Here is a 60,948-nt window from a genome sequence, read left to right on the forward strand (position 1 = left end):
TATATATATATATATATATATATATATATATATATATATATATATATATATATATATATATATATATATATATATATATATATATATATATATAAAGCAGTTTCTTGGCCGAAAAAAGAGGAGACACTTTGAATTTTTAAACTTCGCTTTTATTCCATCCCGAGAGGCATAATGTATGTATAAGAAGCGCGGACAAACCTGACGTCAGTTCATCAGCGATACAAGAGCAGAAGAGCGGGGGAAAAAAAAGAAATTTTTATCCCGGCGGTTTTATACTATGAGATTCTGATAGGGATTTCTTTACTAGTGTCAATTTAGGTAAGGGAATTATAGGTATCTTTTAAAAGAATTTGCTTAGAATGGAAGATTTTTATCCCTTCACTCGGAGCGCGAGAACCGCCGATTTAAGCAGAGCTCCTGCAGCATCAATTAAATAAAAAAAGGGGGAATTGGATCAGGAAATAAGAGAACATTTTAGAATGAAGTTAATTTGGGCTAAATTAAGATAAAAATTAAGTAATTAATTAGGGTTTAATTTATATTTAGAGATATCGTTACATATTATATATAAATATAACCATTTCAAGATAAAGTTCAATTATTTTTAATAAAGCAGAATTATATTTCCAAATATCTCCATCATAACCAAAATATGGTCATTTTATTTCCATGAGGAATTTTTATCTTTCTAAAGTTTAAAAAAAGCAATGCTTTTGCTTCCATCTCATTTCGTAATGATCTCTTCCTTTTTCAGAAATCCTCTGGTTGCGCACACTCGTTTGATTGATGCCATGGCTGGTAGCGTTAACAATACCATTAAATCACATTCCTTCTAAATTATCAAATGTTTCACAAATGGATCATAATGCATTTGGACAATTGAAAACAATTATTAAAATTCGTAGTCTTAAAATTGATAATATTACCAACAACTGCTAATATTTACAAATAATGCTATTGACATGGAGTTAAAATATGGGCTGATACATTGGTCTCCTTAAAGTAAGAGACAACTACATTTTGTAAAAAAATGTCATTTGGAACAGTTATATCAGATTGAAAACACAAACATAAAACAACCCTAAAGCAAAAGTTTTATGCAACAAATAACAAATTTTTAGGAATATACCGAAAATATATGATGCAACCAGAGGATGTGGTCTTCGCAAAAATTCTCGCATACTCTAATAAATTTGTCATGCTAGAGAATGCCTTACACAGCATTGATATATATAGTTACGGAATATTAACTTTCGGCATGAATGCAGCATTTTTTCCTGAATCTGTCATGTCATCCTTGGCGAGTTATGTGGCGATTAATCCCTAGCATGCTTTAATAGTATCCAAGAATTTGTTTTTCATATAAGTTTTTCTTAACCGACGGAAACAAAAATTTGACACACAACTGCACCTGTAGTCATAAAATCCCATAATTAGTTTAGTTTGATTTAGTTATATTAATGTCCCATTTTAAAGCAACACTAGGGATATTTAGAGACGGACCTCGTAATTTTGAACCACGGTCAAATGCCGAGGATGACACCTGAACTGACACCCTCCTCTCCAAACATCCACACCACACCAAAAATCCATGCCAAATTTGATTATTCACGCCATTGCGTTTATGAATTATCGCGTTTACATGTTTCTGAAAGTACAGACTGACAGATAGTCAACCCTTTGTTGTATTTGGCTCAAAATTTTCTAGGCGTCCACACTATAGATATTAAATCTGTGTATCTAATTTTATTTATTAAGCTTCCTTCTTTTTTTAATTATCGTGTTAATTTATCTCTAACAACGGACCTACGGACTTCCTCTGAACAAATTTTACTCAAAATTTGATAGAAATCTGCAAATTTGGTGTAAAGACGAATTTCAACCATCTAACTCAAAGCGTTTTTGAACTATCTTTGTCGCAGACAGGCAGACATTTTCAAAAAATGTGTTTTTTGAACTCAAGGAGGTCCAAAACGTGAAGATTCTTCAAAATCTCGAGTTCAATTTTTTTTTGACGATTACTATACTTTCTCTATGAGAAAGTAAAAAGCTCGCGCCAATTTTAGGTTTTCAAAGAGGTAAATAAAGTGATCATAAAAATTTGAATATATTTTCTTTTATGAAACCTTAGTAAGTGGAATATCGGTCTCTAATAATACTAGAGAAGCGGCATAATTTGCATGTATTTTTAGTCATATTATATAGGAAAATTTGAGGTAATTTCTACTTTACTGAAGGCCATAGCAAATTCTTTTCTGCTAGTCGATGATGGATTGCTATCTATCATGTCCATTCTTTGATGCGGTCAGGAAGTTTGAAGAGTGGCACAAATGTAGTCTTCATTTCTGACTATAGTCCAAACATATATGATCTTTCTCAAAATACCCATTGTGTAACGCCAAATGGGAAACACTGACCAATTAGATCGGCATTTAATGAATGATCAAAAATCTTTTTCATGTGAGTTGGAAATAGTTCAGTAACGGGGGGGGGGGGGAGTATTCAATAAATAACTGAATAACACACTAGCAGATAACTTTTTAGATTAATATTTACTATCGGTACTACTGGTATGCCATCCATCGACTAAGATCAATAACTGCAATGGGAAATCAAATATGATTATGATTGTATATTGATTAATTCACCACGAATAACTGAGAAAATACAACAATAATGAAGATATTCTCAGATAATATTTTATTACAGTTAAAGTTATAGATAGAAATAAGCAAATAATATTGAGAGAGTTAAATAGGTAAAACCAGCGAGAAAAAGATGCCTTTTTATATTGCCATTTCCAATGTAATTTTTACGGGCAATCTGAAACTGAATGTCTCTAATGCCACTTATTAAGACAAAAAAAGTAAAATTTTTAAAAATCCTAGGAATTTAAAAAACTGCCCAGTTCAATACAATGAGAAATTGCAATTTTTTTAAATTGAAAATTTGTTTCCAAAGCAGTCTGATATCCATAATGTAAATATCTCTGATGATACTAAGAGATTCGACAGTTAAGGAATCTTCCGAAATGTTCGATAGCTTACTGCAATTACTTTGTGAATCTCCCTAATCTTCGCAACGCAGTTTATATTTCAAAAAACTCTTAAAAAACATAATATTCATTTGTTTGATATGCGATATCATAAAGTAGCGATATCTGTTTACAGCCATATTTCTGACTGAAGATAGATGGCGCCATATGTTCATATTTGGTAAGATCTAAACAATAATTATTGTAATGAAAGCTAAGCTTGTTGATTTATTAAAAAAAAATGAAAAGTTCCATCGCTAATCTGTTAAAAACCATTTCGGAAAAATAGATACATTTATTAAAATTGGTAATTTTGGCCTGCGTTTCTGGTAATCTGGCAAACTTATTTTACATCATTTGATTAGAGTAATACGTTCATTTTATAACATGAACGGCATATAATCTACCCCCTCCCTGCCTCTTAATAAATGCACTGGTCTGTCTGAGATCGAGTAGTACTTCTTTATAATTCTGTACACAGCGAGGAAGAGCAAAAATCAGCCACAGAGAAATTAGAATTTATAACTAGATTTGTCTTGATAACGTACTTAAAATTTTCGAAGTTAACTCCATCCATGTTACTTTCTGCAAACTTATACATCTATTATTGATAATAATTACAAGTTAGACTGAAATAAAGAGCAATGATTTCATTAAATATAATTAATGATTAAATAAAATAAATGAGTCTACGAACCTCCCCATATTCGCTATAATGCCCAATATTATTAAAGTATCCGAACAAAACTGAAGAAAAAAAAATTATGCTACTTGGGAAACTTCTTTGATTTTGTCCTTACCTTCATTTTCTGAAATGGAATGATTTAAAAAGGAGTCTAATTTTAAGAAAAAATTCGAATATGTTACGAAAGAAAGTAAACCATTTAAACGACAGAATAGCGCCTTTTCGAAAAAATATAAATATTTATTGTCTTTGCCTTGCCCTGAAAGTTGCTAAATTTGTTCATCATTTCGCCATTTACAAATTTAGCCAGAAACGAGAAAATGCAATGTCTAAAAAGTTTGTGACATTGAAAAGCAAGTAATAATGAAGTTTAAAAAAGTAACATTATATTAAAGATATTCCTTAATTTAATCTCACCGATCCCCTTTTTCTTTAAATCCTTTTGAAACCCTCGTGTATAGATTAAGAAAAACAGCATGCAGATCCACTAAACTATATTCAAAAGACAATATCAAGATTTAAAGAATATTTTACATGCATAAATAGGTTTGTACTGATCGTTTCGTTTTTTGTTAAAAGTTCTACATTTCGGCTGTGTGACGTAGCGAGTTTAAATGGACCACAGGATATAAAATTCATTTCCCGTCTCTTCATTGGCCACATTCAGTAGCATCTGGTTTAAAAAACGAAATTCCCATGAAAAATATTGCCTCCACTGCACCTCTCCCAGGACATCTAATACCTCCTTGCCCACCCCCTTGCTAAGGCACTATTTCAGTTTTAACTTAAAAGTCATTTTTCAGCAGCCATCCAAAGATGGCGCTGTGTGTTCATTAGAATTGACGACAAGCAAAAAATTGTTTCACAAATTTCTATTTTGTTTGATGATACACCTAAGATAATAGAGTTTCGCGGCATTTAAAGAAAGGCGTCACATGATCAACATTTAAAAAAGAAATTTACTTCAATATGATAAAACAAATAATTAAAGCAAGAACAACATTTAAATGCAAGAAAAAAAGGCTTATTGTGCTTACATATCGTCGATACAAAGGCTAATTACCGAACACGAAAACTCATATTTTTTAATTTCGCCTTCCAGAGATGTCTTGAGCCTGAATTCCCTTTTCAAACTAAAGAAAAATGCATTTTCGATTAAAAAAAACAAGTACGAGAAGTAGTTCGTAGCTCTAAAATTTCAGAAGGGTGGGGATAAATTGAGGAAGTAATACATGTGTGGGAGATCCGGATCGGTCTCTGCAGCTGCAATTGCGATGTATAGAAAATTTCTAGTTTCATATTAACATTTTGGTATAAGTAAGGAGTGAATTTCCTGCATTCTTTAGTTTGGATTTAAATTGAAAGTATATGCGAATCACTTAATCAGAAGCATCTTTTAAATATCTAATTAATTCAATTAAAATTATTATATATAAAATACATAAGTAAATGTTTTAAGTGTAATAAAACACAGGCAGAGAGCGAATTTCTCTTGAATGTTTAGAAAATAATCAAAATTTAATAATGTTTAATCTTTTGATAAAAATTTCGGTTTGTAACAAGAAAATTTTACAGAAAGCTTTCTGGAAGATGAGAATTTGTGTTGAATAAATAATTCTGTAAAATGAACATGTCTTTTTTGGATTGAAAGTGTGTTTTGCGAGAGAGAGTCACTTAACCCAACATTGTACAAAATTCTCCAAAAAGTTGCAACGAATCATATTGTATTTTATTTTAACATGTAATATTACTACCAAAACAAATGCCCTCTTGCAAAATGACTAAAAAATTCTAATAACAATATTAAGAAATTAAAGTACATATTTTTATCGCTATATTTAACTTATTCGTTCGTAATGGCCCAGATAAATGACATAGCTCGAAAATGGCTCAATATGTTCCCCTGGAATCTTTCCTAACAGAATTCTTAGTAAAAATAATAAATGTTACACTCTCTATCCGAAAATATGATACACAATTTTACTTTCTCGCATATTAAGCACACAATCATCAAGAAATCTGAACTCGAGATTTTGACGAATCTCCATGTTTCGCACATCTCTAAGTCCAAACAACACATTTTCAGAATAATTTCTGTCTGTATAAGAACACGAAAACTCAAAAATGTTTGAGATATATGGATGAAATTTGGTATATGAACTTAACATCAAATTTGCAGATTTCAATCAAATTTTGGACTAATTCCTTCAGAGGAACACGATAACTACAAAATGCAAAGAAGTAGACATGTAAAATTTGGTATAGAGGTATATTTAACATCTTATTATCAAATTTTGAGCCAAATTTACTAAAGGGTTGATCGTCTGTGTTTTCGAATGAATGTAAATAATAACTCAAAAATGCTATGATTTATTTAAATATATGAAATTCGATATGTGATTTTGATGCTAAACATGTAACTCTGTGTCGAATTTTGGTTCCAACTGACCCTGGGAAAAAGACATGAAAAAAATATTCTCTATTTTTTTGGTAATTGTGTATTAACCGCACGCCAATTATTCACCACCAAAAAAATTTGCCAATGACCTCAAGCTAGATTCACACTATGAATCGATATTTCATAACTACTGTTCACCAATATAATTCTGTACAACTGACACAAACGAGAGTTTTCTTTACTACATTATGAAATGTGGTATAAAGTTTCTATGAAATAATACTCCTGTGTGGTGCTCTAAAAATAAAAATCAGAGTCTTCGTGACCTTTATGGCCTTGTTCAAGATACGCAATTTCATTCGGGATGAAGGAGATAACACTTCTATTAGAGAGTGTACGAAAATGTTTTGAGGAAACAGGGCCCACTGAATAAAAGTATGAAATACTATTCAATTCAATTAAAAGTTATCACAAGAAAAAAATTTTACTTGTAAAAAATAATATCCCCCATTTTTTACGAAATAGGCGATTTCTGACGATGACAGTAAAGCAAAGAAAGAGTAAAAAATGGATGCGATCTACAAAAAATTTCTATATAATCTTTTATTTCTATTTGACAGAATTTGGGAGAGATAGCTGCCATATAATTTCAAATTGAATGATGAAACCTATGACAGGGCTAAATCACTTCTAATGAAATTGCAACAAATTTTAAACTAGCCGCATTTACCAACCAGTAAGTTCAAAGGAATTAATGGGCGCTTAAAATTTTAATTAAATATTTTGAGTAATTTGGTCATAATGATTTTCTCAGCAAAATATTTATCAACTTCAAATTTTGATAGATATATAACTTGTTTTTGAAGCATTACACTTTTCATTTCATTGCGCTACGCATTTTCTGATTTGTTTTTATCTTTACACATCTCATCCCCAGAAAGAGTAGCAGTCTTTAAAAATGCTCTGCTTAAAAAATTGATTTGATTCTGAAGTTGAGGTTTAATAGTAAGTAAAAGAAAACTTCCAGAATATTATTAAAAACCCTCCGTATACTGAATCTTACTCCACATGGAAAAAAGGAATAAAATCTTCATATCTTGATCAAAAGCAACGGAAAAAAAAGCCTGGATTTTAGTTCTATTTCAATAACGAAATATATTGCTGTAAAAATCGCTTAAAATATTTTAACAAATTAATTAAAAATAAAAATAATTGGTATGATGGAAAAGAATTTCCTAAATGGACAGATGATGTAAAAATCTTTTTGTGCTGTAATATTTTAGGAAGTTATGGTTTAAAAAAATTTATTTAATTTTTAATTAAATTTTTTTTAAAAAAATGGCTTCCAGATGTGCATTTCCACCCACCATAGTATACATGTACCATGTTTGGTAACTCTAGGTCAAACGATCTGACCTGTAGTGCTCCGTCCTACTTACACATTCATCTTTATTATTAGTAAAGATTATATAGAAGATAAGTAAACTTATTCTGCATAATTTATAGTATTATTACTAGTAAATGTGCACCTTAAATTTTAATTAATAAAAAATATAAAACAATTGTTTTGAACTGCATTTTATATTTTGGAGCAGGCGCTGAGCGGATTTAAGCATTAGGTAATCCTAGACGATTACCTAGGCAGGGTGTACAACAATGCAGTCGCTTGTCCATCAAACAGAACTGTCATTTGTTCGTCCCAGTTTCATCCCCTCATAAAAACTATTGGATTGCATTTAGCTCTAAATGCAAATGTATTATTAAATAATTAATGCTCAAAATGCAATTTATTGTTAGTTTTCGAACACGGAAGCTCATAGCGAATTTATTCATGCTCCAGTCGGTTTTGATTTCAACAAAACAGGGGTGAGACAGCGGATGGTGGAGGAAACATTTTTTATCAAACAATATATAGGAAATTACTCAGTTTCGAAATGAAACAAAATATTACAACTCAAAAATAAAATAAGCATCAACATCGGTAAGGAGTTGCAAAAAGAAAAACGCACCGAACAAAGAACTTAGGAAAAGTATTGTTCTTATTCACGGTGAATCGCTGCTCTGTGAAGTAAAATCTTCCAAAAGTAATAAGCATGGGATTTTGTGAATAACAGTACCGAATATTGCTGAAATTGTTTTCCTTTCTGCTCAATTGAAATATTTCATTAACTAAAAAATATTATATCAAATCTATTTTTTATTTGCCTATATGGGTGAGTAAATAAATATGTATTGGTAAGGATAGTAAATTGTCCCTACTTTATTATTATTATTATTAAGTGCATATAGACAATTCCTTGAGTAGGAACGCCAGGTTTTCTAGCATCAGTCCTTTACAGGAGTTTGAATTGATCTTCATATTAAAAACAGAATCTATTTCACTTTATACTTCTCAAGGACTTAGCAAAGTCGAATACAGAAATAAAAACACAAGGAAAATATTACTCAATGCAAACTTCACTATCCATTTAGCTTAGTGATCATGACATTTGTTTATTAAGCACCGATAGCGACCACAATCAGTTTGTTAGTGATTCTGCGATAAACTAAAAACTTACTAAAATATACATATATTATAGTAAACCTAAAAAGCGATTATCAAGAATTTACTTTTACGCCAAAATTGTTTGAAAGCGTTTCTTGTTTTCGGAATGGTTTAGGATTCTGATAAAGTGTCTCTCTCCCTCTCTCTCTTTACGCTCCATAGGTTATCAGAAAACGGAAAATGCTTATCCGTGAGTCAGTAGGGAAATGGTTTACTTAGAACGCGAGGGAAAAATGATATTTCCAGAGATCGATAACATTGTGTCAAGACCAATAACTAAGGGAGGTAGGTCTGTTATCGCTGGTTTTGTTATCGACGAGTCAAACAATTTTAATTGTGGTCTTGTAGCGATAAAGTTCCACGATAGAGCAGGTTCGAAAAGAACTCTGTTTCGCATTCTTGTCTTGATATGTGGCATGAAGTCCCAGGCTTTCTAGAAACAAGATTTTAAGACCCATAGAATCAGGGGGAAAATTCCATGCTACTTGGGGAAAAGTGTTCGAATCTATAAATTGTTGCCATACTTATTTTCTTGCATACTTAAATTTCTGCTCCAGGAAATTGTGATCTAAATTCATTGTGCAAAAACCTGTTTGCATGATTTAAAAAAAAATCTATATTCCGTGACTTCTAATCTTATTAAATTATTTCTAAAAGGAGATTCTTGACTTCCACAACATTATTTTCATATTTATAAGATGTTTTCAAATACATTGATATTCTATCATGGATTATTTCAATTTTCAAAAATTATGAAATAACTATGTATATATCTTTCTTATTTAGTTTATTTGAAAAGCTGGATCTTTTTAAAAAAAATGCTTCTTCAGATTTCAAATAAATTTTCTTTTACGTGAAATCAATATTATTTTTGATTAACAGCCTGAAGATGCCTCTTCTCAATTTTAACCTCTTCATTGTCTTATCGAATACAGTAATAAAATTTAAAGAAAAATTGCATAGATTTATAATTTTTTTATGACGCAACATTAATTATTATACATTCGTAAAACAATGAAACATATAATAGATATTTGTCTATAACCATGTTTCATTATCCCATTATGTATATAAAAAATAAGCAAAATATTCACAACAAATATAATCTCTGAATTGATTTCGCAAACTTAAAATCATACGCAAGAAATTTCAATAAATATATACTATGTTAAAAATTCAAAATTATGCAAATAACATTATCCTTCAAGATATTTTGTGTAAATGTTGAAATAACTATATTTTCAGTTCCTTAATCCGGAATACTCTGTATATTTAACAAACAGCAGGATGAATCTGGATCGAATAAAAACTTAAAACATAGACATCTGGTTCCTTCATCATTGACAATAAAGACCTATGCTTAGCGGATATTAATAATATTAAAAGAAATAGCCGTATTGAGATGCTTATATTGAAATACAATCAAAAGGGGGGTGATCACATTTTATTTATAGTAAAATCTGAGAATTCTTTAAAAGTTACTTTTTCCAATTAAATTTAGTTTATCTGTAACTTTGAAACATGCACTTTTATCATCTTAACACGAGTTAGAAGTATTTAGAGCACCCAGGAAATTCCATTCTAAACGAGGGCATTATTTCAATCCATGATATTTGGTAGCTTTAACCTCTTAAATGGTTTATCCGTGCTCTTAGTTGCATTGATTTATTTACATTTTTACACTTTTGTATAAGTAATTCAAGTTGTTATTATATAAAAATTAGAATAAATAAATATCAAATATTTTATAGATTCTCACTTGTGCAAAAACTGTAATGTTTTCCAAAATAGAAGGTGTCATCTAATTAGATAGAGAAAACAAGTGATTATTCAAAATGCCTCGTTCTTTCAAAATTTTGCTTCCAGTTTCTGACAATTACATTCAAATTTCGAGCGACAATCATTTGTTTGATAATGTGCTTCGATTTCTTACACAGGCTTCTTTCCAATCTGTTCTGATGTTTTAACCCTTCTGAGACGGGGCATTTTTTGAGACCCCCAGAAGTTGAAATCATTAAATTGCAATGATACTGAATTGAAATCATTGCACAGACCCGTCTTTTTAGCCTAAAAATTCTTTGCACACACGGTCAGTTTCGAATGAGTTAAGAGCTCGCATCTAAACCAAAGGGTTAAAAAATATCTATCTATACCCCCAATTATTCCGTTTCTCCAAAAAAGAAAACCGTTGGAAGAATTTATTAGCACAGTAAACAACTTTAAGATTTTAATTTTAACTAAAAAGCGACTAATTAATGGTCCTTAATTACCTATTTAACTGCTTTCTACTTTCCATAAAAACTGAAGGTGCAACCAACATGGGAACAACAGCTTTAATCCTTATAAAGCATACTTTGAAATAACAAATTAGTCAAAACCTGCTCTGATCAGGGGAAAAGAAAGTTAAAAATTTGAAGCAAATTAAACTTTTGCAGTTTCAGTTCGGAAGTTTTTCAGCATATACAACTTTTAAAAAATCTGTCTCAGCAAATAACCTACAAAGTGTAAAGTATTTTCTGTGGATTAGAACAATAAAAAATTTAAAACCTATGATTGCATCTTAATACACATTTGGATGTCCATTAATTTATTTTAATGAAAAAATTTTGGATCAAATAAACTAATAAGAAATAATTTATCAAATTTCAGATTATGCTAAATAAAAAATTCCTTCTTAAATAACTTATGCAACAAAAAAACAAAGAGACAAAATATTGAAAACAATTTTCTATTATTCAAACACTGTAAAACAGAAAATAAAAACTTTCAAAAGCTGGATTTCTGAATTTTTGGCAACTGAAACCGATTGACATAAAATTTGTGTACGAGAAATTATTTCAATTACTTCTAAAAAAGTGAAAGCATATTGCTCTGAAACGAATTACAAATAAGTGAAAAACCACTTACTTTTATCACAGAGATCGTATTCAACATTGGTTCGAAGAATGCCAAATCCAAATATTGCAAACGCGTTATAACAAAACAAAAATTGCCAGAGTTTCTCAAGACAGTTCTTTTATAACATTCCAGAAAAAAGATATTGATTCCAGATTAATTTGTTGGCGAAGATTAATAATTTTCATATCATTTCTGAAATTTCGACTGCAAATTATTGTTCCTTTTCTTAAAATTTGCTCTAATTTCGATTGAAAACCACATTTGTGCGCCTTCATTAAGATTTTTTCACTTTAGTAGCTTAACAATATTAAGTTTCTCAACGGCTAAATCATAAGTGCAATTCCTCAAAGAGGTAGGTTTCCATGGCAGATATCACTAATAGACATAAACCATTTGTTTGGCGGAGTTTAGCCAAACTTGGTTCTTGCGCTGTTAAGCCACAATAAGACAATCATAAATAGGTATACTGTTTTCTACATTTACTCCTGCTCCAAAAAAGTAATAATAATATCTAGTATCAACAACAAAGCTATTCTTCATTCAGGTATACGTAGAGGTGTAAATGCATTGAACTTAGTTTGACCTGGATTGAAGACTACACTGCTCAACCTTAAGAACTGCTTAATACTTTATTCCATAACAAATAAACTAACGCATTCCTAGATTCATCTCACTAATGAAATTATGAGGATTCACATTATCTATACCAGGTGACTAATTGGAATATCTAACTTTCTAATTAGAGAAATTAACTTCAACTGGAGTGTAGAACCATTCGGATCAAACATATGGACCACCTGCCATAATAGAAAATTATTGGGATACATTCCAAGAAAAGAGTCTGGATTCATTTCTTTTTTATCTTCTGGGGATTTTCATTACCCAACTCGCAAGATTCATCCGAATATTAAACATACAAATCAGAGTATTCATCGTGTTCTGGAATTTAGAACCACTTAGATCATACATAAAGACTGTCCATCACTACATCCCATATAAAATGAACTTTTACTGTAATGTGTTCTTTGAAATGAATCCAGATTCACCTCACTTACGTTCATCGAGGAATTCTCATTGACTAAGTTGAACACTTAACATTCTGCTTAAAGATGCATTAGATTTTGAAGTGTTTAGTAGAATTTATCCATGCTCAAGCTACACATGATTCAAATTTGCTAGGTGTCAAATTTACCAATCCTGTTAAATTTCGCAATGCATTAAGCATCTTGAAAGATGTAAAAGAATTTGCGGTCTTAGTACAGAGTAAGACAACATCAGTTAGGCACTAGATTATATGTTCACGTTCGTTTTTATATGATTATGAAGTTACGTGAATTGACTCTATTTGGATTTACACATAAAACCAATAACAGTTAGGTCTCCTCTCAGATGATAAAAAAACGTTTAGTATTTACGTTTAGGTATATTAACTTCCCATTTTAATGTAAACTCAAGCACTAATCAGGAATGGTCCTCTTAATCTTCAACCTTGATCAGATGACGAAGACGAAACATGAACTACTGTTCTCTCTTTCGAAATTTCTGCACCATACAAGAAGAGAGTTTTTGACCCTCGACTTCAAATTTAACGTCCAAATACCTACATACTTAGCAGTTGTGGATTCAGAGTTAAGACCTGAAATTCAGCAGTCTCGAAGGCAAGATTTTACCATCAGGCCACCACGGTCTCCTTTTATTTATTTTTCAATAAAAATGTGATCCTTAATATGTACTATCTAAGTTTCTTCATAAATAACTTCATTTTGCAGAATTTGTACCTCTATAAAAGAAATCGTGTAGCCAAAATTTAAATATGAGGTTAAATTAGAATAATCCCTTTTTTTCCCGGCTTGGAATTGAATTTGACTTCCCACCTTTGTATTCAAGTGATCACTCCGCCAAATTTCCCTTTTGGTATCAATTGTTCACCTAATTCATTAAATAAGATTATATTAAGTTCTACTTGGAAGGAATTGGATTTAATTTCGAAATTTCCATTTGGATCGGTTTCAGCTTGGAGTAAAATTTCGGGACAGTTTTCCCTTTATTTAAATAAAAGTATACGTGGTAAAGCCTTCCGAACATAACTGAACATTAATTGAAACCTCTCTTATCAAAATTCGACGTGTTAATAGTAGTTGCTTTTTTTTCCGCTTTTAATTTCTGAATTGGAGTAATTTTAAACAAGATTTATTGCCAGAGCTACAAAAACAAAAGATTACAGCAATAGTTATCATATTACATCATCACTCAATTTTATACTAAGTTTTATACTTGTTTTCCAACTAAGAAAAAATGTTTTAGAAATTTTAAAAGGAAAAAAAATAATAAACTTATGATGAAGGAGGAGGAAATGGGGGAGGGGACAAACAGACACAAGGCAAGACAAGAAACAAAAAAATAATCTGAGATAACGTTTGTAAGGCAAGTAATTACAAGTGCTACGGATTCAAAACCGCATTTAATTCGTAAGCTGTTAGAAAACCAAATAAATACGTGGAGAAGAAAATGAAGTATTCATTCTCCGAACACAGACTGTGCACTAAATTTTTTCCCATGCATCTTCTTTATTCACTTATTTGCTTGGACTTTTTCCAAATATTCCTCTGGAATATTAGTTCCACTAAATTATACTCAACATAGGAATATGTTTAAAGAAGCAGAGAGACTGGTGAAAACCAGGGAACTTTAGTGGAAATTCCAAGCAAACACAGTACCTAGATTTGTTTGGATATGCCCCCTATACAACTACGTAAAGTAATGCTACCATCCTCTATTCAGCAGGAGACTGTGAAGTAGGAGTGCCAGGTGGAAGTAAATATCGTTAATGGAATGTCACCTTTACGGAGCCGATGGGTATCATCTCAGATCACTGATAACATGTCCGAGAACATGATATGAAAAAGATTCCTCGTTTATCTGAGCTTAAAAACGTTTGTCACTGTACAATTCCATTTCAGAACCCAAATATGTAGCAAAACAAAATGAGTGTATAGCAAGCTGTTTCTGTACTCACAATCCGTATTCTGATAGATTTTTTAATTAAAAATTAATTTATTTACCTTAAATAAAAAAACTGAAATTAAACTAATTACTAAGCCAGTTTTAATGACATATTTCACACCCAGTTGAATTAATTAATTATTTTTAGCAAATATTGATAAATACGAAAAATATAGACCGCATTGAATTTTTTTGCAAACTCAGTATTTTTTTATGCAAAACCATAGCTTAAGGAGATTAAATAAAAATCAAGTAAACAGTATTTATTTCAAAAACTAGCACAATTGAATAAAATGAAACTCAATATTTAAAAGGAAAGTAATTTGGGCTTATTTTGTATAGTTCTAAGATGTGTAGAAATATGACATCATTCACTGGTGATCTGTCATTCGAAGACTTTCTACATAATGTTAACTCTAGTTGTCACTGATGGCAATCTAGTGATTTTCATTCTCATTAAATTTTTCAGCACTTTATTTGAATATCATTTAAAAAAAAGTCATATCACCATTTATGCATTAAAATTTTTTTCGTGACCATAAATTTGAACTTTGAAATAAACTCTGAAGAACCTTTGATTAAACTCATTTAACAAAGAAATATTTCACTTCAAGATATTTTTCTGAATTATATCTGCTTGCAAATATTGGAAAGTCTAAGTAAAAACTGTAAATGTTTCCACAACCTTATTCAAAAACCGGAATTCATAGCTTAGTGGAATACTCATCTTCTTAATACAGAATGATGTTTTTAAATGAGCTCCCGTCTCCTTCCTCAAGAGGACAAAATGAAATATTCGACACTGCCACACACACTTTGCACTTTTTCCAGTTATATCTTCTTTATTCTCTTACTTCTACTGTTCGGGAGAGCGTTATTTCATCTGAAACTTAAAATATGTGAAAAACCGAGCTTCGCTTGGCAGAATTTTTTTTTTTTTTTTTTTTTGAAGAAAATAATTAGAAATGAATTGCATACTGATTACAATGAATATTTTTCAACTTTATCTACATATGAACGGAACATTCAAATAAAATAAATCCTGAATGCACTTAGTTTAACATGTTATTCGTAATAAACTGCTATATTACAGTATTCGTTTTACAGTTTATCTATCATTACTTATATATTTGAACTTACACTCAGTTTTACCACTGTGAAATCGAGTCCAAGATGGCGCTATATGACATTGTCAGCATGAGAGCAGATAGAAAAGGCTTTAATATTTAGTTATTACAAATATTTTGTATGTGTGTCTAAAATCGCGTTTTTACAGGAAAGACACTTATATCGATAAACTTAAAAAGCAAAAATATTAAATATAAATACATAAGTAAAAAAATAAAAGACAAAAATCTGCGACACGAGCCGAGGACCCGCAACATACGCGTCATTCACTTTGTTCTGACCACTGCCCACATTTCGAAGCGGAAGTTGAATATACTTATTCTAATAGTTAGTTATATAAAGAAAATATCGTTAATGCAATGATTAATTGAAACAATTAAATGAATCTTGTTTTTTCCATGAGAAGTTAGGAGATTGAAAACAACATCGTAAATTAACAAGGGTTAAATGGGAGGAAACGCATGGCAACGTGAAGTTGCTAAAAATAAAAATTAACTATCTAATGAAAATTAACTTCTTTTCGCTCATCAGACACCACAAAAAAACTCTAGTTAGTAATCTCTAGTCCCATAAAAATGTTAAAGATATTTTAAAGATGATGTATTAAGAGGAAGTTCAAATGCTTTTCTAAAGGTTACTAAAAGTTAAAATTTCCATATTTTTTATAACAGTGTGACACCAAGTAGGAAATGTAATATCATCCCAAAGAATTCATATCTCTATCTTTTAAATAAAGAAAATTATATCTATATATTTTAAATGCAAATAAATTCTCTAATTGAATATTATAAAAGGTATTCAACATCTCATCATTTACTAACCATTTTTTAAAAATATTTTATCATTTATCCTCTATAAGAGCAAACATGGAAAAAATACAATCTTCGAATATTTGAATTCCAGTTTTTGATTAACTTCGATGTTTTATACCGCCCCGAGAAAAACCCAGTTGGGAAGGGTTTTTCCCGAAACTTTTCTGATGAATATACTTGTGTATTATTAACCATATATCATTGGCATGCAATAACTACGAAGGACCCTGTAGGAATGCGATCTTTGGCGATATTTTTTAGCAATTAATTACTGGGATGTTATTAACCGCTTAACTGTTTTGCCCGAGTGCCATACGGGCATCCATTTATCGAATTTCGATAGTTGCAAGCAAAATATAAACCATTCATAACAATTATAACTCAATATTAAAATTACTTCGAATACATATATAAATTGAGTATTCAGTGGATTTCCATTTGAATGAAAATAAGAAAATATTCCCGAAATAGAAGGTGTCATCTTATTAGATAGTAAAGAAAATAAAAGAGTTAAGGGTAAATGCACAAGTACCAAAACACCAAATGCGGATTTAGACCTTTCTGACCGACTGAAACCAAAATTCACCCAGAAAAACAATTGTAGATACAAAATCACCTATCATATATTTAACCTTTAGAAGCCTGATTTTCCAAATTAAATTATTAAAAAATATCAATGTGTTCATTGCAGTAGTCAATTAAAGGGAAAAATATTAGACCTTTCTGACCGACTGAAACCAAAATTCACCCAGAAAAACAATTGTAGATACAAAATCACCTATCATATATTTAACCTTTAGAAGCCTGATTTTCCAAATTAAATTATTAAAAAATATCAATGTGTTCATTGCAGTAGTCAATTAAAGGGAAAAATATTAGACCTTTCTAACCGACTGAAACCAAAATTCACCCAGAAAAACAATTGTAGATACAAAATCACCTATCATATATTTAACCTTTAGAAGCCTGATTTTCCAAATTAAATTATTAAAAAATATCAATGTGTTCATTGCAGTAGTCAATTAAAGGGAAAAATATTAGACCTTTCTGACCGACTGAAACCAAAATTCACCCAGAAAAACAATTGTAGATACAAAATCACCTATCATATATTTAACCTTTAGAAGCCTGATTTTCCAAATTAAATTATTAAAAAATATCAATGTGTTCATTGCAGTAGTCAATTAAAGGGAAAAATATTAGACCTTTCTGACCGACTGAAACCAAAATTCACCCAGAAAAACAATTGTAGATACAAAATCACCTATCATATATTTAACCTTTAGAAGCCTGATTTTCCAAATTAAATTATTAAAAAATATCAATGTGTTCATTGCAGTAGTCAATTAAAGGGAAAAATATTAGACCTTTCTGACCGACTGAAACCAAAATTCACCCAGAAAAACAATTGTAGATACAAAATCACCTATCATATATTTAACCTTTAGAAGCCTGATTTTCCAAATTAAATTATTAAAAAATATCAATGTGTTCATTGCAGTAGTCAATTAAAGGGAAAAATATTAGACCTTTCTGACCGACTGAAACCAAAATTCACCCAGAAAAACAATTGTAGATACAAAATCACCTATCATATATTTAACCTTTAGAAGCCTGATTTTCCAAATTAAATTATTAAAAAATATCAATGTGTTCATTGCAGTAGTCAATTAAAGGGGAAAATATTAGACCTTTCTGACCGACTGAAACCAAAATTCACCCAGAAAAACAATTGTAGATACAAAATCACCTATCATATATTTAACCTTTAGAAGCCTGATTTTCCAAATTAAATTATTAAAAAATATCAATGTGTTCATTGCAGTAGTCAATTAAAGGGAAAAATATTAGACCTTTCTGACCGACTGAAACCAAAATTCACCCAGAAAAACAATTGTAGATACAAAATCACCTATCATATATTTAACCTTTAGAAGCCTGATTTTCCAAATTAAATTTAAAAAATATATCAATGTGTTCATTGTAGTAGTCAGATAAAAGGAAAAATAATTTTTAAAAATCAGGATACATATTTTAGTATATTTTAGACTGAAGTACCAAAATTGATACTCATAAAAATTACAAGATTTTCTTCAAGTAAAGCAGTGCCTTTTCTAAAAATAATTATATTATAGTAAAAATAAGATATTCACCTACCTCAAAAGTATTTTAATTTTTTAGAAAAATGTAATGCATCAACGATTTTTTCTGATAAACTTTTTCTAAAAATATGTCACAAGTTGAATGCGGCAGGAAAACAAAATGTCATATTATTTTAACAATTTTGACAACTGACGTTTATTTTTTTTATCTTTGTTCAAAAGTAATGGCAACATAATACATACATTTGTTATACAATGGTAATATAATACAGCCAAATATTTAAAACACACCAATTGCAACTGTACAATTCGATTTAAAAGTCCGGCATCAAATATGAAAGGGTATTTAAAGATTTAGTCATTAACATACCAGTGAAAATATGGATCGAAAGACAGTTAATCCCTTTACGGATTTAGTTCCAAATTTGATACGTATTTTCACTTTAAATTTTAAATCTGTATGACAAATGCTATCTATCTAGCTCTCTTCGTTTCGTTGCAATCGTATTAACTTATATTCGGCTTACAGACTTCCTCTGAATGGATTGGTTTCAAAATTTGATAGAAATATGCAAATTTTGAGAAGAAACCACAAACCAAATTTCATTAATCTATCTCAAAGTGGTTTTGAGTTATTGTATTCACAGACAAACATAATTCCTTTTTTCATTTATTTATTACTCAGGGTGGTCAAAAACGCAACAATTCGTCAAAATCTCGATGTTTTTTTTTTTTTTTTTTTTTTTTTGACGATTTTAGTACTTTCTCATACAAGAAGAAAATTTTTTAAAAAAAAAAATTATGCATTTCTTTGTTCATGTGCATGAAAAAAAAAGAACTTAGAAACCTGGCAAGTCATATTGATGAAATTCAGCATCAACTCCTTGAGCCAAGATATAGTATTTAGGCAAAATTTTTCAGCCGAAAGAGGTACTTTTCCTAAAAATTAAATCGATTTTTCTCACTCTAACAAGAAATTAAAAATAAGAGGCCAAATTTACTCACTGCTTTAGAATGCCTAATGCCATTCAAGTTGAGAGAAATCTGCTCATTTTTAATTAGCATATTTATTTAGTACATACGCATTGCAATACATTTCCAAGAAATAAACAAATTATTTATTATTGCATTTATCTAGAAAATTGTGGCTAAAATTAAAAATATTTTGCCATAATTAATATAATTTTAAGATGTGAAGAAAGACATTTTCCTCAATTGATGCTTCTCAAAATCCTTACCAAAGAAAATATCAGAATTGTGAAATCTATAAGTAACAGCGAAAAAGATAATTTTATATATTCTATTTTTAGAGCAATTTTTTATGTCATTTGAAGAGCTTCGAAGAAAAAAACTCAACCACTATCATTTTTAACTAATCGAAATAAATTAATTCTTGTGTGGAAAGTGCACTAAAAAGATCGGAATGAGACATTTCTGATTTTTTTACACTATTTAAAATTATTATAAGTCCGATAATCATATTCTAATATATTTTAACACACGTCATTGTTATATCTAAATGTCAAAGTAAAAAAAAAAAAAAAAGCAGCAAAACATATGTAACAGCTGGAAACACTAGCGGCATACACCATTTTGTGACAACATATCACACGAAACAATATGACAACAGATGTAGCTGATTTATTGCTTATACTTTACACTTAGTGCTTTGCATCAATAAAATCTCACGGCGAATTTAACTTACACGTATTTCTGAAAATCACTCAGAATCCCCTCATGTTTTTGAAGTCCTAACAATATGTACCTAACCCCCCGAAGCGCTGCGACCCACACATGCTGGGAATCTGCAGTAGACAGCAACAGACTGATTGATGATAACGCTAGTCACATTCTCTTTCCTGCGCGTGCACCCCGAACCAGACAAAACATTATCTAGAGCACACTCATATTTTCCTAGAAATGCGGATTCCTAAGATATGAATATATGCGAGAAATAATAGAATTTTTTAAAAGATGGTTGAGAAAATATGCATCATATAAATTAAGGAAGGATACAGAAAATATCAAATATTTATTTTAACAATTGATTTGAGATAAATGATATAAGAATTTTTAAACTGTACCTACTTTTAAAGAATTGGAAACGACACGATTTCGTAAGAAACCTGTTTGGAATTCTTGTGATACCTAAATTTCCGACTACATAGGATAGATAGCAAAACCAAAAATTTACCTTTGAATCTTCTATATAAACAGATGAATATGATTAATTTGAATATTTTTAATTCGAATTCGTCGATAATTCAGAATTTTCTTTCATTCATCCCTTGAACTTACAACAGAATTGCCATCCTTAATTAACATAATTGTTATTTATATCATATATCGGCAAGTATGTTTATTATGGCGGGCAATTATTATTATATAATGATCGTCTATAATGAACATAATTGTCATCTATAACTCGAATTTATTTTGTATAATTTGAAGCCAAGATTAAGAATTGTCAAAAAAATTATTTCCTAATTGTTTTGTTAATTAAATACAGTCGTACCTTATGTGCGCTTTATTTTATTTTACACTGTTATGTAATCAATCAAAAAGCAATAAAAAGTCCCACTTTTTAAGCTTTGGAAATGTTAGATTATAATTGTATTGTATATTTTAGTTTCCTTGTGCAATTGTTGTATTCAGTGAACTAAAAATAGTTTATTAATTACAATTACCAATTTATTAAATTAATTATTTTTAACTTTAAAAATATAATTAATATAATTTTATTTACTAAAATTCTTTTAATGCGCACCATTTATTAAAACTGTTGAATACAATATATATATATATATATATATATATATATATATATCTTCGCAATATCACTAATTTTTCTAATGGTATTCAAAAGAGCAGGAAGAGTGTAGCTCATACAGCAAGTAGAAGATGTTAGGTAAAGGCAGAAATTAAATATAATTATTAACTAAATTAATTAAGTTATTTTAATTAATTATAAAGTTTTTCCCTCTTTCCTGATCTTATTCTGCACCAAAACTTAACTAATGTCGCAAAAATAAAATTAAAAAACTGAAGGTAAAATAATTCGGTAAACAGAAGGTTAATGCCATCTTTTATTTAAAAGTTGTTTCCTCTCTCGTTACACTCATGTTTTGACAAACATTTCTGAATTCAAATTATTCGATAAATCGAATTAGAAAAACTAACCCTTCGAATTTACAATGTCTGTTTCAGCTCCTAATTACTTCCAATCAGTCGTTCTCTTCTAATTAGTCAGATACCATGGTATTTACATAATTATTTTCACTGAAAAGAAAACCATGCAGAATCCAGCCTGGTTACAGATTTAAAGAATGTTTTAAGTTATAATTTTTTTCTAGAACTAGAAACGACAATATTCCGTTAAAAATTAATTTGAGGAATGCTGTGATTCGAAAATGTCCTTGTAGGTAGGATGACATAATTTTTCTTTTCTTTTAACTCTTCAGTTCTACTTACATGACTATTCCCACAGATAAAGCAACTATTCAGATTCCAAATGAGATAAAGATTGAAATCGCGTTTTACAAAGGCACGAGAATCTTGTGAAGTAAAAAGGCATCTTAATATTTTGCAAGACTTGATTTTAATCATTTAATACAATAGCTGCTTTATCGTATGGTTTTTATTCCTTATTTTCATTAAACTTCATTTTATCTTTGATATGAAACTCATATTTTTTAATCCTAATTTAGTAATATTCATTTTTTTAAATTTAATATTTTAAAAAAGTGCTTTTATTTTTTTGGAAAGCAAATATTAAATAAATCTTTAAACCGTGGTTTGTTTTTTACTCCTTTATTATACAGTTATCTTAAGACCAAAATTTTTTGCATCAAATACAAATGGAAAGGAAAATAACAAATTTCATAAATAGAATTTGAAAGGTATGAAAAGACAAATTCCGCCGGAAAAAAAAAGTTAGTGATAGGTAGGATTTCAACGTTTTCGAATTGAAAACAGCTCAATAATTACAATGCATGCTTGCAAAATGGATTATGCAGAATTTTTTTGATGTTTGAGTGACAAAAAGTGAACATACAGTAATGAAAAATATACAATATGAAACCTGAAGAAAATAATCTTTCATTGATTAACGCCCAGCCCACCGTTTTTCAATAAGCTGACTCTCCCTGCATAAAGATGATTCATCGGCGATTTTTCACATTTTTGTTTTACTCTCTCGTATGCGAACTACACAAAGAGAAAGTACAGTAATTGTCAGGAAAAAAAAATTCCATCTCATTTCAGAGCTCTCTGAGTCCGAAAAACACATTTTTGGAATTATGTCTGTCTGCCTGAGAACACAATTACTCAAACACGCTTTCGACGCAATTGATATTTGGTCTCTACTATAAATTTGTAGATTTATATCAAATTGTAAACGAAATTCATTCTGAGGAAGTCTGTTTACCCGACTGTCCAAATATAATCTAACACGATAGCTAGAAAACGGAGAAAGCTAGATGAATAAAATTTGATACACAGATATAGCATCTAAAATGTAGATACGTATCAAATTTGGAACCAAATTTGTCAAGGATTTGATCTTCTGATGATCGTCTGTATTTTCATAAGTAGGTAAACGCGGCAAATCAAAACACAGTGACTTAAATATATGAAATTTGCTGTCTAATTTTGTGACAACAATTGCAGTTTTGTGTCAAATTTCGATTTTAATGGATGGGGGGGGGAAGGACCTCCAAAATACACATTCAGTCTTCTGGTAACTGTGCATTAATCGCATCCCAACAATTAATCTCAAAAAAGAAAAAGACAATGCCATGCAATTAATGATTCACAACTACATTTATTAGGAAGTATGCGAGAAAGTTTCAGGAAGACCATTTCCGCTGAGGTTTTTATTTTTAGAATTCATTGGCGGATTTCTAAATAGGCAAACTAAAAGCTGCCTAGGGACGTTAAATTGAAAGAAGGCAGCAAGCAGATCGAATAAAGAACTTTATTTCTTTATTTTCCTATTTGCCAATTATATAAGTTTATAAAAAATACAATTCTATGCATGAGAAAATATTAGGACTATATTAACACTTTATCAAGCATAATTGATCTGGTTCTTTTTAATCACTTAATTATTAGAATGTTTATAAAACCGAACATCTACTTTAATAATATTGTGTACAAACATCGATGCATAAATAATAAATAAACGTTATATTAGATTATAAAAACAGTCCTTACAGATAAATAAAATCAAATACTTATTCACAATGTTAATAAAATAAAAAATACTAACAATGTGTTTCAAAATAGGAATTATTTAATGGGATATTTAAATGTAATGATAGTTTTTAAAAAAAATTGTAAACTTATTTTAACCGTTTCATATAAAATGTAGGCAAAATGCAAGTAAATTTTCACAAAATTCGACCTTGAAATTTTCTTTAATCATAATTTTAATCTTCTGGTATTTTTTTTTAAATCTTTCACATGTAGAATAAAATACGAAATGAGGGATGTCACAATTTTTAGTTAGTTTCAATTGCCATAAATAAATCATGTCTCTAAAATAAATCATTATTATGTTAAAAATGTACCGAAATATGAAACTAAATTGACAATCTTATTAAAGGAGGCGCCTCACAATGAGCACTCCTTAGGGCACTTAGGGTACTTAAATTCACCACTTTTGAAATTCATCTCTCAATCCCTTTCATAGCCTCTATATGAAATTTGATTCATTCCGTTCATTAGTTTTAAATGTGGTTGCTTTTAAATGGAGAAAATTATTATATAGCCATCCTGTCTTTTTTACCTTGAGATTTCCAGTTAGTTTCTCATACATTGAATATCACAAAGAGAAAATACTGTGATCATAAAACAATCTAGTCTAGGGATTTTGATGAATCTTTACATTTTAGATCTCTTGAAATAAAGGAGAGAGAGAAAAAAGGTTTTGTTGTTGTTGTCCATCAATGGGTAGATTGTCTGTCGATCTATCTATTCGAGCATATAAAAATACAACAATATAAAAATATAATAAATTAATAATGAATTGTAGAGTAGGATCTTTACATCGAATTGTTCGATTTGCGTTTAATTTTTGTAATAAATCTATCAGAGGGTAAACTACCAGTCCGCCTGCCTATCTAACAGATCATCGAGAGTCACAAAGACTCGAAAATGGAGTATGCGACAGATGTCTGTCTGTTTGTTTGTGAATCCGATACCTTAGAAATTTAAAAACCAGATATATGAAATTTGTCATGTAATCACGACACTGAAATTCTTGGTGTGAAATAAATTTTGGATCCGATAAGTCAGTAGAAAGAGGTCCGAAATGTACTCTCGATTCTCTACTCTATACTACGAAGCTAAACACAAAATTCACCATGCTCTGTAAATTAATCAGAAAGTCGAGGTGGGAACCCTTCTGTTGATTTTGACAGCGTAAACCAATTGCATCATATTTGTTCTTTCAGATTTGCTTCACTTCCTTACTATGATTGCTTTATCAACCATTTCTTCCCTCCAAATGTGTAACCAAAACACATTAAATTAAATCAATAACAAACATTAAGAATAATAAAAAAAAAAGTTTTGCTTAAAAAAATGAATGTTTTGATGGCTTTATAATTTTTTATGACTCAAAAAAACAAATAACATTTTTTTTCTTCCCAGCTATTTTTCTGAAATCTACACAAGTTTCTTATTCATCTTATATGTTTTAAAATTTAAAATAAAATGAAAGCAATGACAAAATATATGATATTCATAATGTCAATAAAAATATATATGAAAAGCAAGATTCAGTTGTGTGAAAATATCATTAAAAAATGAATTGTAGGTGTTATAAAAATCCATAAGTCAGTTCGTTTTAGTTTTCAGAAGTACCTCTTTAAATAACGAACTATGGCTTCCACCCCACCCCACCACCAGTTGGTTTAAGATAGATCTGAACCATGAGTACGATAGTGAAATGCAGAGTGCGCACTATAGCCAACGAATAAAAATCACGAAAAAAGACAACTGACTTAAAGAGCAGGGATTATTTTTATTTTTATTATTATTATTGTTTTCTAAGAAAGAAGGAGTATTCCTTGGGTGGAAAGTAAAACTAAGGAATTATTTTATTAATAATTTAAAAGATACTCTCGATATAAGACCATTCTTAGCCATTTAAATTTGCAATTATTGGATTTTGAAAGACGTGAATAAAAGAGAATTTATTTTAAACGCGCTGATTAATGGAATTTATCACATTCATATATGAATTTGTTACAAACGATTAATTGTTTTAAAAATACTAATTCCAATACATTTTGGCTTCAGAATTCATAAGCACTATGAAATCGATATAGGGAGGAGCCATGCTTACAAAATGCGTTTACTGATTATCACGATGTCATTTATTTCGCAACACTGATAAAACAGAGTACTACAAGGTGATTAGAATAACGTAACTATTCTAATCACCTTCACGATACTGATATGGTAGTTGAACTACAGGATTTGTGTGTTTTAGCGTGTGCAGCTCGGATTTGGAGAGATAATTTAGCTTCTACGAGTGGAATGATTCGTTCCCTTCCTTAGATAAGATGCCCAGTTCTTTACTCGTGGATCTTGAGTCATGAGGTCAACTAGTTTTCCAGAATGTTCGCACTAATGTACAGACTGAATCATGTACTATCAGTCGACTGAAAATAATTCAGTAGAGGAATATAAGCCTACTTATATTACATTTTCGTGTGTATTTATACCGCTTAAAATTTGTTGATCAATGTTAGTCGTTTTTAGATAACCGAGAACAAGTAAAATATAGCCGTAATACAGCAAAGTAATACGTTTCAAAATGGGAATTAACTAGTATTATTTAAATCTAGTAAACGTTTTTAAAATCCATTTTGAAAATGGATTTTAAAACATTCATTAAAGAACTCTTTTTTTTTTTAAAAAAAAAAAAACATTCTCATGTGCGAAGTAGATTAAGAGTAAGTCAATCGTCAAAAAATTTCGACCTTGAAATTTTAATGTCTTTACTTTTCAAATCTTTTGATTAAAAAACAAATCGCATTATATCATTTTATTTGTAGGTCTTTCTGTAAGTACGATCATTCATAAACACAACAAGTTAGACGAATGAAATTTGGTGTACGGTTCCGCATAACAAGTTTCATTACACCACTGTTATAAATGAAATCAATTTATATGTTCGCCCATGTACATGTAAACATCAGAACTCAAAAACTCGAAGAGCTGGATAGATGAAATTTGTCATATGCTTTTATTAATGAAACTGTAAATTTGTGCTAAATTCTGTATCAGATTGTCCAAAAGGTTAAATGCGTGTTGGTGTGTGCATTCGTGCTATGTAAATGCAGAAACTCAAAAATAAAATTTAAAAAAAAAATTAGATAAATAACATTCATTTTGTGGACTTGACACAAAAATTGAAGCTCTGTATCAAATTTTGAACTAAATGGCTCAAAAGGAAAAACTCCAAAATGCACACACAATTTTTATCACTAGAGTTCGATGTTAAACAAAAAACACGCCATATGGTGTAAGTAGACGAAAAAGTCGGGGGCGGAACACTATCGATATATATACAGATATAAACATTAATTATTTAAATTGTTTAAGTCTCTTTCATGACTATATCAAACATATTCGCATTTGATGGCCAGATTTTGTACTTCAAATAGATTTTCATGTCTTTCATTTCACATTTGAATATTGAAAAAGGAATGGAATAGTCATGAAGTAGAAAACGATTTTGTTTCAATAAACGTACTTAATATTGATAAAGTATTTCTTATTAATTAGATTGCTGATTCGTGAAAAAACTAAACAAGATATCCATTTATTTACAGAAGCAATTTCTTACTCCTTTTTTGGTTTTTTTCTTTTCTTTCTGAAAACTCTCCCTTTCTCTTTGCGTTCAGAATTTCTATTTGATTAAATAAAAGAGAATCGTACGAAAAAATTTATAAATCAAAGTATTTTTTTCTTCTTCCGAATTCATTTTGGTGTGTACATAATTCGGTTTTTGACCCAAAGGAAGCAGGAATCAGAACAACCTCATTTGCAAAATTGATTTATTATTTTCCTGAATGATAATTTACAAACAGATTTCTCAGACTGAATAAATTTCTTGCTTTCATTTTACTCACGTGTGTTTTCATTATAAAAAAAGGGCTCTTTTATTAAATTGTATCATATGAAGGAAATCGTATGCATTTAACTATTTTCGAAATGGAATCTCATAAAGCTTGATTCTTTCATGTTAATTTTATAAACTTAACTAACACAACTGAAATTCAAATGATTTCGCAACATTGTACAGGCAGATACGCGAATATTTTGGTATTGAAAAAAAAAATAATCAATTTAAATACAATTAGTCAGTAATTTACTTTTAGTACTAACTGTTACTTTCAGTCAGTGCTTTCTTTTCAGTTGAAATCAATACTTTAAATTTGTTTCATAAGATGTATAAAAAAAAAAGCTTGTAAAAACTGCTGAACAAATACAAAATCAACTGAATAAAATTTCTATTTGGAACTTTTAAAGAAATTGCATCTCATTTTAGATGCACAACAGCTTTTGACTGATAATTCATAGTTCTTATGAATGATTTAAAATTATTTTTTTATAAATAATAATCATTTTTAAAAATTCCAAGCAAAATTAAATTAATACAGATTTGCACAGTATGTTCCTTTTGCATTACCGTTTCCTTTATTCATGAATATATTTAGCCCTGGTTAGTTATATTTAGTTATATTTGTTATATTTAGCCCTGGATCTCAATCATATTTAGCCATGAATTCTCAAGTGAAGAAAATACTTTCTGTTCTTAAAAATTAACAACTACTTCTTTACTGGGTTAATTATCAATTGCAAATTAATTAAATTTTAATTAAATAAATTGAAAAAATACAATGGAGAATCTGGAAATCTGTGAAGTAAACTAAGCAAAACTTTATATTATTCATATTTTAAACTATAAAAAGGGCTATGTAGTTAGCTAAACTTGTCTAGCTTAATTTTTTTCCTCTTTATGTTGCATGCTTTTTTTGCATGATTTCTAATTAGTTGTGGCCAACTTTCTTTTTTCTTTTCTTATAGCATATGTCAATCGCTGTTTTTAACATTGATTTTCATATCTTTATGAATGTTAGCAAGTATATTAAAGCCCAGTGAACCTTGTATATCCCACTGAACCTTGTACATCCCATTGAACTTTGTATATTCCACTGAGCCTTGTATATCACAATGAGCTGCGTATATAAATCTGGAGTTGACTAAATTAAAGAAGAGAAATCCCAATCATTCGTGCTTATTGCCGCAATAATCATGCATTAACACACAGAAGCATCATTCACAATCCTTTACCATGGCGGAAGGTATTTAAAAATCTGATTTAATACTTTGTCCACAAGAAATCTGAATCATTGTGACTCGTGTTAGGGGTTCTTTGCAACCCAATTCATAGTGAAGAAATATTTATATCATGTAGGATGTTATTCAGCTTAATTACATTGCTGGATAAAGGATTGTGAATGATGCTTCTGAGTGTTATGTATGATTATTGCGGCAATAAGCACAGGCGATTCAGTATTTAGCAATAAAATTGGCTTGTGGAAGGAAAGGGATTGATCAATTTTAAAACCAATTCAAAATTGCTGAAATATTTGTGCTGTAAAGCAGGAGATTCTGTTTCATCTTGATTGCATTACAAGGTAAAGCTCTAAGTAATTAAGAATTGCAACAAAGGAAAAGGGGGTGAATCTTATGTTTATTCTCTTTCGTGCATAAAACAAACTAAAAGTACTTTGTAAATATTTATGGAAAAACATGTATTATATATTTGTGTAAACGTTACAAATAGATTACTGAGTGACGGTATAAATACTGCCATTTGTTTTTCCAATTTTATTATGAACATTAGTAACAAGTATTATGATGTTAAAACATCATTCTAATGAAAGTATCATATAAATAATTTAGGATTGCATTTTTGTCAAAGAATTTAATTTATTTGTCTTACACGCAGAGATGTCTTATCCATTGGGAAAACGGTCTGTAATAGAGTGACGTCATTGATTTGAGGGGGCTTGAAAGTTTACAATACTTATTTTATTCTAATTTGAACCTAAAAACTTACAATTTAATAATAATTTTAAATATGCTAAAAGTGAAAATATGGTTAGAAAATGCAACTAGATAACCACCAATTTTATAATGTTACATAAATATGTATATCAATTCAAAAAAAGTATTCATACAGGGACAATTAGTGAGGATATTTAAACTGTACTTGTAACTAATCTTCCTTATCGGAGATAAAGTAAATATCTATACTTTAATACCCTACCCCACAAGTGTAATTAATTAGTTGCGAATTAAAATGTCTACTTTTTTGTGTTAAATAAATAATTTTAAAAACGCTAAATAAAATACAAAATGCTTATATGTATTTTATTATATTAATTTAAATGTTGAAGATATCATTATATTTTTGTTTGAAATACAGGTGTAGAATTAAACAGAAAAAAATACTTTATAATATAACTATTAAGACAAACCTTATATACGGTTAAAGATAACAGAAAAGGGCTTGCAAAATCTTATTTTGAAGAAATCGATTTGTAAAATTATAAGGTGTTAATCACAGAACGGACGTTTTTCCCTACCTCATTTATTTGATTCGCAAAGTATTTTCTTTCGGTTCTAGAGCTCAATTTCCTAACTAAAAGGTGCCAAATTATCAAACAGTTTTCTATCCTACGGTTCTCAAATTTGTTAAGACGTACTTTTTTACATTTGAGCGTGGAAATTGATACTGTTTGAGAAGTTCGAAGTTGCTTTTATAGCTATTATTCATTTTATAATATTAATTTGTAAAATTTCGTATTTTTTAAAAATTTAAAATTGCTTTTTCTGCTGCTAGAATTGTGACGAAGTAGTTATTCAACTGCATCAACTATTTTTCAAAACGATTTTACGGAAATTTTCTAAAAGAATAAAGAGATATAGTGGACAGTATTTTTTTTAACTAATCTTAGATCATCATCTACCTTTAACTTTGTTTAAATGAATGGAATCATACAGCAACCATTCAAAGAATTTAAACTTATTTTTCTTAACATGTTGAACAAAACCAATACGTGGCTTAGCTTCATTGGTCTAATTCTTCATATAACTTATTAAATTATAAAGACTTATTTTTCTACGTAGATTAACTTATTGCGACAATATTCATTTCTAAATTTTATATTCTAAATCCAGTATATTGCTATTATGTTATGTTGTAATGGCTTACACTTCCTTTTTACTCAAGAGGCGAGATATGATAAACTGAACCATGCACAAATACAACCAGTGGCATACTGGGTCTGAAAATATTTGTTACTAAGAGGCTATAGGAGCCCACTTACACCAGCAATGCAATAATTCGTATTTTATAAAGAATATATAAAGAATTTTGAAAATGCACGAATTAAAACGAAGAGATGTGAATATAATTTCTGCTATAATAAATTATTATTATTTTGTATATCAGTATTTTTCAAATAAAAATATTATAATTGTTTCTAAAAAATATGTCTTCCTTAGGTAAGTATTCTGTGAAGTGCTTCTATTACATATATTTTTACTTTCTTTCAAACAATATTTACACCACATACCCAATATCAACTGATCTAATGTAATGACTGTAGCTTTTGTCACGCTATAAGTTCTAAAAATTATAAATTAAACCTTACTAATATGGAAGGATGAAAAAGCATAAGTGAATGTTCCGCGACAATTACATAATTAATTTTTATTAATGCGAAGTATTAAAATATTTTCATCACGATCACCATCGGATGTATCAGCTAATCAGTAAATATAAAAAATAAGTATCCATAAGTTGAAATTCTTCTAATCTATTCTTTATCTAAAATCAGTTATACATACTAATAATTACAATATGCATGCACTACATGTATATTATCGGGCCTTTTTTAAAAAAGAATAATTTTAATTTTTAGGACTCAAGATGCAATAAGCTTTTGATGGTTGTAAAGCATACTGTTATTTTGAGAATTTTTAATTAACCCTTTGTAAGGCCGTGGGAAGTATGCTTCCCACCAAATTTATCAATCTTTGTATGAATTTATGTAGGTTGGCATAAGTTCTGGCAAATTTTTATAGAAAGACAGAAACTTAGATGCTTCAGTTCTTTATCTCACACAAAATGATGTGTCTTGATTTGTTACTTAATTATTAATTTACCAAAATAATTAATTAATCAAATTAAATTTATCTAATAAACTAAATAAATCCCTGTTCTTATTCTAATTTTAAGCCTAAAAATATTTTAACATAATTTGACTAGAAAAAAATGGCCCTTTAAAGGGTTAAACTTTCTACGAATTTCTTAAATATTTAAACAATGTTTCTTAACTAAATATTGACATTTTAAAAAATATAACAATGTATTGCATGTAGTTCGCTACATATAGGATTTTAAAAAATAACCTTACAACGTTATATCATATAATATGAAAAATAAATCATAAGCAAAAAAAAAATACTAAATTGCATAATAAATACACAATAACAGAGTCTGAAGAGAAAGAATCAGAAATTCAACAACTGACGCAGCGTCATCTATCTATCTATCTATCTCTGTATATATATATATATATATATATACACTCTCTCTTTATTACTCTTTACTCACTCTTTAAAGTAAAATAAATTAGTGTAATGAGAGAAAAGTAAATAAATTTGAAATTTTTTAATTTTGATTGAAAATTTTTTCATCTAACCTTGACAATAAACAGAATATGGCAATTTTTTTATATTTAAGCTAACTATCAAGAAATATAATTAGCAATACTTTTTTCGCAGAGAACTTTATATTACCTTCTTTTTAATGTTGGAGTTTTAATTTCCATAAACTAAATCAAAGCCAAAAAACGATAATAGTTACGGAAAATAATAATTTTTTACAGTCCCATTTATTTAAAAATTTATTACTTTTGAACCTAACTTCCCTGATTTATTTTAAAACAAATCGTAATTGAGAGTGAAATCTCGTACTCTTTGATTTCAAATTACATTCTCAACTCTAAATTATATATAAAAAAACTTATAAATTAAAAGGACAATCCAAATTAGATGAATTCCGATACATATAATCAACGCATTCAACGCTTTTTCAAAATTTTACAATATTATTCAATAAGGTGTGTTGCTGGGGTGGTAATTTTACACAATTTTCAAACGTAGCATTAAAATAGTGAAGTTTTAACTCCTCTAAAATATGAGGAGTGATGATTGAATAATTTGGTCATGGTTCTCATTAAATGCTTCAAAACCACAGAAAAATAGGAACACAAATTAAATTGATTCTGTGTCTGTAAAACTTAGAAAACTTATAAATGTTCAGCGGAAGAAACAGGAATGAACCCTTTAAAGTGTGGAGAACGCCAATGAATGTTTAACAATAATGACTGTTCTAAAAGCAGGTGTATCGCCTTTCTAAATATTCACTATAAACAGCTCCCCCTCCATTTTTTTTAATGAAACATTACATAAGACATTCAAACTCAGCAGCAATTAAATTTGAATGCCTTTCTTGATTGCTTAATGAGATAGAAAACTTGCTTTTCAAGTTTTTCGACCAGATTCAATAATATGTTTTACCCATATTACTTTTTGTGATATCCTCGTATCTTTTCAGTGGAAATTGATTTGACTAATCACAAACATGTACAATTTTAGAAAGGCATTAATCCTTTAAAATGACTTTATGTAATTGCACTAATGATATTCTGAAAATATCGAAAGAATTATGTAGTCTTAATAATTAACAACTACATCGCAGGAATAAAGAATGGCAAAAATTCGAAACAAATCGAGGCTGCAATGTACAATCTTGATCGTAGTGTAATATAATTCCCCTCAAAGAAAAACCTTTGCAACTCGAAAAAAATATTTCTCAAAGAATGAATTCAGACGCTTACAACGCGCCCTCCATGTGTTGAAAATATCATAGAGCTACTATGTCATTCAAGCAATCGGGTGAAGAGAGTGTTATTCCTCATTAGAAGGTAGTTTTATTAGAAAATATATTTAATTCATATGATTTTTTTAATAAACATGCGGTAATATTTTCTTTTATTCATCTGTAAAATATCTCTACTTTTTTGTTATCTTTCAGATAACTCGCAGAATATTTGCATAGGAAATTCCTCAATATACATAGAAACCTGGCAACACGAAGTATCTGGCGTTTCTGGTAAAAGGGCGTCGGGATAGATTGGTGACGTCACATTGTTCTCGCTTTCTCTCTCCGAAGCTGCGGATTCAACTCTTTAGTGAATAAACAAACTTGGGTGTTTGGAGTTACTGCAAGCATATAAAATTGTGCTACGCTTGTCACTTAGTTTTTGTGAAGTTTAGCTCCGGAATTCTTGACTTCTCTAATGGCTTCGGGTGGCGAAACAGCAAGTAAGATCAGATTCTTTATATATATTATGGATACAAGAATACCGATTCTCTAGTATTTAAATGCCGGCTGTCTGCCGGAGTAGGCGTAACTCCTAACATATGAAATATTCTATTTTCTCTGGAAATACTTTTAAGAATTTAATTTTAATACGTTGTTAATATCACGTTTAATAAGAGATACTAAAGCATTTGTTGTCTCTAGAGGGAACTTCTGCATATTTTCAGTGACAAATAGTTATTTTGACAGTATGGGTGGGGATGTGTTAATCAAGAGCTTCTCGCTTTGGGAGAATTCGGAATGTCATTTTCTGTAGTGCATTATCCTTTCGAAGATCAAGTTTTGTCTGTTTTGTAAATTATTTCCACGCGTGCTTTCTTTGAAGGCGGGGGATTCCTTTCATTAAGACTATAACTTAATGTAATGAAATATTAGTAATTTTCATGTTTGTTGTATTGATATGTATTAAGTTTTCAAATCTCAATGCATTGTATTTCATGTTTTAGAAGAATACCGGTATTAATTGTTTTTAAAAATCCTCATGTGAATTTTTTCCTAATTTCATGATCTAATAGTTCTTATTTAAGAAAAAAAATTGAATCATAAATTATTGATTGAAAAATCTTGATTTAGTTGTACTTTTATGATAGGAACTTGGTGTTTTTTAAAAATGATTTTTAATATCTTAAGATGTGGCTGATAATAAACTTCTAATTCTCAAGCAGTAACATTTGAAGTAATTAAAGAAATTAGTTTTGGTATTTTTGCTTGTATGTAAGGACAGGATATTATAGTTTCTATAAAATATTATGCAGAATTGTAAACAAAACATTGAATATTTTTATCATGTTTCAATAAATGGGTATATTTCAGGAATTAAGAAACTTTTTTTTTTTTTAAACAACTTATATTGCTAAAAGTTAAAAAGCTGTTTCAACTCGAATGATATTCATTGTCTGAAAAATAAATTATTAGATTTCAAAGTTATAGGTTTATAATGAGAAATCGATTTAATATTGTGAAGTATACGATAGGCTTTTCATTCTGACATGGAAGAAATTGTATGAAATGTATTTATAATAGTTATCATAACTGAATTTATTTTGATTTCTATAATTAAAATAAAAGTATAAGAATGTTATTTCTGAATTGTATGGCATTGTTTTTACTAAAATTGATTTAAGATTTCAATATTTCTTTGAGAACACTAAAACTGTAATTTTGGCTAATATTGATATTTTTTACTAAACTCGCTTATTCAGTTTCAATTTAACAGAAGAAAAATATTAATTTTATTAAATGAAATAATTCAGTAAAAATCATATTTTTCATGAAACTGCTTGTATTAAATAGAAAAAAATGGCTTTAGCTGAAATGGATAAAACGATTCTATGAAACTATTAAATGTTGGTAAGAAATTAAATCATTTCTTTTATTAGAAATAGTTATCTCTAGAATATTATGTTATTATTAACTTAAGTTTCTGATTTGTTTGATTGAATGATAAATATTGAGCCTTAAACTTGGTTTTGGATATTTATGGAAGCACAAGTTAAAAATCCTTAAGAAACTTGATTTAAAATTATTTAATATTTTATTTATATTTTAATTTATATGTAATTTATAAGATTAATAGACTCGCAATTAAATTTCTTTTGTAATAAAACTTTTATCCTCAAGAAATATCTCATTAAAGATATTTTTAATTGTATCTAGTTGTATCAATATATTGATATAAATTTAGACAACATTCAAACTGTTGACTATTCTAAACTTGTTATCAATGAGAGAAAATTAATTCTTTAAATCTGATTTAACCTCAAATGATAAATTAATATAAAGTTTAGGCTAATAGTCTTTTATCTTGGAAATAAAAATACATATATAGGGCTTTGATGAATTTAGAACCATTCTCTAATATTAAGTATTTTAAATTCCTGAGCCTGAATTTTATTTTTACTATCTGATATATCTATACATATAGTTAAATCTTTTTAAATAGATTAATTTTTCTTAAAAGCAGTCTATAATATCTTGAAATATATAAGTATTTAAATATTTTTCTTTATGGTAAATGGATTTTACCGAGAAATGTTAAATACTTCAGTATTAGTCTTTTATATATCTCAAAATTTTAAATTCTGTAGTATTTAATATAAGGGTTATCTTTTAAATTACTTTGATGTAATAAGAGCAATCTATATTGATGAAAAACATCTAACTAGATAGAATATCTTTACTAAAATTTTCCAATTAGTGAACCCTTCAGTTGTAACCATTAAGTACATTTATATATTAAATTTTTACATTTTTATACCTATAAGTTACTGATGATTATACCTTAATGCAATAATGACTGGCAATCCATAAACATGTCCAGTATTCTCTTAATTCAATACATATAAACATACTTGCAAAATAAGGATATGTAACTAGATGGTGAATATAATTATTGTAACTCTTGAATCGGTAACTCTTCTGACACTTCTTGTCCACTATTTCTTTAAATCTTGCAAACCAATAATTAACATAATATATCAGTAAAATTCATGTTAACTCTTTGCAGTGCAGTATTCCATTACATGGAACACCTAATTTCATTTGCTTCGAAAATTATCTTATTCAACTATAAATGGAAAAAAAAAGTTGTTCACTTTAAATAATAGATGAATAGTTTTTTTAATAATAGATGAAAATTTAAATCAAGCTGATGCAGAATTTTCAGCTATAGCATGTTACATAAAAGCCCATCCCCCCCCCAAGGAGGTTTAATTTTTTCCCCATGGGGAAAAAAAAAATTGCCAGAAAAATAATTTCAATGTTATTTTGATGGCTCTATCTTAAACGATTTATTATATATATTCTTTTTTATACGAAAAGCATACGTATAATCATTGGATAAAATTAAGTATTCCATCAGCTGGAACACTACGCCGATAGCGTTACTCCGCGGGACGCTATGCCGGAAAGAGAACACCTGTGTCTTCATTTCCTGTTCTCCCTTTTTCGTGGAAAATGACATCAATTCAAGGAATAGTGTTTGGGAGGGTCAGAATTCTTAGAAATGACCGACCCTTACAATGAGTCCGAAGTTCTTGTGGTTTTTTATTTTTATCAGTCGTCTTGATCATCTAGAGCTGCACGGAGTTTCTTGCTCTTTATTTTGAGTTACGCTAAGGTTCGTTTTACAGTGCAAATATTTTTAATTGTATACATATATTATAGCTTATTTTCTATTTTATATATAACTATAGATTTTGTTTGTAAATTGTATTGAAAATAGCCCGAGATCATTGAATTTTTTCCGAAACATATGCTTCAAAAATTGCCCTTCAATCGCGAATCTAAGTATGCCTCTTAGAGGTACACCTTTGATCAGGCTAAATTTGCTACAAAAGTGTGTTTTTAAAATTCAAACTTTAGAGATTTTTCTCATTTTCGCGCTACACAGCAATTCTCGCTTAGTCGCACTTTTTAGAGCTTTGCGGCGCAGTGTTCCAGGTAATGGAATACTCCCAAAATCAAAACTATAATCTTCACGGAACTTACCCTTTGTATTCCTATAGGCCTAAATAAGTTATCTACAATTTTTTGAAGTTTAAAATTTAGTTTAAATTAGTGTGCTGTAAAGGATTAAATCGTTATCCCTTTTAGTTTTTTGCTGGCTGTTTTAATCGTGGTTATTTTAATACTTTAATGACATGATCATTCTAATCTTAACAAATTGTTTAACTTCTCTGAAATCATATTTGTTGTAGGCTTGTTCTAAATATCATTTCTTTCTAGTTTCATGAATTTTTGTGGCTTTTTTACTCAACTATAACATTCTTCGTTTGATTTAATTGAAGCATGGAGCATTCAAGAAAGTGCCATTGCAGCAATAAAAATTTTGTGTACAAAATGCCTTTGCAGTATAAACGACTTAATTCATTTCGAATACATCACTGAATGAGTAATACTTGAGGGAGCTTTCCAACACATCTGAATTGTCAAGGAAGGTATTGGTGGCTAGCAAAATACGGAAAAAGCGATTACTAAATACAAGGGTGATAATTGGGCATTGCGACATGTCGAAAAGTGTCGGACAAATCATTTGAAACGCTTTCGCACGGTATTTTCAGCAGAGGGAAATTCGTACTGGGGTCTCTTTATTATAAAAACAACGGATTAAAACGGGGAATGTGCAATTTTGTTAACGTAACTGCCATCACTTTTTATTAACTGCTTGAGTTTTGTAACATTACGTTCCTTTCTATTTCCCGGAGAAATGTTTCACATGAAATTACAAGTTTTCAAATGGCAATTTTGTGGGTCGTTTGAGAAAATCCCATTTTTAAAATTGTGTTGAAATAAATCCGACATTACAGAAATCGACATTATCGGATTATGTCAATTTCCAAATTTTCTGGCCCTCTGGAAAAAATGGGACCCATCCGTTTCATTTTGAATTTTATAGCTTATTCTAGATTTCTGTATTTAAATTGTAACACGTGGATCTAACGATTTCTCTGTTGACCTAAATAGAGAATTAGTAGAATTCGACTAAAGTGGCACGCAATAGTCTGTATTCCACGTTTTACTTCATTTCCATTGGCCTTATTTTTAAATGGCTTTGTTGCGTGTAAAGATTAATTTTGTTAGCATGTAACGTAAGAGTGCCGAAATTTTGGAATTGACGAATTTCACCGAAAACTCTCGCTCATTATAGATGTCAGATGAAAGCTGTTTGTCTTAAAATTTTAAAAAATTTTTAGTTTACATAAAATGCCGTAACTGATGTTTTTCACGCATTAAACGTTAAACCACTTTAACATTATATGTAGCATATTCTCAATTTCGACGAAATCAAAACTTCGATTTCTTGTATTTAAGTGTGTTGGAAGGAAAACGACTTTAAATGCCTTTTACATTTTAAAAGGCCATAAATGGGGAAAATTCCCATTTCGCTTTTTCTGAAGCTGTCGGTTCCTCTTGCGATATTATTTAATGTAAAAATGGAAGCCGGCTGTTCTAGTCAGACGCAGTTAAGTATTCAGTAACTGAATCGATTCGCGACTGTCTGGGGCATCTTCTACCTCTCGCGTCGAATAAATCATCCTTTATAATTTTCTGGGCGTTTTAACTCGAACTTAATAGAACTCGAGTTCTCCATGTTTTTTAATTCCAGAATATCGTGTGTGTGTGTGTGTGTGTGTGTGTGTGTGTGTGTGTGTGTATATATATATATATATATAATATGGCAACTGAAAATGTCAAGTTTCTATATTTCAGTTTTCTTTCCTGTAAGCGTGTAGATGCTAATTTCTCATTATAGTTTCTTAATGCAGCATCGACTTGGAGATTCAACTTATCGTAGTTAAAAATCTGGAACTGGGCTTGATGAGCTTTCCATAAATCTTAACACGCTGTATAGCGACTAAAAGGCTATTGGAGACATAATTTTTAAACTAGGTTACCTAAATAGTTGTTTCAGTGTAATTGGACTTGTCGTCTGTTACTCTCTAAGTTTTCCGAATTAGATTATCTTGTAATTTTGTATTGAGATTATTTAAAGAAACTTCATTTTATTTGAAAGCTGAACATTCGAAATACTTCAATCTATTTTCGGTAGAAAACAATTTTTGGTTATCTTATCTAGATCCGTAAGTGAATGTTAAATGACAAACTACATTCCTTTGCGTTGAAATAAGTAGGTTAAAGTGCCATTGGTTTTGCAAAAATGTTGCTTTTTAATGTCGCAAAGCAGAACTGATTAATTACATTATATGTACCTGCCTGCAAGGTTATGCTGCATGAACTCCATTTTCAATCCATTTCATTTTTAAAAGTCGCGTGGGTCTTAATCTTTGTATTGAATTTCGCCACGAATACTTGCTTCTATTTTAATATTTGAAGGAAGGTTATCGTTCGCTAGTGTCCCCATGACTTCGCCTGTCGGTTTCTGTTTTAAGGATGAAACATTTAATTTCCTCTTGGTGGATTTTGTTTTCGCTTTTGAGGAAGTTCATGAGGTTAATGATCTAGCGAAAGCGAGCGAGTTGCTTAATGCAAATTAACACCGAGTTACCATTGCATCTCATACGGTTTAATTGAGTAAAACTGAGTTTTGAATGTCTCGACGATTCGACGTACTTAAATTTAATTCAAACTTTTAATTTGTGACTAATGATAGCGATAGGCATCAACATTCTTTAGTTCTAGCCATATAAAAGCTATTCATTGTTTGTTACTAACTTATTGTAATTTTAAAGATTTTATCTTGTTTGGCCTTCAAGTGTGTAGTCGTGCATAGAAAATTCGTAGTTAACAGCGCTTGCAGCTTCTTTGTCGTTGCAAAATTGTCCAATCTACCGTCGAAATTAACACTCATTTTCTACTTAACCGCCGGTTTTCTAAATTTATTTCTCTGAAAACTGCTGGTCTATTTGGATTCACTTAAAATCTCGCAAGCGTTGTGGCCCTTTGAACTAAATCCAAATTATCCAATCCAATTTTTTCCTCTCATTTCATTGAATAAATGGAAGTCCTAATTTACTGCCGATAAATTGAACGGTTTTGAAAGGAATATTGTATTTATAGAAACATCTTAATTCTAAAATACCTTCAGCATCGACTACTTTTTATATTCGCATGTATAATTCTTGAAATTATTCCCAGTGTTTCGTAATTATGAAATTGATTAAATTGAATATTGTGTCAACGGGCAGTAAAAGAATCAAATTGAAAATTTTCTTCAACCTTGTAATGAATTTCATATAGAAAGTTTGTATTAATACTGTGCTACTCTGAATTGGTAAAATGTTATATGCAATTGCCTTCAATAATAATAAAAAAAAAAACTCAATTTCACTGAAAACTCGAGCTTTGTTAAACGAAACGACTTGGGAATTCTATACTTAAGTCTGAATCTTATAAACGCGGTGACATCTCTAACACTGCAAAACTTCGGCTTCTAAATTGCGAGATTAAGCTTCTTAAAGCTTTTGTCTATTTTATCATATGGAATTGGTGTAAATTATTTTTGTCTAGCCAGGGCAAAAATACGGAGTATTAAAACATAGTATTCTTAAATATTGGGACTTGAAAACGCGGCTGACGTTAACACGATGCTTAACTAAAATGCAAGATACGACTTTCTACTATCGATCAATTTGCTGGTTTAGATCGTTATGTAATGATGGGTTATATTTTTGTCGGATTGCGATCGTTAGCAAACTTATAAATACTGAATTACGAAGAGCAAATAAAAAAACAAATTGTCCTTACAAACGCAGCTTCCTCTTCATTAATGCAATTTCAGTAATTATAGCTAAGGTCAAATTTGATTGGGAAAGTTATGTGAAAGTCTTTAAAACGGACCGGACTCGGAGAACTCGTAATAAAACGAGGACAAATCGATAAATACCATTTGTCTGTGTTAGATTTAACGATCCGTTTGATCACAATGAATGAACTTAATCGTAATTTCTTTTTTCTTTTTCTTATTGACTTTTCTATGCTTCAAAGAATGCTGTATTTTTCATCTATTAATATGGAGTTGCAATCTTGCAAAATACTTTTGCCGTTCGTTGTTGAAAACAATGCCAAAAACTCCTATTGCTATTCCTATTGTATCCATTGAAATTAAAGACATGCCTCAAAACAGTAAAAAAAGTTTGCATTGTTTAACACACTGACTTCCTTCGAATTTTATATAAATTGACTGGGAAAATAACTTGGATTTCCGGCTTTTTCTGTGAAGATATGTATATAAATGTCATTTTATTTTGGTGAATTTTATTTCCAGTACCCTTCACGCTATGAAATTTACGACAGATTAGCATGTTATGTTACAAATATTCCCGGGCCAAATAACAATGTGCACACCACGTCGGTCACTTTATATTGTTAATTACCGAATGTGACCGGCACCCTTGTACGATGGCTCAAAGAGTAGTCCACTTCGCCGATCACTCTCCGCCATACTGAAATGAGTGTCGGTTACTGGTGATACCCATGACGGTAAAGTGTTAAAAATGCATCGAACCATTGTTGCCTATTTATAATGGGCAACATTTTCTGGCGATCTTGTAAAATACCTCGGATATAAGGAATCTATTTTTATTGAAACAAATCGCAGAAGAATGAACTTGCGGACAGAGATGAGAAATAGTTGTTAGGTGCTTCTCTAATACAATTTTAAGTATAATCATCCTTATATTTAGAATGTGTCCGAGGAAACCAGCTTCTATTGAAATGGCTAAAATTGCAATGTGTCGTCTCGTAAAGCAATTGGAAAGGGCGTTTTCCCGTAAAATTCGTTCTTTATAGAATCGGTTTTTTATGAATGTTAACAATAATGAATTTCGCTATTTTATGAATGTTAACGATTTTGGAAATCGTTTTGATTCGATGTCGTATTATATATTTGATTATGCACAGCTTATTGAATTGAAGAAAATTCTGTAATTACGTGTATTGAAACGGAATGAAATCTAATCAATTTAATAAACAGCGTTTCTAAGCTTGCCTCTTTACGCATTCTCGTAAAATTTCTCTCTGAGCACAATAACATTGTGCGATGCAATGTTAAGATGCTACATCTGACGGGTAAAGCTTTTTGGGGCACCAAACCGCATGTCTCACGGGTTTTGTCCTTGAATGTGTTAATGGGCAAATAATGTGTAGAGTATTTAATATTCAGCAAGAGCTTGCTAATATAACCGAAATAAACTAGATGTATTAACCTCGTAGATTTTTTATTTCTTAAAACCAGTATGAGAGGATTGAATTCAAGATGTAAATTATAAGAAATACTTAGAAGGCATTTCTCGATACATTTCATATCGGAAGATTGAAGAAATATACACGATGGCCATTAAGTAGCACCTCGTTTGGAAACTTTTGCTGTAAAATTCAGCGGAATGAAACAATTTAAACAACGGAATTTATCTCTACACGTTTTCTATCAAAAAATTTAGTAACAAAAATTGGATGCTGTCAAATTGAAAATTGGGACACAAAAAAACATATGGAAAATGAATATGCAAGATTTCTTTAACCCCATTACCTACGAATTAACTTCCTAATTAGATGACGCATCCTATTTGAGACGTCTATTTTGATTCCTCGAGTATTTGAGGTATTAAATCGTTTGGGTGATTCTTGCATTTTAAATTACTTTTACTTAATTGCAGCTTTATAACAGAAAATTCGGCAATTCGATGCACGTTTCAGACGCGTCCATTATATACGAAGGGGTTAATTTTCGAATGAGAAAAATGTAATTGAAAAAAATGAATGGCATACAATGTGAAATTCGTAGAAAGTCTTATATTAGCATTAACCCTCCTACAATATTTCTAATGCCCTGACATTGCCTGTGATCCAAGATAAAGCATTAACTTATGTTACAGGATATGATTTGATATTTGGTCATTATATATTCATTGAAGCATTTTGACGCTTTTAAAACTTTCGTTATGCCAGTTTAACTTGGTATCAAAAGACCAATTCAAAATTTTCAGTCGTTATTGGTAAAGAGAAATGTATAAAGGAATTATTTATTCTGAATAGCTTTTAAAAGGCTGTTTGCATCATTATCCAATAAACATAACTTTACTTTGCTCTTTTATACCTGAAGCTAATCTTCCCCTTTTCTCCACAGCGGTGCTGGTTACAGGTGCTTCTGGATATATTGCTGCTCATATTATAAAATTACTACTTGACGAAGGTTATAAAGTACGGGGAACTGTTCGAGATGCACAAAATGAAGCAAAGGTCAAGGTTTTGAAGGAACTCTGCCCTGATGCCACTTATCCTTTGGAATTGGTAGAAGCTGACCTATTGAAAGAAGATTCCTGGAAAGAGTGAGTCCTTGATTTTAACATTCTCAGATCAAGGATTTTTCTCTATTCAGTATTTTCATTCCGATAATCAAATTTAAATACTTTCCACATGAGTTTAGTTTTAAGGACTACATTTATTATGCAAAATAAATGTGGTGGTTTTCAATTTGTTTGTCCATCTTTTATTGAATGTTGAGTGCCTTGAACTTGTTATATTATAATAAAGAATAGAATTAAAATTCTAGGTGCAAAGTATTTGAGTGTGTGAATATTTAAGTTATTGGTAGCTATTAAATACATTAAGTTATAACAAATCAATGCTCTGTTCAAAATTAAATATAAAATGCTTCAAAAATATTATAGAAGTACAGCTCACAGTAGTGCTCTATCTTCACATAATGAATAAAACAGCCTGCTGAAATTTTCCTAGAACCATCTTATTTAGTATATAAAAATAATTTAATCACATTTTATTGGATTTTTCATTGAAAATTTGAAATTTCCCCTTCTATACTCTAGTACTTTCATTCTCATTTCTTAAGTAAATTGTAGAATTAGTGTTATCCAATTACATTTTCGCTCTTTGCATGACAAATTCCATCTCAATATTCTGAAAAAAAATTGGATATGCCTCATTAGTTTCGTGCCAGTGTCATAACTTGAAATATTTTGTTTTGGTGTTTGGACTTTAAAAATGAATACTCGATTGTTTTCCAAACATGCACAATATTTTGAAGTCAAAGAATAATTTTTAATTAGGAACATAAATAAGATAGTATTTTTTTCAGACATTAATTATGTTTATGAAGTTAATACTGTTGATCCAGTTTTGCTATACAAAATCTTATAAGTTGCTTTTGTTACTGTAAAGGTTAGTTAATCAAGATGGATTCTATTACTTAGGTTTAAATTGTCTCTTATTTTATTCCACATGAAAATGGATTAGAAGATAAAAAAATGCTTAGATTTAACTACAGAAGTAATAAAACATTTACATATAATTCTTATTTTGCTTAAAATTGTACGATTTTTCTTTGTCCTTTGTTATTAAGCAAAATAGTTCCATACTCGGCTTGTTAGCTGATTGTATTAGCTTAACCAAAGATGGCGTTTGTGCCATTAAACTTGTACTGCGATAATCCTTATAAAGCTGAAGTTAACTAGGAATTGCCATGTAATTTCATCCTTGATACAAATTTGTACTTAAATAAATGAAGTTTGTTGAATTTCAGGAATTTGACTTCAAAACTACAAAGTGTTTTGCAGTAGTTTTAAATTTCTATAGTGGCTAATTTCTTCCATAAGTCTCTGATACAAGAAACTGTTTCGTTTATTCATATTTACATGTCTTGTCCCCCTACTTGAGTGTAAGAATAAGGAAAAAATTTTTAAGGCTTTAAAAATTTGTTAATTCATATAAATTCTCTGGTATGTTTATAGAACTTACATATGTAATGATTGCTTGTTTTCAGGGTTGTGAAAAATTGTTCCTACGTAATACATACTGCATCGCCCTTCCCCAGTACAACACCAGCTAATGCAGATGATGTTATAAAACCTGCTGTTGATGGGACAAAGAATGTTTTACAGGCTTGTGCAGATGCCGGAACCGTAAAAAGAGTAGTGATTACTAGCTCAGTTGCTGCAGTCCATGGTGAGTTTCCTACCTTTTGTATTATGTATATTTCTTTGTCTTTAAATTGAATTCTTGTGTTAAAATTTGCATATTGCCTTTTAGGGGAAATGGTGATGGAAGAAGGAAAAGAATATACTGAAGGAGACTGGACTAATACTGAATCTGCTTCTCTTGATTTGTATTCAAAAAGTAAAACTCTTGCTGAAAGAGCTGCTTGGGACTTTGTGAAGGAGCTCCCTGGTATGTGCAATATTTATTGTAGCAGTTACTGTCATTTTGATGTTTGTTGATGTAAATTAGTATTAATAAACTGAAATTTGAATTTCGAATAAAAAATAAAATCTGACTACTGGCTTAGAGAGAAATAACAATGTGTTATAGTTTATCATGCAAAATTACTTAGCATAAATGTTTTCTTTATTCTAGAGGATAAGAAATTTGAGTTGGCTGTTATCAATCCTGGACTTGTTTTAGGACCTGTCATTAATGGTGCAATATCAACGAGTGTTGAGGTTTGTATCACTTCAATTCTTTTAAAATCCTGAAATTTGCTTTTACATTTCTAATGAGGCTTTATCTTTAGATTGTTAAAAAGCTGCTGGAACGTTCCATGCCCATGGTTCCTAAAGCTAACTTTGCTGTTTGTGATGTGAGAGATGTAGCCCTGGCTCACTTGAAAGCAATGACACTTTCTAATGCTGCTGATCATCGACATATTATCTGCACTCAGAATGTTTGGTTTAAAGATATTGCTTTAGCCCTTTCTAAAGAATTCAAACCCCATGGTGAGTGCTTCTTGTATATCCTCAATGTTTGTTCTAAAATATGGTTCAATTATATTACTTGACTTGTACTATTCATGTCTGCATTGCCATTTTTAAAAATGTAACGTTCTGGACTTTTGGAGGATTTATTCATGCTAAATCTTGTTCATGAAAGCATTTAATTTACTCTTGAATTAAATAAGGAACTTCAAAGTAAGGGTTGAAGTCGCTTCTACAAGAAGTTTTAAAAATGCCTTTTTATAAACTTGATGATAGATTAGTTTTGCATGGAAAGTAATCTGTCTGGTAATCTGATGGGTATTAATTCCATAAAATAATAGTTGGTTCTTAATTGCTCTGTGGTTGATAAGCATTTTCCAATTTTACTTTTGTGTCCATGTTTTTTATTAATATGAACAATCGTTACTGAAGTCGGTATTGGAAAATCTATTCATTTTAGTGTCAATGTAAACCAAGCATATAAATTTTAATGGGGAAGTTGGACCATTTGTAAGAGTCACTTGAATATTAACAAGACTTCACTAAGCATATCTTGTATACTTGTAACTTTCATTTGCTTGCAAGAATAACAATTGCTATTTCATGCTATGTTCATTTCTATAAACTGCCGATATTTTGTAACAAATGTCTCATTGTAAAATTTTGAAATTATTCCGAACTTCTATAATTTCATTTAATGAACTTCATCATTGGCAATTATATACCAGACTTGTCTTACAGGATTTTTGTTTTTTTGTTGTTGTTGATATCTTGAAAGTAAATTGTTTTTGCTGAAGGCAGCAGTTTTGAAAATGGGGTTTTGATCGAGTATCCATGATTTTTAATGGATTCCATAATCTTGCTGAATTATAAACTAAAATTGAGTCAATGTATTGGACACAAATAAGTAAATTAGGATATCAAATTAAAAATTGAATAGACAATCGCAGCCCATGTTCTAGAATAAAAGTGTTAACTTTCTTGAATTCTGTTTACTTAAATGGATGTTGATGGAGGGCCTGGAAGGTCTCCCCTTCGGAACTACAGGGTTTCAAGCTCGAGGCGCGACTCCACCTAACAACCTCTTGTAGTCTGGTGCACGTTAAATCTGTTGGGACCAAACGTCCTCCCGCTGATATGGCGTGGAAGTTTTTGAGAGGGGATGCTGTTTCGGGTGTCGTCCTTGTCATCTGACCGTGGTTCTAAATTATGAGGTCCGACCCAAAGTAGTCCTAGCATTGCTTTAAAACGGGACGTTATTATAACTAGATGTTTTAAAAATTGAAAATCGCATTCACTTTCAGAACTATGAGAATGAGTTTCCGTTTTGCATCCTTAATTATAAATGATTTTTACTAATTGGCTATTTAGGTAGTTCCTTTATTGGATAAGTTTTAGTTTGTAAGACATCAATATTTTTATGGTACATACGTTAAATCAAAGATCTTGAATATTTGTGCATATTTTATAAAATTTTTACTGCATCTTTTCGTTAGGATAACACTGACGATTTCAGAAATGGTACAATTTCTTAGATGAATTCAGCTATCGAAATAAGTTTCACATTAAGTTTATACTGTTAGTTCATAACTGATAGGGCAGGATCTGCTTTTTGTATAAACTGTGCTACCGAATAACTACTTATTCAAGATTACGGATGAGTGTAGAAAAGCAGTTTGTGCTTCAGTCATAAAAAATGTTTTAAAATTTGACGAGCACAAATATCTTCTGTTGGAATGAAAAATCGAATATTTTTTATTAAATGAAATCTTTATCATTTTATTCATGGTTTTAATGAAATATTCTGTAATTCTAGCATGAACATCCAATTGTAAAGACATTAATTTTAATTCTAAAATATAATTTGCGATTTGATTAGACAAGAATAATCACTTGTTAGAAAATATCTTTTACCCGTGTTTGCAATGGATATTTCTTCATCTGAAGTCCAGACTTGAAAATTGATCCCGTATTTAAATGTTACTTAAACTAGTGTTCATGTAATTTGTAATTGATAAAATCTTCATTTCTTTGCAGGCTACTCCATTCCAACTATGGTTGCTCCTTATTTTGCTGTGTGGTTGAACAGCTTTGTTGATAAAATGACTCGAACCATTTTGCCACGTATCGGCCGTGAATTCAGATTTGACAATAAAAGGGTATGTATATACTTATTGGTCTTTAGAAATAATTAGATAAACGTTTTTAGTTTTCACTCATTAAATCCACCACTGTTGTATAAATTCTCAATCTAGACCATTATTTACATCCATTACCAATGCAAATATTTACTGTTTGCTGATGGGGATAGTTTTCTTGGTTGTTGTCATTTAATGACAAGTCATTCTGAAAAAATTCGTGTATTTACTGCTTCTTAAAGATTAACTTTCGAAACTCGTGGCATTTCTCAACTTGCATGGTATATTCTTAAATGTGCAACACCATTAGAAAGTCGAATAAAAAATTAGTTTAATTTTATTTGAATGTCCTAATGATTGTGTGGCTTTTGTGTCGTAAAACAAGCTCGAACACTGTTATGAATTGCATAACAATGTACAAGAGCATTAGTTGCAACATTTTCATTTTCTATTGTGTGTTATAAACTATCCCCATCCCGAGTTGTTCATGTTGAAATCGTTGTAACCATTTTCTCCTATAATGTGGGGAAACTCAAATATATTGATTCTTTTCAGATGCGAGAAGAACTTGGTATTACACCTAGGGAGTTGAATCAAACTTTGATTGACACAGCTTACAGCCTTATAGAAAACGGATTCGTGAAAAAATCGAAGAAATACAAGCAAAACAGGAAGGATTCCGTTGCAGAACAAAAGAATGCAGGTGAGTTTGCTCGATAATTTAGTTTATTTCAAGAGTAATCGTGCAAATTAATGCAAGTGTCTCTTGCAGCTTATGCATGTATCCAAACAATTCGCATTTCTCTAAGAATGCGAGCAGGATATAGAGTATGAAATATGCCCTATCTTAAAAAAAAAAAAAAAATCTTGGTGTTGATCAGTGAACTGATGGAACTCGGTTTGCATAATATTGATCTTTAAGGATATTATCTACAACACCAAATGGAAAAAAAGAAAGTACATAACATTATAAAATTGTTAGATATCTGTATATTTATTGATTGGCATTTGCTAGACCTTAAAACGTGAATCGTCGATTGCCGATCTCCAGAATGCAAGGCAAACTTGGTGGATTAAAGTCCTTTTTATTATCAATTGCCAATCGTAGCTTTTGTATTGTTTTCCTATTTATTGCATCAGCTTCAAATATTGAATACTCTCGATTTTTAAGTTTTAGATTTTCGTAAGTTTGTAAATGGTACTTGGGCATCTTTCTAAGCAAAGGAAACTCGGTTGTGCTGTGCATGTATTCTAAAAACTAAGTGCTTAAATTAGACTAATCTTAGAATATCCTTTTTAAACTTGCGAGATTTTAATGAAAACAATTTCAGATGCTGAAGAAAATGCTGAACAAACTGAGGAAACTGAACCCAAAGAAAAAGATGAACAAGAAAAATCGGAAGACAAGGAAGAAATGAAAGAACTTGAGCCTGAGGATAAACCTGAAAAGATGATTAATGGTGAAAATGAAATTAAGGCCCAAGAAGGCACTGCTACACAGTAGATATTGGAACTATTTGCTAATCCATGAATTGTGCATTTGCTATTCTCCCCCTCCCCCAATGTTCTGTATCTGTGCCTTTAGTTGCTGCTCTGCTGATAGTTACTTTACTTCTTTTTTTAAGGTGTAAGGTATTGTGTTTGTCTCCTTGCATTGAATTTTTTTATTGTATATGTAGATGAAGCTTTTGTGAATGCAGCTTATTTTACTATTTATTAAAGCTTTAATTTTTGTATTCTGTGATATTTCAGTATGTATATACTCATCTTGCAAGTCCAAGATAAAGTTGTGACGCATCTACCGAGTTGCTGGTCAATATTCTATTTAAAATTGAATGAGTCGTTATGGCTTGAATTTTAATCGTATTTGAATACTATAATCACAAATTCGTTTTTAATGCTTAATCTCGTTCAATTTTTAATTCATGTGTTTCTGTACAATTGAACTTGTCAGTATTGCAGCAACTAAACTTGTTTCTACAATTAGCCTCCATGCCTATCTTTTTTACACAGCTCATTGAAATAGAATTTTTATTCCTGTCTTATGAAGTCCAGTATTTTGCTAAGAATCATTGAATGCAATGTGCTTGAATATTGTATATAAGATATGCTTAAGGTTTCATTTTTATGACACTTTTGAAAATGTCTCATTCCATTGTCTTAAGATTGTGAAATTACATGTAAACCTGCCAGTTTTATTTATCTATTTACAATGTATAGTTTATCTTGCTACTTTTAACTTTACATTTTTTATTTATGTAAGCATTTTTGCTTGTGCTTGCTTGTCTTTTTAAACACCTGATACGCAATTTATATTATACACTTTGTACAATATTTTTGTTAGCGTTTATATTTTTTTGTATACAACATTGGTAACTATATACACCACTAGATGAGCTTTTTGTATTATGTAATATAGTTCGATAAAACTTCCCCTTTTTTGCTCAAGTTTACCTTTTTTTTTAAGCTTATTTTTAGTAGTATGTAAATGTGTTGTATTAGTTTATCGCTTGGCTTTATAGATCAATTTTTGTGCTGTTTTATTAGAACTTAATCTACTTACTTTTAAAACTGGCTTCAGTGATGTAAATTTGCATTTTAATATCTTGCTTTAGATCAAATTTCTTTCATTAGTTCATTGCATTTCAATATGTAGTGAATAGCTTTTGCTGCAAGGAATGTTCATGGACCAGATTGTAGAAATGTGAAGTTATTTCATTTGAATGTAAAACTGAACTGCACAATAAAAATTTTAATTTAAATCATTGATTTTGTCACTAATTACCAGTATTGGTCGAATCTTTTAAAGATCACTTTATTTCCGCTTCTGACATGCTTCTCAACTTTTGCAGATTTTCATTATTTTTAATACTTTTTCATTTATAATTATAACATGCGATACCTCGTTTGACTTGGGCTGAAACATAGGCGGGCACCTTAAGATCGTACCGATTTATGATTTTTTTTTATTTGAAAGCTCATACTTCCGGGTTTACAAAACTGTTTTTTTTCTACAACACTTGATTAAAAAAACTAACGCCTTACATAAGATTGAAAGCTGAAAAGAAACTAGAACCTTTTTTAAAATTTACTGCAAGTGGAGCAATTGGATGTGTTTATTAGTGTTAACTATATAAATGAATATTCTTTCATTCTTGGAAAAGATGAAATTCTCTACTAGTTAAACCAGAGTATAGAGAAAGGAAAAGCTAAAATTTCTTGATATTCAATGTAAGACAGCCGATTGACGCTACAAAATAACTTTCCCACGGCAGAACTTTGCATTGAAACGGCTTTTCATGTTCGCTCTTAGAAATCATGAAATGAGGGTAAGGACGGTTGTATGAATGTACACTTCCAAATAGCATAAATTACCAAGATAATTCCAAAATGTTGATCAATATCATAATGAATATATTAAGAACTGCATCAAATTACATATAATGAACTAAAACGATATTTTTATAGGCATGCAATGCAGAATGGAAATGAAGGCTTCGGTTGTCTCCTTTCAGAATACACTTCCCAATGAAAGTTTTTGAAGTTGCAAACTCTGAAATTAAGTGTAAAAAATACAATTTAATAAAGGCTTTAGTGGAATTAGTTTTCCTCTGACGTATTTTATTCTGAAATCTGTAAAATTGTTAGTGGTTCTGTTCTTGATCAGGGGTGAGTGAACGAATCGAAGCAGACTTTCATTACCTATAATAAGTGGATTTGAATTATACTCTGGATCAACTTTTAAGAGAAGAAAGGAATGAATTTAAACTTAAAATTATGGCATAATTTACTTTTTAAAGAGATTTTATACTTTAAATGCGGTCTTCTCAACTGATAATGCATAAAAGTCCCATATCTGTGGTATGTTTTTAATTCTTTCTCTGCTACAACTTTCAAAATCCACATACCATATTCTCTAGAGAGTGCAGTTGAATAATTCCAATGGTATAAGTTTTGAATTTTATAGCCTCTTATTCTATTGGCAGTTGTGCAAATAACAAATGCTACATTTACTTCAAAAACTTTTTGAGAATTTTTATTAGATTCCTTTATATCCTCGAGACAAACGTGTTTAATGTATCGACTTTATTCGTGATTTTTTTTCCTTTAGTTTGTTTTAATGTATCGCAGGGTTTTTAAAATTTTACTGTAAAATTTAACTATCAAATTTTTGTACAATAGAATTTTTTAATGCAATAAATTGCATATACGATATTTAACTTAATAGTATTTCTCGATGGTCTTTTCATAAATTAAGGTATCTTATAATTCGCTGTTCGCAATATCCTCCTGCCCTAAATGTTGGTGTTCATGCTCTGTTAATTTTGAAGAATTACAATATCATTCTTTTTTAATATTTTATTTGAAATCTATTTAAGATGTATTCTATAACTACCATCGTTAGCAGATAATTCGTGTGGAATGTTTGGTGTTAGAATAAAGTTATGGGCCTGTCCAGTAATGGGAGTATTGAGGTAAACCGTATCAAACGATGTTTCATACTGTTGATGTACTTTAAGTTGAGTTCTCAATTGAAAGGCATGGACATAAAGTTAAAATTGGCTTGATGAGGAAAAATACTTAAATGCCTAGACCCGAGTAGAGAAGAGTTTTCATGATGGGAAAAAATCGCTTCTTGTTTCAATTGAAAAAATTTTTGGACACTCAGACTAATGTGAAATTATACTATTTTATTAACCAGTGCAATAGGTTTCTGTATTTCGAATTTGATTTAAATCACCTAAAGATTTTGTTCAGAGTTTAAAGTCGAATCTCATTCGTCCCCACCTTAAGATCTATTGAAGTGCAAATACTGTTTTGCAGTTAAATTAGTGCAATTAAATTAATAAGAATCTGCGTTTGAGCAAATTGAATTATAAATGCTTTTTGAGAGCTCTATAATCTAAACACCCGTTAGTAACAAGTTAGGAAAGAACAATCATATTATAGAAAGATGTGGTTTTCTTCAATGACCCCCCCCCTATATTGCCCGCTTTAGTAGTTTATCCAATGCCCTTGGAGTGATTGAATAAAATAGTAATTGATCAAACAGTTGATTATAGCGCAGATTAGTTCAAAAGAAGGTAGCGAAATCCCAATTGTTCATTGTGCAGCAGCAATATTAGCCTAAAAGCAAGTTATGTTCGTACAATTCCTGCAATAACAGTAAGGAAAAGTTTGCATATATATATGCAAATTTGAACTTGTTCGATGTGAAATTTCTTTTTTGCTCTTAGACTTGAATTTATAGTTTTCTATTGTCTTGCATTTCCCCCCATATAAATGATGCATGTTTTGGTTGTGGAATAATATAAATTAGTTTCATATAGTTTGGAGCGGATTTAAAACTGAGTAACATACTTTGGATTAGAGATGGATTTGTATGGCTAATTGAAGTTTTTCAAAGAAGTGTTAATTTGTTAATGGATGAATGGAGACTAAAACAAGCAAAATGCTAATATTAAAGAAAAATTGTGGAGTTGACGACTGTTATTTGATCTGAGCTCCAAGGCTGAGAAAGAATGCCTCACAGTTATTACTCATAGACTACCGTATTTATTGCTCTTGTAGTTCACGATTCAGTTAATTGCTTCTGCTCCTCTATTCTGTTTTCTTTTATTTTCGTAAGTTCAAAATCTGTTATCTTTAACGAATCTTTTGTATAGAATACAGTTATTCTAAGTTTATGCCGACGAAAGCCCCGCTAATTGTTTCTGTTTTTTCTTACAGCATCATTTTCAATAATCTTCAACTTTACCCAACATATTATGGTGTTTGCTTAGAAAATGGTTCTAAAGTCTGTATTTATATGTAATTATTAAAAAGAGATATGCTCCAGAAGTAAAGAGAAGTGGATTAATTATGGTTTTAACTACAGGATCGTCAATTTATTTCTAATTTCTAGTATAGATAAATGAAATTTTGTTCATTTAGTTGAGTAAACTAAAATATTTTTGGTTGTCCTCTCCCCCCTCCGAATGATAAATCTCTATACATTGTGACAGCTTTGCAAACTGCAAGTTATTTTGGAGCTACTGTCTGTAGATCTGTAGTATTATATCTGTATGTTGAAGTGGTAATCATCTATAACTTTAAAACAATCTTCCTTGTATATACAAGTGAGTTCATTAAAAGATAATGATCAAAGGAATTTACGTTTTTTTTTTTTTTTTTTTTTTTTGTGTGTGTGTGTGTGTGTGGAGGGGGTGGGACGGTAGTTTTTAAGAACAGCTGTCTTTTCTCGTATTCCTCTTTTTTTACATTGATTAGTTTTAGCACATTGTTTAAATTTATTCTTAAAACATATCTGAATTTTAAGCAGCATTTAAAAATTTCTGAATTGATGAATGTTATGAAATTGACTTTATTGGTGAAATTGCCAAGTATTGAGGATATTTCGGAGATATATTTCTTTTGACTAATTTCATATTTTATAAGCATTTAACAGAGCTCCTTACCACTCATTTCATTTTTTGTAGAAACGTAAAGGCATTATTAAACCTGAAAAATATAAGATATGCATAAACTATTTCTAAATATAAGACTAAATTTAGCATTTCATGAGTTAAAAATTCTTGAGACTTCTTCCAAGTTATTTTTTCCTCTCAAAAGTCGTTCTTTAGAAATCTATCTTATTGTAGTCACTTTATCAGCTGATTTACTTTTCACATTCCATAAAATTGTTTAAATTCAATTTTCTGCATAAAAGCAATACAGTAAATAAGTTGCTTTGCTTATTTTCAAAATTTAAATATTTTATATATTGCCATATTAGGAATTTTAAACCAAAATTCAGATCTTATAGATGCTTAAATTGCAGTAATTGAAGAAATAAAAAGGTTGAATTAACCAAAAATTTATCTCTCATAATTCTACAATGCATTATTTATTGAGACTTACTCTTAATTAATAAGTTGTGTATATATTTAAAAATGCAATTTCTTCGAGTAAAGTGTTCTTAAAAATGTTTACCTTTTCTTTCGGTTTGCTTGAAGATCTTCAGCAGTGACATATCTTCTATTAGACATGTTAATATGACTAACAATCTTAGAGAACTGCTATAAATTAAATGAAAATTAAAAAATTCAGCTTAAATTTGAAATTTATAAGTACTTCAGATACAAAATAGAAGAATTACTAAAACATTTTCCCTTTACATTTAGAAAATTTCTTCAAACTTTGATTTTTACAATTACGAACTTCCAGTTAATTTATTTTCTATTTCTTGCAACTAATATTATTGATGCAGTTAATTATAATGGAAAAATTATTAATGAAAGATGAGACACAAGCTTAATCCAACCTTAATTTTTATATTCAATGATGAACATTGACACAATATTTTTTCAACCAGTTAAAATAAATTTTATAAAGTCCATTTTGTTTAAAATGAAATGATTTTTTTATGCATCTGCTCTGAAATTAATGAAATGTTTATCAGTTGATAAATATTATATAGTCTCATTGTAAAATTTTGAATATTTGAGTTTCCATTACTGAATAGCATTGAATTTAATAGATTTCTCTAGCATTTATAAAAAATATAGCCTATGCTTTTTCGTGTGGATGGGGGGCCCTTTAAATTATTGCAGAATAAAGAAAATATTTCTCGTTTCAGATTATTATTACTAAGAAAACGTTTAGAAGATCCTATATAAAATACAAGACTGCAGAAATATTTTGGTAGCTTTATTTTTCAATTACTCTATAATGATATTGCTATTTGTAGAGGGGGAAGTAGATAAAAGTGGCAGATAAAGCAAATTCTGATTCCACTACAGAATGTTTATGCTAAATGTAAAATAGATTTTCAATATCTTCCGGATTTATTGAAAAAGTTCCTACAGTTTTAATTACCGAAGGAATACGTTGTATGATTAAACTAAAAATGCTTATGTTTATGCTTTTTGCAATTATGTTTGGAAAACATAAGCAAGATAGTAAATATTCACTCATTTATTTTTCCTGCTTTCAATAAGACACAGTATTTCTTATACAAAGATAAGCAGCACTGGAGTACAAAATATTACAATATGTCTCTACATTATGTAAATAAGTATTTGATAAATTTTTTTCAGACAATTTTTTAAAAAATATGTAGGAGTTTTCAAAATGAGAAACAAAGTTGCATGTTCGAAAACATTAATTATTTCATATATATCTGAAATCAGATCTTAAATATCTCAAAATTTATTCGATTACATATGTTAATAATCATATGAAAAGTTCTGTATGTTCACATCAAATAAACGTTTTAGAAACCACAGCTTTCCAATTTAATTTTATCTTAAAACTACGAAAAGAAAATCTAATATTAACTAGTTTATACGAAGCATATAATAAAACGTTATTTAGATCTGAATAATTAAAAATTGCAAGAAAACATGATTTCATATAACATTTTTAAAGCATACATTCACATACATTTTTTTTCTCCTTTTTCACTTTCATGTATATAACGAAATTTTAATCTGATACAAACATTTAAACAATAATTTTTCTACTATACATGATGTATATGATTTATTTTTTTAACAATACATTTGAGAAAACCAGTGATTAAGATCTTTTAAAAATAGCAGATTGTAAACTTGCACAAATGGCATTTGATATCAATGTGGCACTAAAATAATTTCTTTCCTGGTCTGTATCATAACATGCCATTGATGTAGTAAGAGCAATTGTGCAAGCGAAGTCCTTTATTTCTTCATTCGGATGAAAAAATAATAGAGCATTTTTGTACAATCTTTCTAATACTCCTTTATTAATGGTACTGCATTTCATTGTATCAACAACGGCTTGGGCTATTGAAGCAGTAAATTTACTAGAGATTTCTTCTGGTGTGTATGATTTGATGGTGAATTTAAAAATCCGTGCAGATATTAGATTATAATAAATTGCAGATAGATATTTATCTCCTGGTGAAAATGTTCCATTTTCTGCAAGACGTTCACATATGAATTCAGAATTTTTCATTGATCTTGTTTTAGCAAAATCAGAAATGGAGAGTATATTATTCTCAATATTTATTTGGCAATAATTAATTTCATTTATTATTCCTGTGATATTCTTTTGTGATAAAGTCAATGAGGGCACGATGAACGTGTTGTTTATTATTGCTTTTTCAATTACTCTTCTAAAATCTTCACTGAAATCTTCTTGAGAAAACGAATCAATAGTTTTTAAAATAGTTGCATTTGTCATACAAAGTAGTACAGTTGAGACTAGTGCTTGGATATTAAGTGTTTCACATTTATTATTGCTCATTCTTAAATCTTGAATTAGCCTTTTCGTCAATGAAAGCTGTTTAAACATGCCAGGTTTATAAAAGCCTGTTATAGCTTCGGATAGTCGTTCAGCTAATAAAGAAAGTTGGCTTGGGCTGCAATTACACAAATGAAATTTTTTTAAGATCATTGATGAGAGTAAAGAGCGATACAAAAATTTCTGAAATACAGTGCTATCCATTTGATTCCGTATTTCATTTGTATAATTCATGACATTTTTATGCAACTTAAAATTGTTGTTATGAAAAGACATCGCTGAAATTCTATCGCATAGAATTTTACTAGACAATGCTGTTTCATAAATTAATCTACTAAATTCTACTTCTTGATTCGTGCAGAATTCTTCAGCAGTAATACTAGAAGTTGCATAAAGAAAAGCATTCAGTTTAGTTTTCATTGAAAAAGAGCGCAATGTATCTTTTAGCGTGTCTATTAAGAGCGACATTTTCCTATCGTCAATACCTGTCAGTTCTGCAATAAATTTTGCAACGTCATTTATAAAATTTGTACTCCTTGAATCGATACTTTTTGAATGAATGGAAAAGACATTTTTGCAGCTTGAAAATGACAATAAGTTGTACTGAAATATCTCTCTAAATACCAAATAACATTTATATTTTTTATCTTCAGGTAAAGTTCGTAAATCAGTCCCTTTTACAAAATATGAAGCAGAGGAATTCTTTATGTGCTTCATCAGTGCTTTTACAATACCAGAACGCAAACTGTTGCTTACAACAGCAGCATCTGCTACTAAGCGATTTGAAACTAAGAATTTTTCTTCATTCAAATATGTTGTTGTTGCAAATGACATTTCTCTTATGTAAGATTCTAGAGATTTTGCCTCTACAGAACTCATTATCCTTTCATATTCAGCCATTAAGGATTGTATCTTTAATTCTTGCATATTAACCAACATTGAAATTGCTTTTGACATTTCTTCTGCAAATGAGGCAATTTCAGTGGATGCTCTTGTGTACCTCAGAAGATTAAAAATTTTAGAAGACAACATATTATACTGAAGAGAAGAGTGGAACTTTTCCATCAAAGAATCTCGATTATTCAAAGACACTGCTTTTGCAGAAAATATTGAAAGGTGTGAATACTTTTCTTGTGAAGTTTCCCCTGTGACTCTAGAAATGCCTTTTAATACTGCTGAACAAGCTGATGCTGCCTGAAGAACGACTCTGCTGCTGTCCAGTACATTTTTTTCTTTAAACAAGTGAGTGATGACTCTAGATATGATTTTAGCATCAATCTGAATATTTTTCATTTCTTTTGCCTGCAAAAGTAAGTTTTTGAGAGCCATTTCGAATAATTTTATTTTCTCTTTTGAAATATGTATAAGAGTTTTTATTGATTTTGTAATTTCTGACGCGCACTGCCTTAAATCAGAAATTTTTTTATGATGAATGAAGAAATGTTTGAATATTTTGGAAGATAATAAATTGTGCTCAAAAGATTCTTGAAATATAATTTCAACTGGTGGTTTTGAATTTACTGTGGTAGTATTCTTCAAGATTAAACTGGGTTCTACTATAGCTATTAATATTCCCCTAGTAATGGCGTTGCTAACAATGGCTGCTTGTATTACTAAACGTCCATCCATTAAATAATTTTTTTCTTTCAAAAAACTTGTAATGGCTGAGGAAGTGGCCGCCACACGAAGTTTTGAATGATCCTTGATTTTTTCTCTAGTTAGTGCTTCTTTTAGAGACACACTTAGCGAATTTTCTTCCTGATGATTTTCCTTTAAAATACTCATTACCGACTTGGTCATTGCTCTGGCAAAAGCTATGGCTTCGTTTTCTGATATGTTTTCTACAAAATAAGCAAGTGAAGTCTGTGATTGCAAATTATAGAATAAAGACTTTTTAAATGGTTCTAGATAGAAAAACGTTGGCTCCATTTCATTTTCTTTTGAAACGGCAACATTTTTCAAACACTCCATAAAAGCTTTTTCTATACTTCTGGTTAAGACATTACCTATTACTGCTGCTTCAACCATTAGCCTAGAAGTATCGAAAAATTTTCGAACAGTTAGTACCTTAGTAGTAACAAGTGCTATTTTTCGGACCAGTTCGTTTTTGTCTTGTCCCTGAGAAAGTAAAAGTTCATTGTAAGATTTTGCTAACATATGAGCAGCATTAATGTCCATTTTAGAATAGTTTGCTATAGATTCTGCTAATTTAAAAGCAAAGAAACTGGAATTCGAACAGTTCGACTCAAATTTGATAAATTTGTGCACTGCATTAGATGACAATAAATTATAAACTAAGGAATCGATAAAAATTGTTTGAATAGACTTATTTCTTACGCCTTCAGTTAACATAATTTTGGCAGAGTTGAGTTTTTCTAAATATACTTCTTTTGTGTCTATGGAAGAGTGAAAAGATTTATGATTGTTGGAATTTTCATTATGGGAATAATTAGTTTTGTGCATGTAAATATTCCTTCTTACGGCGAAATCTTGTTTTGATGAATGCATGTGAATTTCATTTAGAGGAAGGATATCATTTTTCTCTTCTTTAATATTCAGTCTTTCGATACTTTGTTGAATCCCTTTAATTAAAGCATAACTTGTGAGAGCAGCTTGAGTAACAACTCTGTTTCTTTGGAGAGCTTTTTTTCCTTCGTATAAAGAAGTAATGACTGTTGCAATGAAATGAGCATATAATTTATTGCTTTTCATTGGTCTGATTTCCAAAAACACATCTTTCAAACTTTTTTGAAGGATCCCAATTTCTTCAGGGCTCAAGTGAATTATTGAATTGAGAGATTCTGAAATTTCTCTTGAGCAAACCTTTAAGTCCACGATTTGTCTTTCATCATTGAAGAAGCTATAAAAAGTTTTTGTTGATAGTAGGTTGTGTTCTAAAGATTCTTTGAATACAATTTTCATTGGAATTCCAGATTCTTCTTTACAAGAATTTTCGGGCATCGAATTTATTATTATCGTTGCTCGTAATAATGCCCTTCTTAAAGCGTAAGTGATTATAACTGCTTGAGGTATTATTCTGTCTTTAATAAGATAATTATTTAATTTCAAAAAGCTTGCAACTAAGGAGGAAACTTTTACGGAAAAATTCTCTGACGATATATCTGGTGAATTATTAAATAATGATTCTTTTAACAATTCTCTAAGAAAATGCTGATTTGAGAATTTTCCTTTCCCAGCTAAATTTGTTAGAGATTTTGCCATTTCTTCAGCAT

At 29.9% G+C, this 60,948-nt stretch overlaps 1 protein-coding gene across 1 annotated transcript; it reads left to right on the top strand.

Moving 5' to 3' along the window:
- The first annotated feature begins 33,895 nt into the window (after positions 1-33,895).
- LOC129959042 (uncharacterized) lies at positions 33,896-51,213 on the top strand. The gene is made up of 9 exons (XM_056071820.1): positions 33,896-34,088; positions 43,733-43,934; positions 45,386-45,567; positions 45,652-45,789; positions 45,976-46,061; positions 46,133-46,334; positions 48,351-48,472; positions 49,007-49,154; positions 49,783-51,213. Exons 1-9 carry the CDS (start codon positions 34,064-34,066, stop codon positions 49,953-49,955), a joined length of 1,278 nt encoding a protein of 425 aa, XP_055927795.1. The 5' UTR covers positions 33,896-34,063; the 3' UTR covers positions 49,956-51,213.
- Positions 51,214-60,948: the final 9,735 nt, after the last annotated feature.

Source organism: Argiope bruennichi, chromosome X1 (genome assembly GCF_947563725.1).
Source record: "Argiope bruennichi chromosome X1, qqArgBrue1.1, whole genome shotgun sequence".
In the NCBI taxonomy this organism is placed as follows: Eukaryota; Metazoa; Arthropoda; class Arachnida; order Araneae; family Araneidae; genus Argiope; species Argiope bruennichi.

Coding starts and splice junctions, on each gene's coding strand:
- LOC129959042 (XM_056071820.1), top strand. CDS start 34,064: ATGGCTTCGGGTGGCGAAACAGCAA. Junction 43,935..45,385: donor AAAGAAGATTCCTGGAAAGA/GTGAGTCCTTGA, acceptor GCTTGTTTTCAG/GGTTGTGAAAAATTGTTCCT. Junction 45,568..45,651: donor CTCAGTTGCTGCAGTCCATG/GTGAGTTTCCTA, acceptor ATTGCCTTTTAG/GGGAAATGGTGATGGAAGAA.